The sequence below is a fragment of the Caretta caretta genome, chromosome 3 (genome assembly GCF_965140235.1).
Source record: "Caretta caretta isolate rCarCar2 chromosome 3, rCarCar1.hap1, whole genome shotgun sequence".
Taxonomy (NCBI): domain Eukaryota; kingdom Metazoa; phylum Chordata; order Testudines; family Cheloniidae; genus Caretta; species Caretta caretta.
In genome coordinates this window covers 20,939,941-21,012,029 of record NC_134208.1, presented here as the reverse complement: position 1 = coordinate 21,012,029, position 72,089 = coordinate 20,939,941, and the positions used below count along the sequence as shown (strand labels likewise).

The 72,089-nt window shown below is 42.2% G+C and overlaps 1 long non-coding RNA gene across 2 annotated transcripts; it reads left to right on the top strand.

Annotated features, from left to right (window-relative positions):
• Positions 1-25,561: 25,561 nt before the first annotated feature.
• On the top strand, positions 25,562-44,706 carry LOC142071382 (uncharacterized). 2 transcript variants are annotated; one of them, XR_012667415.1, is made up of 3 exons: positions 25,562-25,665; positions 32,772-32,981; positions 43,702-44,706. It is a non-coding gene; the product is annotated as an uncharacterized LOC142071382 (long non-coding RNA). The 2 variants fall into 2 exon arrangements; XR_012667416.1 differs by lacking the exon at positions 25,562-25,665 and adding an exon at positions 29,978-30,059.
• The last annotated feature ends 27,383 nt before the right edge of the window (positions 44,707-72,089 follow it).

Genomic DNA, 72,089 nt, shown 5'->3' with positions numbered 1-72,089 from the left:
CACTTACAAAGTTTGCGGATGATATCAAGTTGGGAGGGGCTTCAAGTGCTTTGGAGAATAGAATTAAAGTTCAAAATGATCTGGACAAACTAGAGAAATGGTCTGAAGTAAATAGGATGAAATTTAATAAGGACAAATGCAAAGTGCTCAACTTAAGAAGGAACAATCAATGCACACATACAAAATGGGAAATGGCTGCCTAGGAAGGAGTACTGTGAAAAGGGATCTGGGGGCTATTGTGGATCTACAAGCTAAATATGAATCAACAGTGTAACACTGTTGCCAAAAAAAAGCAAATGGCATTCTGGGATGTATTAGCAGGAGTATTGTAATCAAGACATGAGAAGTAATTGTTCTGCTCTACTCCACACTGAGACCTGAACTGGAGTATTTTGTCCAATTCAGGGTGGAACATTTTAGGAGAGATGTGGACAAATTGGAGAAAGTCCAGAAAAGCACAACAAAAATGATTAAAGGTCTAGAAAACATGACCTATGAGGAAAGATTGGAAAAAAGGGTGTGTTTAATCAGAAAAAGAGAAGACTGGGGGTGGGGGGGAATGATAAGTTTTCGAGTGTATAAAAGGTTGTAAAAGGAGAAGGGAGAAAACTTGTTCTACTTAACCTCTGAGGATAGGACAAGAAGCAGTGGACTTAAATTGCAACAAAGGATGTTTAGGTTGGACATTAGGAAAACACTACCTATCAGGGTAGTTAAACAGGGGAACAAATTGCCTAGGGAGGGTGTGGAATCTCCATCATTGGGGGATTTTAAGATCAGGTTAGCCAAACACCTATCAGGAATGGTCTGGTTATTACGTAGTCCTGCCTTGAGTGCAGGGGACTGGACTAGATGACCTAATGAGGTCCCTTCCAGTCCTACACTTCTATGATTCTATGAGTTTCAGTCAATGGGCTGGATTTGAGCCAATGACCTAGACATGAAAAGCTATGTGTCATTCCTGATATTCTCATTCAGTCCATCCCCTTGTTTACTTAAAATATATACCCTATACAGCTGAATCGTCTGTTTTATAAGAGCATCTTTGGGGAAAAATAGAAGTGCATTACAATTGTTAAACAATAGGGGACAAAAATAATATCTTAAAAATAATGTCCAGGCCCACCTGACTGCAGGGAAGAAACAGAAAAATGAATAGAGTTAGTGAAAAAGGGGATGGGGAAGTTATGAAACATTTCAAAGTCATATTCATTCCACAGGTTTGGATAAGGAATAGTTTTTCATTTATTCAAAACTTTTTAAAAAATGTGTTAGAAAATTTTCAAGTTTTTTTTTTTTATTTTGTTTTTCAGTTATTCAGTTTTTCTGATCTGTCACTTTTTCCACTCCCCTCATTTTTTATTTTTCAGTTTTGCCATGGGAAACGTGAAGTAAAATGAGAAGGAAAAAAGCAGGACAGTGGAGGAAAAACAATAAGCTAAAAATAGACTATTATTTGGTTTACCACTTTCACTGAAAAAAACATGGAAAATTTTAAGAAAAACAATGAAATAAGTGAAAATATCTTGTTTCAGAAAAGGCAATTTTTCAACAACTTGACCAACTGTAGAAATGTATCTTTTTGTACCCTGTATTGTTACTCTGTACTTTACAGGAGCTGCTATGTTCCACCTGCAAGATATGCCACCCAATATTGCAACCTCAGTAGATCTATATAGTTGGTTTAAAAAAAAAAAGATGGGAGTGGGGAATTCACAATTTACAACAAAATTTTTTTACCACCTATAAAGTTCATTGGATCACTTGATGATTACCTCTTCTGTTCATTCCCTCTGAAGTTCCTGGCTTTAGCCAATATCGGAAGACAGGATGCTGAACTAGATGGACCTATGGTCTGACCCACTATGGCCATTCTTGTGTTCTTATGTTCATTAAAGGGAAAAAAGGGATTTTTTTTGTGAAACTGTTGCAAAAAAAATTTGGTTTGACTAGATAATCCAAATATACACACACATTTTGGCTGAATATCCCAACATATTCAATTAACACTGAAAATCAGTTTGTAGAAAGTTCCAATTAAGATTAGCAAGCGCTGATATAAAAACATCAGCACTGAAAGTATGAGCTATTCTAATAACCATAATGATCTATGTAGGAAGATGCTTAGAAAATCCTATTATGTCTTGAAGTTTCATAAAGTCTATTTATTAATTCGATGTGCCAGGTTTTTTCCCTGGACCCCAATTTAGCAAAACACTTCAGCATGTTGATCTTTGATTACTTAAGTCCCATTGATGTCAATGGCACTTTAGCAGATGTTGAAGTGCTTTTGCTCATTTAATACAGTGGAGGCCACAGTCCCTGCTTCAAAGACAGTTCAGTAAGAAAAGAAAAATGAAGTGTGTGGGTAACCGGGTGCAGTCGTTGTGATGAGTGGTACATGTCCGATTAGTTATAAGGATAGGTGTACTTTTTTTTAAGTTGAACACACTAAGTTGTCACCCTAGATTCAATTCCAGTGTCCTTACCCACCTTTCTTCCGACATTTATGCCTTTCCTACATATAAATTATCACTTTACATGTAGGGTAAATATATTAAATAAGTAGGTTTCCTGCAGGCATCACGGAAGAAGTGGAGAGATGTACATGATGAGAGGAGAGCGGCTTTGTGACCCATCTAAGGAAGGGTTTTTCACATATAAGTATGGCGGAAAGTATGGAGATAGTTGCACGGATCCAAAATTTGTATCAAATATATTCACAGCTGTGTCCCTCTGCAAATTGACTTCCCTTACTGGGGACCTGCAACCTGAAAGTTAAATTAGCTAATAGAAGTATGTTTTAAACTAGGAGAAACCAGTTCTTCGTGAGATAGGAAATACTCCTTCAGGTGGCTATGTGATGTCATCAGCAGGCTCAGATGGGGAATTAAAGCAAAGGATAAATTAAATGAGTTGCCAGAGGTCATATAGGAAATTTGTGGCTGTGCTGTGAGTTGAACCCAGTTCTTGTAAATTCTAGTTCAGTACCCTATCCAATAGTCCATCCTGCCTACCCAAAATGTATTTATAATTTCTCAGTCACCACATATTCTGTTACTGATTTTGGAATGTGCACAGTTAATTATTCATTTTAAAAGATTTTCTGTTCATCTTTATTTTAACATTGCCTTAAAACTGATGTGAAAGGTTTTAATGAAGGTGTGAAATACGTGGCAGTTAAATTTAACATATGCTATAGCACCTGTTAATTTCAACTGTTCATTTGAAGCTGTTAACATTATTGTTAGCATTCAGTTCAATTCACAACTTGACTCTTAGTTTTATATATATATATATATATATATATATATATATATATATATATATTTATATAAATTTAATGGATCCCATTACTTAATATTTTGTATTTCTGCCACTTTGTTAACTTTGTGCGGCAGTTAGGTAAGGATGCTGAAAGGCAGGATTGCAACCTGATGTCACAAAATTTAAACTACAAAATGAGAAAAAATGCAAGTTAATAATTCAAGATTTGTCCTGAATTTTCCTAGGAAAATTTGGATACGTTCAAATCTCTGGAGCCTGCCAGTGGCCTCCATCCATTTAAATCTGATTTAAACACAACATACTGCTAACATGAAAATCTGACCTGCTGCATTAAAATTATAATGTTAACAATAGATTTCAGATTAAATTAAACAATATATACCTTTCTATTCCCCCTAAAGCACTGTGGGGACAGATGGCATTGTGCTTATGACAATGATCCTGATGGTATTCTACATCAGCAGCACCACTAATATTTTAGAATTGCAGACTTGTTATAGTCAAGATAAGTGAAGGAATGAAACAACATGGCCGAACAGTGTTCAGATAAAGCGGCTTCAGTATCTCAACTAAATAAAATAGTGTAAGTGGTGGCACTACAGGATTTATGGCAGCCTGCCCTCTTATCATTCACTCCTTCACTCTGCATGCATATTCTCAACATGCCGTATCAGCAATGAGGGGAAAACTCCTGGCTCTTGCTTCCAGTGCCCCAGCTACAAGGACACTAGGGAGTGGGGCCAAGTGGACAATTCTCAATTGCTTGGTTCAGCCCACAGAAACGTGGGGAAGGTAGCCATAGAGGCAAAAAATCTAGAAGGGCAAAGGGGGGAGAGTGGTAGGCAAGATACTTTGGAAAAGAGAAAAGGGACAAGGAGGAAAGAAAGGGGAGAAAACAGTTGAGAGACATGTTAAGGTGATTATTAGGTGGCTGATGGGGCAAAAGCAGTAATGCCCCCCACCCCCCATGAAAGAGAGTTTCCTTGATCATTTTTTGTTATCCTCTCTTTGGTATTGGGCAATACACCATGATGTTTGGAAGTATTTTTTTTCCCTCTCAGGGCATATTTTTGCTTTTATTCCCTTCATATAGTAGTGTGTGTGAGAGAGAGAAATTTAAATTTCCAGTTGTAGAAATTTTTATGTAGTCATGATCTTTACTCTTGCCATTATTAGCTCTGGCTGAGATTTCTAAGAGATCTCAGCACTCAAATTCAAGGCCAGATTTTCACAGGAGCCCAGAATATATTTTAGTCAGCAAAATAAGTGGCCGGATGTTGGGTGCTGCACTCTTTTGAAAATCAGCACTGAGCCTTTTGGAAATTCTGGTGATGTGTGTAGATGTACCTTGAAGAAAAAGAGTAACAAATAAAATTCTTGTACAGTTTTAATTCCCAATTTAATGCCCCAAACTACCACAATAAATGAGGGTTTCTTCTTTTTAAACAACTACAATTCCAATCTGATCACAGTTTTCACAAATCATAGTTCTCAGATATCATTACTAATGAAGTCTGTCGTTTAGGTTTGGCAGCTGTGATTGCCATGCAAATGTGAGCTACTAATTAGATTGATTGTCTGTTTAATGCTGCTGATTAGCTTTTGGAAACCCTCTGTATTTCTGATTTCATGATAAAATGTGCCTAAATTTGTGATTGCTGATTGATGCTCAGAAAATCTGATTACTGCCCTGAATAGCCAAGTAATGTTTCTGTCAACTTTCCAGGGATATAGCGATTCACCTGACAAAGATAATAGGATAGGGTCCTACACTTACCATTGGCTATTAAATATTGAAATGGCTTTTAGTTAATTAAAATGTGCATCTTTGAACTGTGAATGGGTGAAAGCTTAGATTTGTGTCCACGATCTGCATAGCAACATCCAGGGGCCTAAATGGTGACCCTGGGTCTGGAGCAAGACCAAGAGATTCAGTAATGAAGTAGAAGGCAAATTCTCTGGTTTGCAGTTACAGCCAGAGAGATGTTCATTGTAACACCACTCAGCAGTTGGGTGATTAGTACCAGAGAACAGCTTGTTCTCTGTCTGTTTTTAGGACCATTTAGTAACAGAGTTTAAAGAAAAAATATAGGCTGTTCAATGAGCCTCAAAGACCTTAATGTTACTGGCTTGGGCTGATTATACTCTATATAGATTTACAGGTGGGTGATATTCAGACCTGTATACATTGATACTAAACCTTTGACTTTGCATGTTGGCTATCAAGCTAATAAGAGAGTTTTCTATACCTATGAGGTGTTCGATGAAGTTTAATTATTCTAGGGAAGCAATGATGTGGTTCAGTGCAGATGGTCTGAGAGGCAGTGGTCTGTTCCACTGGATACGGAACTGAATAGGACATTAGGAGGCCTGGAATATGGTTTATTTGTATTGCATTAATGCCTATGATCCCCAATTATGTGATACGGTCCCTTGGGCTGGGCCTGCCAGATAGACAAGTAACCAAGACAGAACCTGCTCCTGGCAGCTTATAGTCTATATATCAGACAGTTACAACAGTTGCACAAAAGAGATAAACAAGATGGGGGTAGATTGGGAAGATGAGATTGCATTAAAACAACAGACTTAAGCTGGCAACCAGTGATTTTAGGGCATGTGTCCACTCTGGGCTTGAGAAGACATACTCACGCTAGTTCTGATCAAGCTCTCATGTTAAAATTCGAAGTGTAGCTTCGGAGCGTGGTATATGCAGTGGGAGGGAATAGCCACCCTGAGTATAGTCCCATCCAAGATTCTAGGCCTGTACTCGAATGGCTAGCACTGTTTGTGCTATAGCAGCTACATTTCTATTTTTAGCATGCTAGCTCAATCGGATCTAGCACAAGTGTGTCTTCTTAAGCTGAAATTTACACCTTCAGCTCAAAGTGGAGAAATTCCCTAAGACTGCTGCTTTTTGGCTTATTGAAAAACAACTTACTAAAATATATTTGCATTATATCTTTATGACCTACAGATTGTCAGCTGCTATGACAGTATATTCAAAAGCATACTTGCTTGATTTTAGTGTCATTTTTGTTGACTTTATTGAATTTATTTTAAAAAACCATTAACCTAAAGACATTAAATAGAAGTAGCAAAGCTATCTGATGTGTTACAGTAATGGATAAACAATTATATGCAAATGAATTCAGATACCAAAGGTCATAGAGTGGAAATGGTGTAACCTCTGGAATAAATCCATTGCAATAATCTTTTTAATAGCAAAACACATTTCAAGTCCTGGTTGGCCTTTATACACTTTATAGTCTATATGGTAGGACTACCAAGTGAAACAAAAATGTTGATGTTTAGATTTTGTTATGCCAAAGAGCCAGTTATGTGAAAAACCCAAGCTACTTTATAAAGGCTGATTACATACATTGATTGATGATTGGCTTCAGAATAATTTTCTTTCCCTGGATGAGAAAAAGTGATGATATTGACCCTGATTATTCAATCAAAATGGTAATGCAACATAAAGAATGGTTGCCTGTAGACTCAACAAGCCAGGACAGAATCTAAATTATGCATAGATTGTCTCTAATGTGTGCTTATGAATAAAATTGATTGACATTACTCCACCCCCAGCTCCCCTCCCAGTGCAGAAGCATATACATGGTCTTGTCTAATTACAGCCGAACAAGGAATTTTGATTTCAGAAATTATTTTTACTTTATTTCACTGGAATGATAATTATATCTATTCTTTATTTGATGTAAATATGCCATTTAATGTAAAAAGGACAGGCAGATTAAATGTAATATATGATTGGAATGCTGCAGCTCCTACACTTAATAAAAACAAAATTGATTATTCAAAATATACCTGTTGAGTTTTCCATATTATGCAGATAACTGCACAAGTTACTTTAGACTTTCAGTGTGCTCCTTTGCTCAGTCACCTTCTCTGCCTCCATAACTGCTGCTCCTCCCTAAAGACAAGTTAGTATATGGGAAAAGAAAAGGAGTACTTGTGGCACCTTAGAGACTAACCAATTTATTTGAGCATAAGCTTTCGTGAGCTACAGCTCACTTCATCGGATGCATACTGTGGAAACTGAAGAAGACATTATATACACACAGAGACCATGAAACAATACCTCCTCCCACCCCACTCTCCTGCTGGTAATAGCTTATCTAAAGTGATCACTCTCCTTACAATGTGTAAGATAATCAAGTTGGGCCATTTCCAGCACAAATCCAGGTTCTCACCCTATTAACTATTAATTTAGGCTTAAATAGAGACTGGGAGTGGCTAAGTTATTATGCAAGGTAGCCTATTTCCCCTTGTTTTTTCCTACCCCCCCCCCCCAGACGTTCTGGTTAAACTTGGATTTATGCTGGAAATGGCCCACCTTGATTATCATACACATTATAAGGAGAGTGGTCAGTTTGGATGAGCTATTGCCAGCAGGAGCATGAGTCTGTGTGTGGGGGGGGGGGTGAGAAAACCTGGATTTGTGCTGGAAATGGCCCACCTTGATTATCATGCACATTGTAAGGAGAGTGATCACTTTAGATAAGCTATTACCAGCAGGAGAGTGGGGTGGGAGGAGGTATTGTTTCATGGTCTCTGTGTATATAATGTCTTCTGCAGTTTCGACAGTATGCATCCGATGAAGTGAGCTGTAGCTCACGAAAGCTTATGCTCAAATAAATTGGTTAGTCTCTAAGGTGCCACAAGTACTCCTTTTCTTTTTGCGAATACAGACTAACACGGCTGTTACTCTGAAACCTGTCATTAGTATATGGGAAAACCCCATCCATCAAGAAGCAGAAGTTGTCAACTCTTCAGTGACGAGTGAAAGACAGCCCTGTAAATTGGACAAGAAGCAAAATGGAGGAGTTAGAAAATATATTGGAATGTAGCACAGTTACCATATTCACTAACCATTAGCCAATGACCAAAATTTAGCTTTGACGCATGAGTGAGGGATATATTAGTCATTGTCAGTAACCATAGCTGATATTACTGCCTTCTGCATTCCACTGAAATACATGTATCTTGGACTTAATGAGTTACTCTTTTACCTTAGCAGCCAGGTGCTCCAGGAAAGGGTAAAATCAAATTGGTGGGTGTTATGGGGAAGCTTGCATGGTTCATGCTATCCTCGTGCTCAGGATGAAGGGAGAATTTCAGTCCTAGGTTGTTGATCTGGCCCTTTTCACTACCACTAAATTTACCTTTACAGGATTCAGTAAGCAAAGATAAAAGATGTTCTGGTCATTCCAACTTTTGTACTCCCTGCTGGCTGACTGATAGGTGATAACCAGAAATAAGTAGGTAGCGGAATTCCAATAGGCAGTTCAGCTAACAGGAGCAGAGAGAAGGCCACCACATAAAAGCAGCTTGAAATGAAAAAGAGATAAAAACAGAACTATTAGGGCAAAATGCTTTAACTGTCAGTATCTATTAACTAAAGACAGTTGAAATTTTCCTGTCAGAACACTTTTCCATCAGAAAATTCTGATTTGTCAACATCAAAATGTTTTCTGGGAATATATTAATTTAATTGATTTTTTTAATAGGAATGTTATAGAAATGAAATATTTTGATAATGTCATTTCATTTTAAGAATGTAATTTATAATATGAAATTAAAGTTGAAACAAATTTGGAAGGAAACTTTCAACTTTATCAAAACAAACCATTCTGACCATATTTGAAATGCAATGATTAGACAAAGTCAAAATCCAATTTTGTTTTGCTGGAAATACTGAGATTTCAGCTTTCTGTTCTGATTCAGAATGGAAATTCCATCCACCTCTGCTATAATATGAACCTATTGATGCTAAAATATGTTAGTTCTGGGTGGTAAAAACCATGGACCATCTTGTGCCAATAGATTATAAGGCTGAATTAGACTGGGTTTAATTAAAGTACAAGCAATCATTGACGAATTGGAATACTATTTCACAGAGCTGTTCAGGTCAGGGAACTAACTCAGTGTCACAAGGTGGAACAGATTATTGAGAAAAAGCGGTTAATACATATTTCAAGGGACCATTCAAGGTGACATGGCCTGTCAACACCCCTCTAGTCATAGTGAGGAAAAGAAGCTGGGGTTTGTGTTGTGTTGTTAGTGGGTTTTATTTATATATATATATATATATATATATATTATATTGTTGTAATAAACCATAAATCCAGTCTCTCTCTTCAGTTCATGATTTTTAGCGTCTAGCAAAATTATGAATTTAAGCTCTCAGGTTGTTGTGAAAGTGTTGTGCAGGTTTTCTTTGAGGATGAGGACTGATCGGTCAGATATAGTGATTGCTTTGTGAAAAGTGTTCACCCAAGGGTGATGTGGTGTTTTTAATCTTTTATCATTTTCTTGTGTGAGTTAATTTGAGAGTGGAGTGATTTGTCTGGTTTCACCCACATAAGTTGCTACTGGAGCTGTCATAAATATAAAGGGAAGGGTAAACCCCTTTGAAATCCCTCCTGGCCAGGGGGAAGCTCTTCTCACCTGTAAAGGGTTAAGAAGCTAAAGGTAACCTCGCTGGCACCTGACCAAAATGACCAATGAGGAGACAAGATACTTTCAAAAGCTGGGAGGAGGGAGAGAAACAAAGGGTCTGTGTCTGTCTATATGCTGGTTTCTGTCGGGGATAGACCAGGAATGGAGTCTTAGAACTTTTAGTAAGTAATCTAGCTAGGTATGTGTTAGATTATGATTTCTTTAAATGGCTGAGAAAAGAATTGTGCTGAATAGAATAACTATTTCTGTCTGTGTATCTTTTTTGTAACTTAAAGTTTTGCCTTGAGGGGTTCTCTATGTTTTTGAATCTAATTACCCTGTAAGATATCTACCATCCTGATTTTACAGGGGGGATTTCTTTATTTCTATTTACTTCTATTTTTATTAAAAGTCTTCTTGTAAGAAACTGAATGCTTTTTCATTGTTCTCAGATCCAAGGGTTTGGGTCTGTGGTCACCTATGCAAATTGGTGAGACTTTTTATCCAACATTTCCCAGGAAAGGGGGGGTGCAAGTGTTGGGAAGATTGTTCATTGTTCTTAAGATCCAAGGGTCTGGGTCTGTAGTCACCTAGGCAAATTGGTGAGGCTTTTTACCAAACCTTGTCCAGGAAGTGGGGTGCAAGGTTTTGGGAAGTATTTTGGGGGGAAAGACGCGTCCAAACAGCTCTTCCCCAGTAACCAGTATTAGTTTGGTGGTGGTAGCGGCCAATCCAAGGACGACGGGTGGAATATTTTGTACCTTGGGGAAGTTTTGACCTAAGCCGGTAAAGATAAGCTTAGGAGGTTTTTTCATGCAGGTCCCCACATCTGTACCCTAGAGTTCAGAGTGGGGGAGGAACCTTGACAGGAGCAGTTAGTGGACTGGATGAGGTACACCACATGTTGTTGTGATAGGCATGTGTAGGATCCATGGATCCTGAAAGGTGTGCTGTGGTGGTGTTGATTGTTGTAGCAGGAGATATGTCTGTAGGTTTTGCATCTGTTGTTCTGGCAGGGTCTGATGTTTCTTTGAGTTGGTTTGTCCTGATCTGCTGATGATGAGGTTGGAGAGGTTGGGGGGTTGTTTGAAGGCCAGAAGCGGGGATTCAGGAAAGATTTCTTTCAAGATATGTTCCCGACTGAGTATGGGTTGTAGTTGTTTGAAGATACCCCGTAGGGTATGCGGTTGGAGGGTTTTTTCTGTATGGAAGCAGGTTCTCTCAGATTATTTGGGTGGCCCATTCCATGATTGGATCTAGTTGTTTGGTGGAGTGTCCTTGTCTCGTGAAGACAGTTTTGAGTCCGTTAAGGTGTATGTACCAGACTATCCCCTTCAAGCATATTATATGGTTTCTGAATGCCTGTATGTAGCTAACAGATTTCTTGGTGTATTTGGCATGGCTACTGGATCTATGAAGGTAGGTGTGGTGATCTGTGGGTTTCTTGTATATTGTTGTCTGTAATGGTCCATTGCTGAAGCTGATCGTGGTGTCCAGGAAGTTGATGCTGGTGTGGAGTGTTCCCGAAAGACTTTAATGGATGGGTGGTGGCTTCTGAAGTTGTGATGGAAATCTATGAGGGAGTTTGTTGTCTGTCGAGAGGATGAAAATATCAGTGTATCATTGATTTTTGTGGTGTATTTAAGAAGTAGGTTGCATCATGGAACAGGCCACCCAAATACCACGAGAGACTCTGAATTAGTTTCCCAGACCTGAAGAAGAGCTTGTAATCTTGAAAGCTTTTCACTGTTACCCAACAGAAGTTGGTACAATAAAAGATATTACCCTCACCCACCTTATCTCTCTAATATCCTGCAACTGACACAGCTACAACACCACTGTTAGTACCTGTTAGTAGATAGTAATACCTTCAGTTCTTTCTTTCTGTGTATTTGATTCGTTTATATATATTAACTAATTCTTTGGAATCTTTATCTTCAACAAAGAGTATGTCTGAAGTTTAAGGCCCAGAACACTGGTCTTGACCAATATGTAACCCTATTCAGGAAGCAGCAAAGAGTCCTGTGGCACCTTATAGACTAACAGACGTAATGCTCCAATATGTCTGTTAGTCTATAAGGTGCCACAGGACTCTTCGCCGCTTTCACAGATCCAGACTAACACGGCTATCCCTCTCATACCTATTCAGGATTTTATTCATTATACTGTATTTAATAACTCTAGGGTGCCTTCATGTCTATAAAATTCCAGATATTCTTGGAAACCGTCTCCTTAACATTTATAAAATGCTAGCATAAGCATATAGAGTCTAGGGAAACTAATAAGAGATTATTGTTATAGCAGATGTTTTCTGTGGGGGAAATCAATATGGAAGAATGATTGTGGGGTAAGAAAGTCCCACTGAGAAATATTAACTTGAAGAATTGTTCCTCCTCTCAGCTGTAAATAACCATGCCTTTTCACATGAGTCAGGTAAACTGAGACTGTACAGAAATGACATCACAACATAGGTTTCTGGGAGAATATTTTTGGCAATTGGGTTTCCTTTGTCTGAAACCCTATATAAAGATAGTGCTATGAAAACGTAGGATGGGGGAATGAAAACGGCGCATCCCTTCCAGATGCAAGAAAGACACATGTCCGGCTCTTATTCTGACAACAAAGGGTGGTAATGTATCTGTTTATTTCTGTATTCTGTATAGTGCTGTACTAATCTCTGATTAATAATCTTAGATTAAAAATTTCAATTGAGCCTGTTATTTTGACAATCTTCAGTCATTAACTCAGACATGCAACAACTGCATAATACTATTTCACTTCAGCCTCGTCCAAAATACACAGTGATGGGGATGGGGTAGAGTATCTACACTACCCAGAATGTCAATTGTAAATGAGATGAAACAAATCTTTTGTTAGGTTTTTCAGGGAGGAATCTAAGGAAATTAAGTACCCAAATGCCATTGAAATTGAATGGGAATTGGGTGACATCTTTGACAATCCCAGGCTTAGTTATTAATGAACAAGGGTTTAACTTTGATTCTTGTTAAGTTCTGCAACCACTTTAAAATTTTGACTTAGAAATAAATAAAATTAATAACTTGTATAATAGGGCTTTCATAAAGTTAAATTAATAACATCTCTCTTTTACCTAAAAACACTTTATTCCAAGCAATAATTGTATTTTTGCATTTCTGCTTCCCCTCATTATTTTATGTATTAAATTCTAGTATAGTAGCATTTGAAAGCACCAATCAGGGATTAGGGCTCCATTGTACTAGACATGCAAGCAACTGACACCATGTGATGAGCTCTTTTGTAATCCTTGCCCTTGATTTTGTTGTTTAATGGTAGCCGAAATCTTGAAAATCTGGTCATACTTACGGGTACTAAGCACATCTGAAAATCTAGCATAACACTGTAGAATTTTTTTTGACCAAAATAATTTGCTGACATTGACACAAATTCATGAAATGTTTCAGTTGACTCAAATCTGATTTTTTCTATGAAAAAAAAATTACAGTAGTTGAAATTTCACTCTGCTCAATTGACAACCAACCAACTGTACATGGGAGCAGAAGTGTGAGTGGTGGTGCTCCCTGGGAATTACAGGCTCTGCAGAAGTGCACCCCACAGTGAACAATCCAAGTGAACTATGGTGGCCGTTGCCAATCTACACAGATGTACCCTGCGGGGTCCATTTCAGATAAGGCAAACAAACTGACCCACACAATCCTGTTAAATTGTCATTTTAAGTGGAGAAAAGGTGTGTTATGATTTACCAGAACAATCATATACTTCAGCTCAGTTAATGACAAGATAATAGAAACACTTTGGTTTGTGCCCTTCAGCTTTTGTGTTTGTTTTTAGTTTTTATGCAATCTAAATCATATACAGTTTGATGCTTCCCGGCAGCATGGCTGATATGGTACATCATGTAACATCACATGAGGCTGTTCACAATGCCTATTCTTCCATCAAAGGGCAGAGTGCATTGTGTGAGGAGGCAAAGATATTGCATGGCAAATTATATATTTTTATCTCTGTATATATAGATTTAAAAAAGTTTCAGAAATAGACTGATGCTTTTTTATTGAAAGAACAGCTGTTGACAAGAACAAATTTTTTCCCCTCTAATGACGGCAAACTGATGATTCAGAGAAAAAACAAACAAAAGCAGAAGCTATTCTTATTATTTTTGTGCTGGATGACAACCAAGTGGTAGGAGTCCAGTACATCTTTCATTTTCTGCAAGGAACACATGGAATGGAAATAAATTAGTGTAGTCAAAAGTAGCATACGCTGGTTTAAATCATTGATGAAAATGACTGGTTACATGAGGAGCATCATATGGTAATTTTGTAAAAGCAATACCAATGAAATGGAACATGATCTAAGTAGTTTAAAAAAGTGTCCCAGACATTTTCCCCTTTTGTTGTGTATTTCTTTACAAAGGAATGTGGATTTACCTGTCTGGCTTGATGACAGGCCCAGGACCATGAAAGTGCATTTACATATCAGGTAAACAAAGCAATCAAGCTAACAAGTGGTGGAGAAAACAGCTTAGTGACAGAGTCTGCAATACCAAGATGTCTTCCTAGCCCTTGAAGTAAAGAAAATGGAGCTTGGGAAAAATTAGGGGAGCAGAAAGACAATTTAGTTATCCATCACTTAGGGAATGAAGAGGACAGCACCCTCTGATTCTCTGAATATTGGATTCTCCTACCAAGAAGGGCTGGAGATGCTGTAAGTGAGAGAACTGTTTGGGCAAAGATATAACTTACAAAAAATTAATTTTAGGAGCTAGAAATCATGTTGTTTTTGTTTGTAATCAGACCTGTCTCTCTCTCTCTCTTGCTTAGTATCATTTAAATCTCTATTATTTATTCTTAGTTTTACTATAAACCATCTCAGTTCTGCTATACCGAAGTCAAGAGTGAGATCCCAGCTGACCTACAGACTGGTGTGTGTACTGTCTCTTTGGAGGCAGTAAATTTCATATTTTCTGTGAGTGTGAAGTGAGAGGGACTGTATACTGCAGAGAGATGTCTCTGGAGAACTTGGGAACTGATGTCACTGACTCTTGCCTGCAAGACAAGGCTAAGACTGGCAGAGCCTTGAGGAGTTTGCTGGTGAGGCAGACAGATTGGCATAGCCTGGAACTGACACATAATTTAAGCCCTGAGAAAAACGCTCCTTTGCTGAGCCAGAGGGGTAACACAGTGGCTTATAGTTATGCGTGTCCTGAGGAGAGCGTCGTAGTGACCTCATTGTCAGAGGAACCTCATAGTAACGAACCCCTCCTAAAAATGTACAGCCTCACAAACCCTCTCAGGGGAATACAACCATAGAAGCAATGGATAAGTTCAGGGTGCAGCATCAGAACTTTATAGATGCAGTACAAGAAGCTAAAAGGAGATATTTTCAAAGATGATGGGTGCCTTGAAGAAAGCTATGACTGGAAGTAAACCCCACAGTGGAAACTCTGTGCTTACCACAAAGGAAAATTCCAGTTGCACTATGCAATTCAATATGCAAGGAGCTGGAAGTCAGCAGAGCAGGGGTATTACGGTATCCGGAAAGCCCAGTACAGCCTGGGTAAGGATTGTGGTGGTGGTTAAGACGCCATCAAGAAAAGTATGCATTTGAATAGACCTAAAGCCACAGAACGGAGGACTGCCCACAATTGATGACATCTTGCCAGAAATTTCCGAAGCCAGAATCTTTATGGTCTGCGACATGAGGAACAGGGTTTGGCACATAAGCCTAGATAAGAATCCAGCATGCTGACAATGTTTGCATGACCATTTGGTCACTACAGATGGTTATGCATGCTGATGGGCATAAGGCCAGCACCAGAAGTGTTCAGAGAAGACTTACACAGTCACTGGAAGGACTGTCTGGAGTGAAAATAATTGCAGTTGATAGCCTCATTGTAGGTGAAGGGAGCAATGAGACAGAAGCTAAATGAGACAGTGACAGAAAACTGTAAGCTGTTCTACAGGGACAAGAACACAACACAACATCCAAAATAATGCAACTCAGACACAGTGAGGTGACATATATTGGAAATTTGCTTGGGATTGAAAACAGATCCCAACAAGATCAAGGCAGTTAGAGACATGACCGCTCCAGTGGATGTGAAAGGGGTAGAGTGCTTCATAGGAATGATAAATATTCTGTCCAAGTTCTATCCATTCCTGGCTGCGGTAGCAAAACCCGCATGTCAACACACAAGGCAGGATGTTGAGTGGGACTGGGCAGATCCCCAACAGCAAGCATTTGACACATTGAAACAAATGAAAATGGATGCACCTATCCTGAAGTACTACCACCCAGGAGAGTCACTGACACTTCATGTGATGTTTCAAATGAAGAATCAGGTGAAGCTCTTTTGCAGAAGCAGCTGGTCACTTATGCCAACAAAGTCCAGTCAGAAACTGAACTGGAGTACCTCCAAATAGAAAAGAGGTTATGGTTGTGGGATTGGGAGTGAAGTGATTCCATCAATACATTTATGGCCATCCCATAATAGTGCAATTAGATCACAAACCCCTGTAGACAATCATAGCAAAGCCCCTTCTCGGCGCCAAAGAGATGGCAGCATGTGTTTATGTATCTCCAGAGATTAGATATTTTGTCCAGGACAATTACTGGTGTATGTATGTATTTGTGAGTTGGGGGAAGGAGATTGGGATGTAGTGCAGCACATTAATGGATTCAGTCTCCAAGTTTCAACAGTGAAGCTGATGGGAAGAGTGGTACTAGCAGGGTGGCCAGAAGACAAAAGCCAAGTACCAGGAGGAGCAGAACCATTTCCAAATCGAAGATGAGTTGAGTGTGCAGGATGGAATCACATTCCGAGGACAGAGAGCTGTTGTCCCCACCTTATTATGTAAGGATGTCATACAAAAAACATGACTTACATCTGGGCATTGACAGCTGTCTTAGATGGGCTCCAGAGTGTGTTTACTGGCTGGGAATGAACACGCAACTCTACTCCTTGATAAAAGGTTGTGACACCTGCCAGCCATGTGATTGCCATCAGCAGAAAGAGATTCTTACTACATGAGCTGCCCACCTGACCATGGTAAAAGTTGGGATTGGACTTATTTACCTTCAAGGGAAAGCAGTATTTGATTACAATGGACTACTATTCAAATTTTTAGGAAGTTGATGCCCTGCCTGATACAAGAAGCAAATCAGTGCTTGGCAAACTCAGAGACCACTTCACAAGTATGGCATTCCAGAGACAGTATTCACTGACAATGGACCCCAGTTTGCCTAGGAAGAATTAAAATAATCTTCATGAAAATGGGAGTTTGACCACCGCACCGCATCTCCTCGCCACCATACCCCTAGAGTAATGGTGAGGTGGAATCTGCTGTGAACAAGACAAAGGGACTTTTACACAAGGCTGGTTCTTCTAGTTCAGACCCCTTGTTAGCATTTTTGGCACATAGGAATACCCCGCCTCCAGTTCAGTGAAGGGTGGAAGCAGCTCAGCCACATGGACAGAGCAGTCCACAGAGGTTAATAAAGTTTCACTCATTCAGCTTAAACTGTATTTACTTATTTGCTTTGTGAATAAAGCAAGACTTTCAAGGGAGTTACAGAAGGTGGAGTTCTCTTGCCCAGCTCAGCAGCCTCTTACTAGACAGAAGGCAAAAGCAGAGAGATGGGAAAGGAGAAATAAGGTGGCGAAGAAAAATGACACATGCGGGAGTCAGGGGTGACCTCAGGAATTCAAGTCTCTCATTCCAGGTGTTGTCCAGGAATTAGCTGATGTTGGTGGAGGTGGTGGTGTCATCTGGTTCCCACTCTCGCTCCTTGTCTAGCCAGTATGCCTTTCAGGATGATGAAGGGCCAGTGGTCAGATGGTTAGGGTGTGAGCCATGATGGTAAAGCTCGTTCCTTCAAGTACCTGTTCCACTTGTTCCCGTTCAATGACCCTGAGATAAACAATGCCCAAGAAGGGGTAACAATCTCACCCATTAAAATCAAAACAATTTTCAGTGATTAGAATTATATACATTTTCTCTCATTTATAAAATCTTTCACCTCACCTGTTATGCCAACCCCTTAGGTTACCACAGGAGCCTTGATCTCTTACCAGAGTTCTCTTAATGCAAAGAATCCAGTTTCTATTAATTTGTCTCTAACTTTTGCTCACATGTCACAGGCTGAGCTAGATTTTTACTACCTTGGGCTCTGTGGGGGCTTGTCTTTAGCTTGAGTTAGAACACTCAAGTTGATCCACTCGAGCTAGCCCAGCCTCGCTGGAATGGGAGCAGACTGAGAGTTACCATGCTGCAAAACAACAGGAGCTGCACAGTGTGATTGGATTAGCAGCCCAGAGTAATGAGATTAGCATATGATGAGTTGTAACTTGAGTTACTGCATCTCCACTGCATTACTAACTGCAGCAGTGGAAGCAGTTCAGCTTCTCTCCCTGCCCCTCATCTCCAGTAGGTTAATAGCTGGAGTTTAATGCATCACCTAACTTCATCCAGAGATTTGTGTGTGGACAGTAGTCAGGTTAGGAACAAATCTCAAATTATAACTGAAGCTAACAATGAGGTGAAGACAAGTCCCAAGAGTTCAGTCCTCTATATAAAGTGCATGGTGAGGAGGGAGGATTACAGTCGTGTTCTGAAGAATTTACAATCTGAAAGACAAAGATCAGACAAAATGTACAATGGAAGTCCCAGATGAAGGTAATTCAGTTTTTATTTATTCTCTTAGGGCTTGTGACAGCATTACTGCAAAATGGGGTGGTATCTGTAGGTATTGCAGATTAAATGAGGGTCTAGCAAGAATATGAATAAAGACAGCATATGTATCCCTTGCAGTAGGGTAGGGAGGTCATTCCAAGAAGAAGGGGAAGAAGGACAAAGGGAGCAGTAAGTCTGGCAGACCAAAGGCAAAATGAAATGTAATGGAGGAAGATGGGGAGGAGGGGAATCGGGGCCGAGGTAATTCAAAGTGTTGAAGGTGAGAACTAAAATCTCGGACTTGATTTGTTTGGAAACGGGGAGCTAAAGGTGGGATTTGACAAGGGCAATACCATGATGCATCTCAGAAATTGGATTAGGGCTGTTAGGTCCTGGATGGACCCACGGGGAGCAAGACGTGAAAGAGGTAGTCCATAGAGAACGAGATTGCAGTAGTCAAATTGGGAGATAACCAAGGCACGGTTAATGTGACAATCAGGGTCCAGATGCCCCAAAGGCAGAACGGGGGCTCTGAACACCACAGAATAAGCAGCTGGATCAACTGATTGTATTCAATGTTATTGTGAATCAAAATATATAGAGTAAGGTCTTTTATGAAACATTGTGATGTTCTAAATATGCTCATCATTGTGAGATACGTGCACAGACTACAGCTATGAATGTGTATTGTGTATATATAGAAAAGTGCTCATACTCTGTATGGTGCAGCTTCATCGCTGCCGCACAACAGGATGGTAGGTAGTCAGGCAGGGAGGGGCTTTCCCCAACTAGATGAGACTAGCTCCAAACACTAGCACTGTACAACATGGTAAAAGACAAATGATGGACCATTAGCGTTAATAGAGAGACATTGAGACATATATGTTAGAATTTTCCCACCCTGAATAACCATGTCACCATGGCAGGAGAAGGGGAAAAGTCTTTTTAGAAGGAGGCTTGAAACTGAAGTTTTCATCTAGAAACTGAGCAGCAGCCTCCAAGTGGGAAGCCATCTGTGAAATGCTGGATCCCCCTTCAGATAGGGGATACGCTGGGAAACTACTCAAAGGCAATAGGTAACTTGTATTAGAGAAGGGATTTTCACAGCTATAGAAGTGTGTGCATCTGTGTGTTTATTTTCTGTGTAATTTGTATGTGTTTGCTTCCTTTAGTATTTCATCTTTGATTGTGGCTTTTTTAAAAAAAACGTTTTTTTGTTTATTTTTACCACAAGCAGGTCCCTGGTGTGCAAACTATGTGGAGTGTGTGTCCCAAAGTAAGCTGGTGTCAGGGGTGGCTGATCTCACACCTTCTGGGGTGACGAAGCAGAGGGGAAACTTCAGTGTCTGGTAGTTAAGAACTTGGGTAGATGGGATTTGGGGAGAGTCAGCACTGAAAGGGCTGTTGGTGTCACCCTGCAAGAGTAACTAGGCTGGTGGAAGTCATGGTGAGACCATATGCTTGTGAGTGAGCTACTGGTATCAAGGCTCTGAATCAAAGCTGCAGAGTATAAAGGCACCCAAGGTTACAGGGAAGGCAATGACAGAACCCCTTATTGTTCAGGGTGATCCTCAAAGTGTCACAGTTAGCTAGTAGGACAGTGAAAAAGATGTTACTTTACAGTAAGTTTGTGTGCACACATACATGCTATATATAATATGTTAATAGATTAGGTCCCAGTAGAAGACACTCAAGAATGCTCAACATGTAGCATAGTTCCTGGGTTTCGTAGGACCAATAAAACTTCTTGTGCATAGCAACTGACTTCTTATACAGAGCTCTTACCTAAAGAGGCGAATCTTGTAGAGAAAAAAGCAAGATGACTTGTTGACAGCCTGGGTATGTGAGAAGGAGAAAGAGGACATGAACGACACCAGGTTTTCAAGCCTGGGTCATATTCTAGTTTTCTTTATACCCCTTTGGGTCTCACTGTCTCCAGATGGGAGCTACACAACTTTGTCTTAAACCAGCACATGGTTCATAGTTTGCCCATCCAAATGAAGTTGAATTTGAGTTTCAACTTGTCAGATTATGTTACAGAGGACGTCCAAGATTCTATTAAATTCTTATTAGTTGTCTAGAACCTAATGATCTCTACAGAGAGAGATTGCTTAATAAGACCCCTCAAAGTATATATTGTCTGTCAGGAGACTGGGAGGTAATTTGACTGATCTCACTGCCCAGGAGTTCAATTTTTAAATCACCCAGATGTATGGAAAAAAAAACTTCTTGAACATCAACTGGAGTAGCATTTTTCTAGTTATGTTATTTATATACTTTTAGTAAGTACACTCCATTTATTGGGTCATGAGAACGGACATTTAGCTTTGAAGTGGAATGAATAATAATGAATTCACCTCCAATAGCTATCAGATTACCATGACCTTGTAAAATTACAGTGCTATTTATTGTTTTGGTTTATGGCCTTGTCCAATAGTCTTGTAGCTCAACTTACACATTGCTATCTCTTTAATATTGTATATGTTATCTCTGCTTTACAGAGACCATTATTGTGTGACCAAAGTGAGCCATTCACAGTCTAGCCCGGTGTGTCACAGTTATCTATTTGTGAAATGGAGAGCAAAACTTGGAGCTATGCACAAGATTTGCAGTGAAATCTGAAACACACAAATCTCCTCTTGTTTGGTTTCTTTAGATTAGGAACCCAGCAAAGCTTATGGAGTGCAAACCCACATGCTTTTGCCACCTAAAACTGTACCTCTGTTTAAAAGTGTACTATAGTATTTCACCTATTGTAAATCAATTGGACTAGATAAAATATCCTATATACTTGTAAACTAATTTGTCAACGTAGCAGAAAACTATCCTGTTCCTGGAATCCAAGCCTATATGATTATTTAGAAAAAATGAGAGCATTCATATTATTGAGATACATCTGATAAAAATATTGTAGTCAGAGTTTATTAGCCTATTATTCACTAATCACTAAACTGAATATTAGACATTTCACGGTGGATGAGGTAGTATTTTTTTTGTTGGACCAGTTTCTGTTGGTGAACATACAAGCTTTCAAACTTACACAGAGCTCTTCTTCAGGTGAAAAACAGAGCTCTAGCTAACCTCAAAAGCTTGTCTGTTTCACCAGCAGAGGTTGGTCCAAAAAAAAATATTACTTCACCCACCTTTTGTCTCTACTATACTGGGACCAACATGACTACAACAATACTACAAACTAAATAAAATAGTATTTTGTCTTTGGGAATGGGCAAAATTTAGGGACAGACTCAATTTCTTTCTTTAATGTACCTATTTCTACACAAGCATTTTTATCTCTTGAGATGGTCCAAAGAGGTATCATCTGGACCTAGATCAATTTAGCTTTGGATTCATTATCTGAGGTTAAAACTTTTGTGACAAAGCTCTGTCCTTGCCTCCATGGGTCCCGTGTTTCCTGGCGGATTTCGCTAGCCACAGAGGCTCACTGTGACCCTTCACATAACCCTTCTCTCTCTAGAGACAAGGGTCACAGTCTACTGAGCCATTTTCATCATAAGTCAGCAAGGGAGGTGAGGAGAAGTTATCCTTCCTTGCACAGTCTCTGTTGTCTCCCAGTCTCAGTGATTAATCAGGGGGCAAAGGTTGGGGGGGGGAGCCCGGGCCTACCCTCTACTCCAGGCTCCAGCCCAGGGACCCTAATAGTATCAGCTATGGTAGCTGACCTTTTAGAAACATGACATGTACAATTCCCTAGGCTACTTCCCCAATAGCAGCCCTCACTTCCTCAAGCTCCACTTCACTCTTACCTCAGGGCCTCCCTCCTTGTGCCTGATATGGTGTGTACTACTCAGCCTCTCCAACAGCACAACTTTCTCCCACAGCTCCTGACATGCACACTCACCTGACTGACTGGGAGGCTTTTAACTAGTTTCAGCCAGCCCCTGATTGACTTCAGGTGTCCCAATCAACCTAGCATTCTCCCTGCCTTCTGGAAAGTTCTTAATTGGCCCCAGGTGTCTTAATTGACCTGGAGCAGCTTCCACTTCACTTTACCTGGTACCAGGGATTTGTTTGGCCTGGAGCTAATATATCTATCTCCCACTACTTTTCTATAGCCATCTGCCCTTGCCCCATCATACTTTGTAAGGGTTTGATTTTTGGGTGAAATTCAGTGGCATCAAAATCACTCACAAAAAGATGAAATATAAGATTTTGTGAGATTGAATTATGGAAATCTCACAACATTGTCTGTTTTTATGTGATTTTGGCCATTTCCAAACCTGAACCAGGTAATTCCAGACCCCTTCTGGAATATGCTTGTAATTAAAAGTGTCGAAGTTGGGTTTTATTTGGTGATTTGTCTCCATATGCCACTCACAATCTGAAGGGGTTCAGATATGAGGTTCTGATTTAAGCTCATCTCTTCTTTTCATTGCCTCTTTCACTTAGAAACACTAGTGTCTCAATGCTCTGCAAGACAGAGTGGCTCCAAACATCTCACTGAAATATCTTGAGATGATGGTCACAAATGGAATGTTAACAGTGATGTGCATTATTACAGATTTCACTTGTAACAAATGCTATAGTCAACTTTAGCTTGAGACTTCCCTTATAATCCACTGTTCTCATGTGCTTGTAATTTTCTGAGATTCCCCCCACCCCATTTTAACTGAATTATCCCATATCCTTTCACTGCGAGCCAGCTGCATGAACTGCAGCTGGTCAGCTTCCAAATTGCGCCACAGAAACATCTATACACACTCACGCTTCACACCCTTCATGCCCACACCCTGGTGTCCCGCCCTGATACAAAGTGGCGGGACCTCCTGCCACCTTTGGAGGGTGAGCAGCCCCGGTGGGCCAGCCTGTATTCCACCTTGGTCCCAAGGCCCACTGGGGACATTAGTTGGCGGCTCCTTCACGGAGCTGTGAGCATGGGCGTGTTTTTGACACGGTTCACCCCCATCCCGGATACTTGCCCTTTTTGCAATGTGAGGGAAACCCTGGCACACGTATATTTAGGTGTGCCAGGCTACAGCCCCTTTTCCGGCTCCTCATGAATATTTTATTACGCTTTTGGCTACACTTTTCCCCTCACCTTTTTATCTACACACTCCCCATCCGTGGCCCCACAAAATCGCGAGATCTCCTGGTTAACCTCCTCCTAGCCCTAGCTAAAACAGCCATTTATAAAACCAGAGAGGGGAGGTTGGCTAATGAAGCGTCCTGCAATTGTAGGACCGTTTTCCGATCCTCAGTACATTCACATATCTGGGCGGAGTTCCTCTGGGCAGCATCCACCGACTCCCTTTACGCCTTCGAGGAGTGGTGGGCGCTGTCCGAGGTTCTCTGCTCGGTGACCCCGTCCGGTTCCTTCCGTCTGATCCTTTGATTGAGGGGAAGAGCGAGAGACCCCAGCCCCAGCCGTTGCCGCTGTGGATACCATCATCACTGTCACCTAGGAAGGGTCCTATCACACGTGGGTGTACGTCCCCCACACCCCCAAACCGCCCACCCCGCAGCCGTGCCCATCTTGTCGGGCACTCTCAGGAGAGGAATAATCGGTGACACTGGGCGTGGCACTAGGTAACTCGAGGGGGTGGAAGACCATGAGTGTCGAGGAAGCCACCCCGCTCTGGGCCCAGGCTAGTCTGAACACTTCTCCCTCCTGAAGGCTGCTGTGTTATACCTTGTGTTTGCTTTTGTTTTGTTGCATAGTTTTACTTTATCCTTTTTGGTCATTTTTTGTAAGTGTTACATAAATAAAATTCTTTTCTGCTTTAAAAAAAAAAAAAAAAAAAACCTGAATTATCCCATGCTTAGTCTCTTCCTGAAAGGGTTATTTTTTTAACTTCAAGGAAAATCCATTTAACTTATTGTTTAAGTATGTGAAGGTAAGAGAGAAAAAAGCTCCACCATAAACCTTTCTAGAGAATCTAGACTGTGAAATTGAAATAACTCCAAAATGACTAAATTAAGAAGTTGAGGCTGTCCTGTTGGCTCATTTTTTTAAAAGGCTAATTGGAGGCCCGTTTGCAAAAACAAAATATTGTTATACAATAGTGGAGTTATAAATTATAAGTCACTGAACAAATAATTTGCAAACTAATAACATAAAATAGACAGTATGGGGCAGATTCTCAGGTAGAGTAATGGAGTTATGCCAATTTAAATGATCAATTTATCTAGCCTTGTGACTAAAATATTATACTAATTGCAGGTCTATAGATAATATAAATACATAATATAAAACAGATATTAGTTATATTGATGTGATTTTTATGCTGCAGTTTCACTGTGGAGTTCCATCGTGAGATTCCATCTTGCTCCAATTGAAATCAACAGGCATGTTGATATTTTGACATTCAATGGGATCAGGGTCAGGACAGTTGTGTTTTTGTTTTTGTGTAAGTGTTATTGTGTAAATACCCAGAGTACTCAGATGGGTAATTAAAGCTGGAATCTTGCAACTTGTTGAGCACAGAGAGATCCCAGGGCGTGCCCAAAAGCAATAAATTGCAGGGTCAGGATTTAATCCACTCTTGCAAGTTAAATACTTATCTTCTGTTTCGTGTGCAACCTGTGATTCTTGCTGCACCCCGTTGCATAGATGCAATAGAGAACATAATTTGGCTTCACATTTGTGGAATGAACTCTCTCAAGAACTGAAGGCCACCAAAAATTTCAATACTTTTCACCACAACTGCAAGGCACATTTCTTTGACCTTCACTTCTGTAATGTAAACACACAGCATCAGATATAGTTATATTAAACAAAAAACAAAACAAGACTCACACTACCAAGCCAAGGGCATGTCTACACTTACCTCCGGAGTGATTGATCCAGCGGAGCTCGATTTATTGTGTCTAGTACTCCACTGGAGCGAGAAGCGTATGTGGAGTTGACGGAGGAGTGTCAGCAGTTGACCTACCGCAGTGAAGACACTGTGGTAAGTAGCTCTAAGTACGTCGACTTCAGCTATGCTATTTTCATAGCTGAGGTTGCGTAACTTAGACCAACTTATCTTGCCCCCCACCCCAGTGTAGACCAGACCCAAGACACTCTACTGCACACACTTCTCCCTCTGTGGAGAGAATGAGAGAACAAACACATGACAGCTGTGTGGTCATGTTGCTAAATTAGTTACTGGAAAGCGTTCAAATACTGTGGTGATCGTGGAATAAGAACCTAAATAGAATAGAACAGAACAAAACTTAGCTTGATTCAGCATGGCAAAATTCTACACAACCACTTGCAGAAAGAGAGATTTGTTCTTGTTTTATTGGGGTGAGTAAAATATTATTAGTTGTTTCATTGCCATTAATGATCATAACTAAAGTTGAGTAAGTAGGTTTTTTCAAGTCTGTTTTAACATTGACTACATTTTTAAACAATCAAAAGTCAGAAAATTTAAAAGTGTTCATTTTATCATAGTAATCTAAACTCAGCCTCAATGCACCATTCCAAATTCTGTGCACCATTATTCTTCTGCATCCCCCATTAAAATAAGAAGGACAGAATTGGATGTCTTAGATTATCTTTGATTAGTAGTTATGTTTTTATACTTACCTACTTTAATGGACCAATTCCGCTGTTTTAAACTCCCATGCAACCTCTGATCCTTGCTTCATGCTGTTTCTTGGGTGTAATAGAGAACATAATTTGGCTTCATACTTACAGCTCCCACTGAAGTAAGTTATAGTTTTCAGTATATCTGATGGCAGAACTGGAATTATAGGATATTTATGCTTTTAAATATATATCTTAATGGGACTAGTTTTGCACATACATAAATATAATATGTTTCCATGGAAGTTGCACACCTACATTGGAATAGAAAACAGAGCTTAGCTGAGGAAAGTCTCCTTGTGTAGTCCTGCTCTTGCCTGCAGGCTATGGAGCTGTGAGAGAAGCTATATGATTTGGATCAAGTAAGTCAGTTAGCAGATTACCAGTCTAGGGTAAGGATGAGTTGTGCCTTTCTGTTTTAGGGAGCAGCTTGCTTTGTCTTTCCTGATTTTTTTGCATTCTTGTGTGTTGTTTTGAATTCTAAGAAATAAAGTAATGTTATGCTGCAAACGTCCAGCAAGAGTATTTCATGTTTTTATCTAACCCATGTGTTTGTGTGACATGAAATATAAGTCACTTGTCCTGTGCAATGGTAGATCCCAGTCTAGCCTTTGGTGTGTGTGTGCTTTCACAAAGTAAATTTCCTCCTTACTCTGATGCATTTATCTGTATTCTTCAGCCCAAGCCAGGAAGTCTGAAACCATCTACCAATCAGGCTTTGTGTGTAGCACCATTGATTTCATGACCTGTAACTTCACTCATGTGGACCCTCTGTGAAGTCAATGGGCTCTCCACAGAGCAACTTTCAGGTCTGGGGTTCAAGACAACATTTGTTACACTGCTGTAACAAATTACATTCCTGAGTTAACTAAAATATCCTTGCAACAAATATTTCACAAAGAATTGATGATAATTCTCCACTGGAACAAAGCTCTTACGAAGTGTTTAAGAGGTTTTAAGGGTAAATGTGATAAGGAGCCCAACAGATGACTGTCAAAACTTATGGTTCAATTGCTTCTTGGAAAGTATCCTGTCAGATTCCAATGTTCTCTCTCACATTATCCGTTACATTGTCTAGTCATACACTGCTGGCAAAGAAAGTGTCACCCTCCCCACTTAAAGAACATCATGTCCTCTCTAGTCTTTCAAAGAATAGATCTAGTGCCATTCTTCAGAAGCTCTTGCTATTTCCCCAGATTCCTTGAATCATTTATCTTCTACCAGATGAAGCTTTTTGATTTTTAGCTACTCCAGATAAAAAGACTGAACAGCTTAACAACGGGGGGGGGGGGTATTTTTGTATTATTAACAGTGGCAGTAATGTTATTTTTCTGTGGGATTTCATTGAAAATGTCTTACTTTTGAAATAGATGTCATCTGAAGTACCTTGCCATGATAACTGTCAAAAAAGACATACCAATAATTAATAATACAGGTCCAAAATAAGACTGGCGCTTCATCATGCTAGGCACTGCAGAAACACACAGTGAACAACACTCCCTGCTCCAGAGAATTTATAGTCTGCAAAAAGACAGACAAAGGATAGGGCAAAGGAAGCCCCATTGTCCTCATTTTAAAAATGGGGAACTGAGACACAGAGAAATTGCCTTTTACTAAGATTATTATTTTTACGTATAGAAGGTGCACTTTGAAAAATATATAACACAAGCCCAGATAACGCAATAGCATCAGAAACAGTATTAATGTGTACACATATGATAAGCAAAATTCTGGATCTTGGGTATGAGGACACCATTACAGTTGTGGTAATGGACTTTAAGGGGTGAATTTTCAAATGATTAATAATTGTTTTTGAAATTCACATTTTATTATTAGTTATTGTTACTATTTATTTTGATACTTCCTTAGATGCTTTTGTTGCTTCAGAGGATAGATGAGGACACATTGATCTTTTCTTTGGGAAGATCAGAGAGATTAGGTATGTGGGAGGGTGTGAGAGTAGGGGAAGACTTCCAAAGGGAGTCACAGGTTGTGAACATGTGGTTTGGATTGCAGGTGTTGGAGTCCATTTGAATGGAAAGGTAGTGTTGATTAGCAAATAATATGGTAAAACTGAAGGAGGCAAGAATACATTCATATTGGAAGGAGCAGGGAAGAATGAAAGTCACATAAGGTAGAGGAGAGAAGGGGTTAGAAATGGGAATTAAACAACAAAAAAGCATAAATTTAAGGTAGGTGGTGTTTATTTAAGGCTGATTGCTGTGACAGGAGTAGAGAGGAAAGAGGCATTGTCCTGAAGGGAAGAGAGGAGCATATCAGTACTTTCAAAAAACAATATTTCTCTAAAAATAAAGCAGGGCTCAGAGCTAATCAAATATTTCAAGAATCCTGGCAAAGATTTGGTTCTGCGGATAATACCTTGACACTCATAGATCTCAAAGTGCTTTACAAAGGAGGTCAGTATCATTATCCCAATTTGACAGATGGGGAAAGTGAGCCATGGAACGATGAAGTGACTTGCCAAAGATGAGTGGTAGAGCCAGGAGTAGAACCCAAGTTTCTGAGTTCCAGTACGCTGCTCTAGCTGATTGTCCACACTGTCTCTCATCTGCATAAAAGCTTTGAGGTTTATTTTCATCAGACTGGCTCCCAAATCCTTAATAAAAGTAATGATATGGGTGTTGCATATATTTTAATCTTTATCTTGTAGCATGAAGGACGCTGGATAGTGCATATTTTTATCACTGTCATCTGCTTGATAATGTGCTCTTGTGTGTGATCCTCACCTTGCTCTATATTGAATGGTCGACAAAGACCTAATGCTGTGATATAATATAGAAGTCCCTTTTTAACTCAAGTGATAGAGACCTGTGCTTCTGGAGGGGAAGTCCTACTTCTACCCTACTGTTGCCTGGGAAGTCTGTGCAGACAGTCACTGTGAACAGTGAAATTTATACATCCAATTCATTGTTATTTGTTTAATAATTTTTAGCCTAAAATGTAGTCTAAAATGTATTGATTTTTCCAGAGGAGGTTGCAAGAAAGAAGTAGTTTTCAGAAGTTGCAAGTGAATTCAAGCAAGCATTTTAAAAACAATTCAATATTAGACCCAAAACTAATGAAATGCTTCTAGTGCGAGTTCACTTTTGTTCCTGCAAAGTTCCCACTACTTGAGAATTCTAGACAACCTGGAATTTTATCACTATCTATGCAGGATGCCTAAAAGATGGAATTGTACTGGTTCCCAAACTGGTTGTAATAAAGGCATAAATCAAAAGTTTTGCATCCTGCTTACACAGTAGTGTTTTCAGTCTTACTGCATTTTTCTCACTGATGTAGTTTTCAAAGGAAAGCTCAAGGTCAAGAAGAGACATTGAAGTAATTAGCAGATTGCAAGGCAATATCCTATTCCACCAACCTGCACCATTCAAGAAGGAACAGTGCTCTCCATGTTAAATGGACAACCAAAGTTACTTAAATTTCCTCTGAATTGAATCTGAAAAGAACGGCACACATCAAAGAGTGGATATCTGATAATCATATGACCAAGTTGGGTGCCCTCTCATTCAGAGGTCTGTAGATGCCTATATCTGCAGGTTGTTGAGAAGATAGTTAGAATCCTGATTCTTGAATATAGCACATTGAAAAAGTGTTCTATGCAAATATTGGAGAGCATGGGTCAAAGTTTGATGCTGCATGGGACTTCTGGCATATTAACATGTCCAGGGAAAAAAATGACTGTGTTTTTAAAAATGAATAGCACCCTGACAAGTAAGACTTAAACCTATCCAAATCTAAATCAGTCAGCCCTGCTAAAATCTTCAAATACTTAAGAGGCAGCTGCTAGCCTAAGGTGTAAAAAGTGCTGTGAGGATTGAAAAGTTACTTTGCATTTTGCTCACATAACAGTTTTGTCCTTGTGTTAAGAATAAGTAAGTGATTATGCTGCCCTTGTGTCTTTTACTTAACCTCTATTAGCACTGCATAAGTAAAATATTAATGTGTTAAATAAACATTACTCCTTTGAAAAACAAATTAGATCTCAAATAGTACGTAAAGAACTGGCTGAGCTCTTCCTTCCTGGTGATATTCAGTACAGATGTCTCCTTTTTCTAACTGAGTAGCATTTGCTGATTTTCATTTCCTTATTTGTAAGTATTCATGAAACAGATGGACCAATAATTTTCAGATCCCTGCACTGTTTGTAATGTGTTTGCTTCCTCTGTTCACTATTTGTGGTGTGATTAAGTCATATGATATTGTTTCTGCTTCCTGCTTCAAATATTTTTAAAACTGGATGTTTGGTAAATAACAAATATGTGTGTTGTATGTATGTGGTTATTAGAGCTAAGTGAAGTTGATTTTTTTTTTCTTGCTTGAAATGAAAAACCAAAGAACAATTGTTTAGGTCAAACAAAATGTTTTGAATGCCAATTCCAAATGAGATTCCTGAAATGGATTGTTCTGAAAATGTCAAAACACCGTGTTTTGACATTTCAAAAATTTTTTACTGAAAAAGAAAATGCATTTCACCAAAAAAAAAAAGTCACCCAACTCCAGTAGTTATTAACATTAAAATATCTGAAACTATTGGAAATATTTTCTAGGATACCCCACAGTTGTCCATATGCTAAAGAAGAATATAACTGCATGGATCATAGCAAACCAACCTTGATGCAATTTTTTATGAAAGATTCTTTTTAAACTATTCAGCCAGGTTTAAGTATGAGGAACCATAAATGGACTGCAGAGCTAAGCAGAGTTGGGGATGAGAGACAACATTCAAATCTGGGACCAAAGTTCTCCAAATTTTTGAAGTGAATTGATCCAGGACATCGCTTCAAACCCAATTACCCATGCTGCAACCCTGCAAGTGTATCCTAATTAATGAGCACAATGTCATGCCTGCAAATTATGAAAATCAGGAAATCATATGCATGGATATGATGTCACACTTGAAAAATGACTGCAAACCAATCAATGCCCCATAGTCTCAGCTTATTTAAAATGCACCATTTATTTTTAATAATTTCTGCATGTATTTATTTTTCATTTATGGTAGCACCCATTATGTGCTTTCCAAATACTCAAGAAAAGACCCTTCCTGCTCTGAGAGCCCACAGTCTAGGGCAGACAGACAAGTAAACATATTAGATGAAGATGAACAACAATAGGCAACTTACATATAAGTCAACTCCATGCACTGTAGACAGCACAGTAGAAGTGGTTCCTTCTAGGGGGACTTAAATGGGCAGAATCTCAAAGCACTTGCTTGGGTGGTTTATGTTGTCATCAGATGACTTACCCTGTAAATCACAGTTGCTTGTTAATTATCCTCTATATAATCATGTTTGAGGGGACCAGTGAATCAGGGAGTCTATTATGGGCTCAGCTATGTGGGTAATCACTCTGGGCCAGATTTTCAAAGGTATTTAGGCACCTAAAGATGCAGATAGATATCTGTAAAAAGAACAGGAGGACTTGTGGCACCTTAGAGACTAACCAATTTATTTGAGCATAAGCTTTCGTGAGCTACAGCTCACTTCATCGGATGCATTCTGATGAAGTGAGCTGTAGCTCACGAAAGCTTATGCTCAAATAAATTGGTTAGTCTCTAAGGTGCCACAAGTACTTCTGTTCTTTTTGCGAATACAGACTAACACGGCTGCTACTCTGAAACCTATAGATATCCGTGTGATTTTCAAAAGTGCCTGGGCATATTATTTCCATGGAGGGGAATTAGGCACCTAGGCAATTTTGAAAGTCCCACTAGGTGTTTACTTGCATCTCTAGGTCCCTAAATACCTTTATAAATCTGAGTCTCTGTGCCCAATCTGCTCTCAGTGACTTCAGTGTTGCAAAAGCAGGCCCTCTCTGCCTCAGTTTTCCAATCAATAAAACTGGGAGAGTAATATTAACGTGCTTTGGAAATACTACACAAGGTTTGATTATTATTGTTAAGTGCTTTGAGATCTTCACATGGACGTCACTAGAAAAGTGCAGAGCATTACCATATGCAGCAAATACGATATTCCTTTGAAAGTCAGTGGGGTAAACAATATTAAATATTGAAATGCTTTTAGTATTGTTTTGTAAAGAATAAATTAACTTGAATCATACTTTTAAAAATAAAAATTAAAAGACTCTACTCTCTACAGAAATTCTAAGGCGAGGCAAAGAACTATTCTGCAATCAAATATAGTTAGGGAGAGATATTTTATTTGCATTTCTGACTGCTTCTTTTCATGAATTTCATGTTTGAAGGAAAGTGAATCTATCAGGATTAGAATCTAATTATAAACTCAATTTAAATGGTCTCTCTCTTTCAGTTCATCCAGTTTTTATTGAGTTTTAGAATACAAGAATCATGTGTGAAAAAGGGTAAAAATGGATAATTATACACACACTTATTTTAAAAAATATAGTAACAATAGCAGTGATAACATGAAAAGTACCCTGACACTACTTTATAGTAAGTGTCAGAGGATTAAAATCAATGACAAAAACATGTCTATTTAACATTATAGATAATTATGAAGAGGTACTGTAAGTTTATGTTTTAAGTAAGTTATATTCATAAAGTTAAATCCAACTATAATAAAAGACAAATTAGAGATGAAGAACCCTTTTTGAGGCACTATTTTAAGTTAATATTGGTTTTGTGTAGTTTTTTGGAATAGTTGAACATATAATTAAAAATTTGGTGTTACTTTTCAGTTTGCTGGGTAAGATGTTATGGGCCAGATTCTCTGCTCTACTCTGTCCTCTTTGTGTCACTGTAGATGTGCCGAGGGAATGAAATTTGCCTCTTTGTTCCCCTTATTGGGATTTGCATATAATCTAGTGATCACTGTGTTTTACAGGTGCCCCATCTCCAGAGGATATGGATATAGTACAGCCTCGCTAGACAACTACACTTATGTGATGGCCACCAGCTTGGATTAGAAGGCAGGGAGGAGGCATGACCAGAGTAAAAACATACTGCTTATTCTCAACTGGTGGATGGTGCTTTGAGGACCATTACCCCCAGACTGGTTTAATGTGCACCATGAGGAGGCCAGGCAGAGACTCAGGTAAGTGTAACTGGTTCCTAGACAAACCCCGCCATTTCTGCAAAGTGGGAACTCAGTACAGCAGAAAATCTGGCACCGTGCCCAGTGAAAAATATATAGGACTCCTACAAACACAAAGCCGTATATCAGAGCATGAGGAATCCCACAGTTTTCAGTTGTAGGAAGGGGAATACATTTATAAAGTGGCTGGGGGGGGGGGGGAGGGAAGAGGATAAAGTTCCAAAGTATATAAATCCCGCAATATATATGCAGAATGGAAAAAAGAAATTGAAGATAAAACTGTAATCAAGGATTCCAGGATGCAGTTGCAAACCAATAACTAGGTGTTATATGGGTGTATCAAAGGAGTCTATCTTTGATCAAAATTAGGTATCAGGTTCAAAGAAAGAACAAAATCAATGAAAGATGTAGAAATATCAGCAATGAACATGACAATGTATGAATACAAAGGGATGCAAATGTAATAATGTGCTATAACAACTTGTTAAGTAAAGCATAGGGACATAGGGGTAAGTAAATGCACATTCAAAATACTTTTTCATTAGGTAACAAAATGACATTTAAAGTATGACACAGACATAAAGTATAATGCAGTATGTCACACAGACATAAAATAGAAGCCAAAGCTGCCTGGTCAGTTTAAAGCATGGGAGAATAATTTAAGCAACTCAGTCTCCCCCAAATATGCAGTGGCTATTCTGCACAAACAGTGCATCTTTGGATTTTCAGTGATTTTATGGGGGCATGATCCAGCTAAGGGAAGTGGAATAGAAGACTGGCACTCTATGGGTGTGTCTACACTACCATCAGGGGAGTAATTGCTACATGTGTAGACATACCTGAGTTGGCTTTAATCTAGCTCAGGGGTTCTCAAACTGGGGGTCGGGACCCCTCAGGGGGTCGTGAGGTTATTACTGGGGGGTCACGAGCTGTCAGCTTCCATCCCAAATCCTGCTTTGCCTCCAGCATTTATAATGGTGTTAAATATATAAAAAAGTGTTTTAAATTCATAAGGGAGGTCACACTCAGAGGCTTGCTATGTGAAAGGGATCACCAGTACGAAACTTTGAGAATTACAGATCTAGCTAGCTCGCATACCACTAGCAGTGAAGCTGCAGCAGCATGGACTTCAGCATGTCCAAGGGTCCTTGGAGAGCTTATACAGCCCATGCTGGAACCTGTGCTCCTGGCACACTGACAGACCCCGGTCGTCGGCAGGTGGGATCAAACCTGAGACCTCTGGAGCTTAGTGCATGAGCCTCTACTGGCTGTTAGCTAAGGCTGTAGAGCAAACTCATTTATCTCTCTCTCTCTCTCTAAGTGGTCTCAGTGCCACTAGATGGGACAGAGCACCACACCTAGGAGGTGTATGGGTCACACAGCTTCACTGCTATCAGTACCTGAGCTAGCTAGATTAAAGCTAGCCCACATATGTGTACACATGCTGCAATCACACACCCAATTGCAGTGTAGACCTACTCTAAGTAGCATTATTGTCCTACCTGCCACGGAAATTCCTTCATAAATTCCTATAGAAGTCGTTGACACCGCAGTCAATATTAACTGGAGAAGAGCCAACTGAAGTATTAATCAGAAGAAATGTCTAAGGATGGGGCTGGCTTTGTGTTGGGGATACGTAGTCGTCACCTTATCACTACTGTCTGCATCCCAATATAGGAGAATTAATCTCTCATAGAATCATAGAATATCAGGGTTGGAAGGGACCTCAGGAGGTCATCTAGTCCAACCCCGCTCAAAGCAGGACCAATCCCAAATTAAATCATCCCAGCCAGAGCTTTGTCAAGCCTGACCTTAAAAACTTCTAAGGAAGGAGATTCCACCACCTCCCTAGGTAACGCATTCAGTGTTTCACAATCCTCCTAGTGAAAAAGTTTTTCCTAATATCCAACCTAAACCTCCCCCACTGCAACTTGAGACCATTACTCCTTGTCCTGTCATCTTCTACCACTGAGAATAGTCTAGAACCATCCTCTTTGGAACCCCCTTTCAGGTAGTTGAAAGCAGCTATAAAATCCCCTCTCATTCTTCTCTTCTGCAGACTAAACAATCCCAGTTCCCTCAACCTCTCCTCATAAGTCATGTGTTCCAGACCCCTAATCATTTTTGTTGCCCGTCGCTGGACTCTCTCCAATTTTTCCACATCCTTCTTGTAGTGTGGGGCCCAAAACTGGACACAGTACTCCAGATGAGGCCTCACCAATGTCGAATAGAGGGGAACGATCACGTCCCTCAATCTGCTCGCTATGCCCCTACTTATACATCCCAAAATGCCATTGGCCTTCTTGGCAACAAGGGCACACTGTTGACTCATATCCAGCTTCTCGTCCACTGTCACCCCTAGGTCCTTTTCCGCAGAACTGCTGCCTAGCCATTCGGTCCCTAGTCTGTAGCGGTGCATTGGATTCTTCCGTCCTAAGTGCAGGACTCTGCACTTGTCCTTGTTGAACCTCATCAGATTTCTTTTGGCCCAATCCTCCAATTTGTCTAGGTCCCTCTGTATCCTATCCCTACCCCCCAGCGTATCTACCACTCCTCCTAGTTTAGTATCATCCGCAAATTTGCTAAGAGTGCAATCCACACCATCCTCCAGATAATTTATGAAGATATTGAACAAAACCGGCCCCAGGACCGACCCTTGGGGCACTCCACTTGATACCGGCTGCCATCTAGACATGGAGCCATTGATCACTACCCGTTGAGCCCGGCAATCTAGCCAGCTTTCTATGCACCTTATAGTGCATTCATCCAGCCCGTACTTCTTTAACTTGCTGACAAGAATACTGTGGGAGACCGTGTCAAAAGCTTTGCTAAAGTCAAGAAACAATACATCCACTGCTTTCCCTTCATCCACAGAACCAGTAATCTCATCATAGAAGGCGATTAGATTAGTCAGGCATGACCTTCCCTTGGTGAATCCATGCTGACTGTTCCTGATCACTTCCCTCTCGTGTAAGTGCTTCAGGATTGTCTGGGAGGGGAGGGCTCCTGCCTCATACTGAGAATGAGGGGCGATCAGCAGGTTATCTCAAGTGCTTATATACGAATGCACAAAGCCTTGGAAACAAGCAGGGAGAACTGGAGGTCCTGGTGATATCAAGGAATTATGACGTGATTGGAATAACAGAGACTTGGTGGGATAACTCACATGACTGGAGTACTGTCATGGATAGTTATAAACTGTTCAGGAAGGACAGGCAGGGCAGAAAAGGTGGGGGAGTAGCACTCTATGTAAGGGAGCAGTATGACAGCTCAGAGCTCCGGTAGGAAACTGCAGAAAAACCTGAGTGTCTCTGGATTAAGTTTAGAAGTGTGAGCAACAAGAGTGATGTAGTGGTGGGAGTCTGCTATAGACCACCGGACCAGGGGGATGAGGTGGATGAGGCTTTCTTCTGGCAACTCACAGAAGCTACTAGATCGCACGCCCTGGTTCTCATGGGTGACTTTAATCTTCCTGATATCTGCTGGGAGAGCAATACAGCGGTGCATAGACAATCCAGGAAGTTTTTGGAAAGCATAGGGGACAATTTCCTGGTACAAGTGCTAGAGGAGCCAACTAGGTGGGGAGCTTTTCTTGACCTGCTGCTCACAAATAGGGAAGAATTAGTGGGGGAAGCAAAAGTGGACGGGAATCTGGGAGGCAGTGACCATGAGTTGGTTGAGTTCATGATCCTGACACAGGGAACAAAGGTAAGCAGCAGGATACGGACCCTGGACTTCAGGAAAGCAGACTTCGACTCCCTCAGGGAACGGATGGGTAGGATCCCCTGGGGGAATAACATGAAGGGGAAAGGAGTCCAGGAGAGCTGGCTGTATTTCAAGGAATCCCTGTTGAGGTTACAGGGACAAACCATCCCGATGAGTTGAAAGAATAGTAAATATGGCAGGTGACCAGATTGGCTTAACTGTGAAATCCTAGCGGATCTTAAATATAAAAAAGAAGCTCACAAGAAGTGGAAGGTTGGACATATGACCAGGGAAGAGTATAAAAATACTGCTCGGGCATGTAGGAATGAAATCAGGAGGACCAAATCGCACCTGGAGCTGCAGCTAGCAAGAGATGTCAAGAGTAACAAGAAGGGTTTCTTCAGGTATGTTGGGAACAAGAAGAAAGCCAAGGAAAGTGTGGGCCCCTTACTGAATGAGGGAGGCAACCTAGTGACAGAGGATGTGGAAAAAGCTAATGTGCTCAATGCTTTTTTTGCCTCTGTCTTCACTAACAAGGAGAGCTCCCAGACTGCTGCGCTGGGCATCACAACATGGGGAGTAGATGGCCAGCCCTCTGTGGAGAAAGAGGTGGTTAGGGACTATTTAGAAAAGCTGGACGTGCACAAATCCATGGGGCCGGACGAGTTGTATCCGAAAGTGCTAAAGGAATTGGCAGCTGTGATTGCAGAGCCATTGGCCATTATCTTTGAAAACTCATGGCGAACAGGGGAAGTCCCGGAGGACTGGAAAAAGGCTAATGTAGTGCCAATTTTTAAAAAAGGGAAGAAGGAGGATCCTGGGAACTACAGGCCAGTGAGCGTCACCTCAGTTCCCGGAAAAATCATGGAGCAGGTCCTCAAGGAATCAATCCTGAAGCACTTACATGAGAGGAAAGTGATCAGGAACAGTCAGCATGGATTCACCAAGGGAAGGTCATGCCTGACTAATCTAATCGCCTTCTATGATGAGATTACTGGTTCTGTGGATGAAGGGAAAGCAGTGGATGCATTGTTTCTTGACTTTAGCAAAGCTTTGGACACAGTCTCCCACAATATTCTTGCCAGCAAGTTAAAGAAGTACGGGCTGGATGAATGCACTATAAGGTGGGTAGAAAGTTGGCTAGATTGTCGGGCTCAACGGGTAGTGATCAATGGCTCCATGTCTAGTTGGCAGCTGGTGTCAAGTGGAGTGCCCCAAGGGTCGGTCCTGGGGCCGGTTTTGTTCAATATCTTCATAAATGATCTGGAGGATGGTGTGGATTGCACTCTCAGCAAATTTGCGGATGATACTAAACTAGGAGGAGTGGTAGATACGCTGGAGGGCAGGGATAGGATACAGAGGGACCTAGACAAATTGGAGGATTGGGCCAAAAGAAATCTGATGAGGTTCAATAAGGATAAGTGCAGGGTCCTGCACTTAGGACGGAAGAACCCAATGCACCGCTACAGACTAGGGACCGAATGGCTAGGCAGCAGTTCTGCGGAAAAGGACTTAGGGGTGACAGTGGACGAGAAGCTGGATATGAATCAGCAGTGTGCCCTTGTTTCCAAGAAGGCCAATGGCATTTTGGGATGTATAAGTAGGGGCATTGCCAGAAGATCAAGGGACGTGATCGTTCCCCTCTATTCAACATTGGTGAGGCCTCATCTGGAGTACTGTGTCCAGTTTTGGGCCGCACACTACAAGAAGGATGTGGATAAATTGGAGAGAGTCCAGCGACGGGCAACAAAAATGATTAGGGGTCTGGAACACATGACTTATGAGGAGAGGCTGAGGGAACTGGGATTGTTTAGTCTGCAGAAGAGAAGAATGAGAGGGGATTTGATAGCTGCTTTCAACTATCTGAGAGGTGGTTCCCAGAGAGGATGGTTCTAGACTATTCTCAGTGGTAGAAGATGACAGGACAAGTAGTAATGGTCTCAAGTTGCAGTGGGGGAGGTTTAGGTTGGATATTAGGAAAAACTTCTGCACTAGGAGGGTGGTGAAACACTGGAATGCGTTACCTAGGGAGGTGTTAGAATCTCCTTCCTTAGAAGTTTTTAAGGTCAGGTTTGAGAAAGCTCTGGCTGGGATGATTTAACTGGGGATTGGTCCTGCTTTGAGCAGGGGGTTGGACTAGATGACCTCCTGCGGTCCCTTCCAACCCTGATATTCTGTGATTCTATGATTCCTTGAGGACCTGCTCCATGATTTTTCCGGGGACTGAGATGAGACTGACTGGCCTGTAGTTCCCAGGATCCTCCTTCTTCCCTTTTTTAAAGATGGCTACTACATTAGCCTTTTTCCAGTCGTCCGGGACTGCCCCCGATCGCCGTGAGTTTTCAAAGATAATGGTCAATGGCTCTGCAATCACAGCCGCCAACTCCTTTAGCACTCTCAGATGCAACGCATCCGGCCCCATGGACTTGTGCATGTCCAGCTTTTCTAAATAGTCCTTAACCACTTCTTTCTCCACAGAGGGCTGGCCACCTATTCCCCATGCTGTGTTGCCCAGCGCAGCAGTCTGGGAGCTGACCTTGTTTGTGAAGACAGAGGCAAAAAAAGCATTGAGTACATTAGCTTTTTCCACATCCTCTGTCACTAGGTTGCCTACCTCATTCAGTAAGGGGCCCACACTTTCCTTGGCTTTTTTCTTGTTGCCAACATACCTGAAGAAACTCTTCTTGTTATTTTTAACATCTCTTGCTGCTCCAGGTGCGATTTGGCCCTCCTGATTTCATTCCTACATACCCGAGTAACATTTTTTATACTCTTCCTTGGTCATTTGTCCAATCTTCCACTTCTTGTAAGCTTCTTTTTTATGTTTAAGATCCGCAAGGATTTCACTGTTAAGCCAAGCTGGTTGCCTGCCATATTTACTATTCTTTCGACACATCGGGATGGTTTGTCCCTGTAATCTCAATAAGGATTCTTTGAAATACTGCTAGCTCTCCTAGATTCCTTTCCCCCTCATGTTATTCCCCCAGGGGATCCTACCCATCAGTTCCCTGAGGGAGTCGAAGTCTGCTTTCCTGAAGTCCAGGGTCCGTATTCTGCTGCTTACCTTTCTTCCCTGTGTCAGGATCCTGAACTCGACCAACTCATGGTCACTGCCTCCCAGATTCCCATCCACTTTTGCTTCCCCTACTAATTCTTCCCTATTTGTGAGCAGCAGGTCAAGAAAAGCTCTCCCCCTAGTTGGCTCCTCCAGCACTTGCACCAGGAAATTGTCCCTTACATTTTCCAAAAACTTCCTGGATTGTTTGTGCACTGGTATATTGCTCTCCCAGCAGATATCAGGATGATTGAAGTCGCCCATGAGAACCAGGGCGTGCAATCTAGTAGCTTCTGTGAGTTGCCGGAAGAAAGCCTCATCCACCTCATCTCCCTGGTCCGGTGGTCTATAGCAGACTCCCACCACTACATCACCCTTGTTGCTCACACTTCTAAACTTAATCCAGAGACACTCAAGTTTTTCTGCAGTTTCATACTGGAGCTCTGAGCAGTCATACTGCTCCCTTACATACAGTGCTACTCCCCCACCTTTTCTGCCCTGCCTGTCCTTCCTGAACAGTTTATAACTATCCATGACAGTACTCCAGTCATGTGAGTTATCCCACCAAGTCTCTGTTATTCCAATCACGTCATAGTTCTTTGCCTTTACCAGGACCTCCGGTTCTCCCTGCTTGTTTCCAAGGCTTTGTGCATTCGTATATAAGCACTTGAGATAACCTGCTGATCACCCCTCATTCTCAGTATGAGGTAGGAGCCCTTCCCTCACAGACGTTCCTGCCTGTGCTTCCTCCCGGTATCCTGCTTGCCCACTTACCTCAGGGCTTTGCTCTCCTTCCCCCGGTGAATCTAGTTTAAAGCCCTCCTCACTAGGTTAGCCAGCCTGCTCGCAAAGATGCTCTTCCCTCTCTTCCTTAGGTGGAGTCCGTCTCTGCCTAGCACTCCTCCTTCTTGGAACACCATCCCATGGTCAAAGAATCCAAAGCCTTCTCTCCGACACCACCTGCGTAGCCATTCGTTGACTTCCACGATTCGACGGTCCCTACCCCAGCCTTTTCCTTCCAAGGGGAGGATGGATGAGAACACCACTTGCGCCTCAAACTCCTTTATCCTTCTTCCCAGAGCCACGTAGTCTGCAGTGATCTGCTCAAGGTCATTCTTGGCAGTATCATTGGTGCCCACGTGGAGAAGCAGGAAGGGGTAGCGATCTGAGGGCTTGATGAGTCTCGGCAGTCTCTCCATCACATCGCAAATCTTAGCCCCTGGCAAGCAGCAGACTTCTCTTTTTTCCCGGTCAAGGTGGTAGATAGATGACTCAGTCCCCCTGAGGAGAGAGTCCCCGACCACCACCACCCGCCTCCTTCTCTTGGGAGTGGTGGTCGTGGAACCCCCAACCTCAGGACAGCGCATCTCATGCCTTCCAACCAGCGGAGTCTCCTTCTGCTTTCTCCCCCCAGACGAATCATCTGGGCCACTCCCCACAATGGTACCTGTGGAGAGAACATGAAAACGGTTACTTACCTGTGTCTGGTTTCAGAGGAACAGCCGTGTTAGTCTGTATTCGCAAAAAGAAAAGGAGTACTTGTGGCACCTTAGAGACTAACCAATTTATTTGAGCATGAGCTTTCGTGAGCTACAGCTCACTTCATCAGATGTTTACCGTGGAAACTGCAGCAGACTTTATATACACACAGAAATCATGAAACAATACCTCCTCCCACCCCACTGTCCTGCTGGTAATAGCTTATCTAAAGTGATCAACAGGTGGGCCATTTCCAGCACAAATCCAGGTTTTCTCACCCTCCACCCCCCCACACAAATTCACTCTCCTGCTGGTGCTAGCCCATCCAAAGTGACAACTCTTTACATAATCAAGTCGGGCTATTTCCTGCATAGATCAAGGTTTTCTCACATCCCCCCCACCCCCATACACACACAAACTCACTCTCCTGCTGGTAATAGCTCATCTAAACTGACCATTCTCCAGGTTTAAATCCAAGTTAAACCAGAACATCTGGGGGGGGGGGTAGGAAAAAACAAGAGGAAACAGGCTACCTTGCATAATGACTTAGCCACTCCCAGTCTCTATTTAAGCCTAAATTAATAGTATCCAATTTGCAAATGAATTCCAATTCAGCAGTTTCTCGCTGGAGTCTGGATTTGAAGTTTTTTTGTTTTAAGATAGCGACCTTCATGTCTGTGATTGCGTGACCAGAGAGATTGAAGTGTTCTCCGACTGGTTTATGAATGTTATAATTCTTGACATCTGATTTGTGTCCATTTATTCTTTTACGTAGAGACTGTCCAGTTTGACCAATGTACATGGCAGAGGACATATATCACATTGGTGGATGTGCAGGTGAACGAGCCTCTGATAGTGTGGCTGATGTTATTAGGCCCTGTGATGGTGTCCCCTGAATAGATATGTGGGCACAATTGGCAACGGGCTTTGTTGCAAGGATAAGTTCCTGGGTTAATGGTTCTGTTGTGTGGTATGTGGTTGTTGGTGAGTATTTGCTTCAGGTTGCGGGGCTGTCTGTAGGCAAGGACTGGCCTGTCTCCCAAGACTTGTGAGAGTGTTGGGTCATCCTTTAGGATAGGTTGTAGATCCTTAATAATGCGTTGGAGGGGTTTTAGTTGGGGGCTGAAGGTGACGGCTGCATTGCTGGTACTCGGACATTCCCCCTTCTTCTTCTGGAGGTCACATGTTGCCAAGCTTCTTCACTGGCCTCTTGGCTCCGCTGTGCAACCTGCTCTAAATCCTTAGAGCTTTGTGCCCGTAGAAGCATATCCTGACTTTTGTCCAGGAAATCCTCAGATTCTCGTATGCAACGCAGGGTCGATATCTGTTGCTCCAGACCTTCAATCTTCTCTTCCAATATGGATACTCTCAAGCTGTGAACTTTCATCACATCAGGAAACACTCACCGTTTCTGTTCAAGAAATACAACTTTTTATTCTGCTCTTTATGCCCAAAACACTGTGTCAGTTAAATGCTGAAAAATATCGGTGAGTTAAGGCCTGACACTTATCCATAGATTGGGGATCCAATTATATTGGTTACCTGCAACTGAGAAACAGTGAACACTGAATCCCAAATACTTTTTATTTACTCAGAGGTGGGTCATTTTTTTCAAAACAATATTAAACCCAATAATTTTGCGATGTTCAAGACTGACTTCACAGCTGCAGTTTGCTAGTGTTAATACCTAACACTTGGAGGAGTCTGAATTTTGTATGTCTCCCCTAATCCCTCACCGACCCAGGTTTTCCTTTTCCAATAGTGCATTGTTCTTCATGAGAGCAAGCAAAACAACTTTCCATAAAGCTATTTCACTTTTCAGCTTCTCTTGAGTGAGTTACTTACAGTTGTAAATTTTCCTAGATTAAATCAAAGGTTCCCTCCAGCCTATAGAGGTCAAGGGTCAAAGGCAGTCACTTACAGTTTGTCCTCCACACCAGCTATAGTGGCAAGAAATATTTTAAGTTCTCAAAACAGTTCAGCAAAATAACGCCCCCCAAAGAAACACATTTAGTGAGGGGTTTGCTCAACTGATCCGGATGACCAGCTAACAGTATCTCAACAAGGCAGAATGCCTAGTTAGACAGAGATGTAAGTACGTTGGTTCAACAAATGGACATCTACAGAATAGAACTCCCAACACACACTGAAAACTGTGACCCAGGAATTTTTTTGCGCCAATTAATAGAGATCATAGGGGAGCATAATGTTTTACAGGGCTCCCTGGGACAAGTATGCACAACAATTTACCAAAGAGTGGTAGGTCAGGTCTTTACCTCTGATCATCATAATCATTGTGAAATATATGTATGGATAATATTTAAGAAGTTATGTATCTATATTGGAAATTGTATGCTTAAAGACTTGAAATTAAAGGCAGATCCCAGGAAGTGACATGTATGACAGGTTTTGTTCAGGGAAGGGAAAGTAGATGCTTATATCCTGGTCTGGTCATTGTGTATCTCTATTTGCATATTCTAGATTGTGAAATCAATAAGAGAATGCTGTATCTACAGGAAGGGACACATTGCAGGAGGGTGTCCAGTTTATGAATAAAGATCAAAGGAGTGTTTTGATATATCTGGGATTGGAAGGAGACTGACAGTATCCTTTACTTAGGGGGCAAGCTGGCGGTGTATTTTGTCTCATGAAAAAAAGATCACAGCCACATCTGGCTGAAAAATGCCAGAAAGACTTTGGGGTGAGCTTTGCTTCACTAAACATAACAACATCTAGTAAAATAGTCTAGGTTCTAGAATGCATGTTGTGGTTTTATTGTATATGTAATCATTTGCTGCCAATATTTCTACTTGCTATCATTTGAATTTCTCCTCTTTGTTAAATGTTTGCTGGTTTTCGTAATAAACATATCTAAGTGTTGTGTGTTAAATGGGGTGGTGACATGAGGTGATGCTGGTAAGATGACATTTACTGTTTCTTTGGGAGCAGTGAATCTGTCAAGACTGGGAGTGCCTAGTGGAACAAGGACTGGACACCTCAGGGAGATGCTCAGGTGGCTCAGGGGTTGGAATGTGCCTATCACTAACCTGCAGAGAGACAGTAGAGACCGTAGAGGTTGAGAGGGGAGTACTTGTTTTACCCATAGCTTGTGGAATCAGGGAGCTGACCCACTAGCAGGCACAGGCAAGGTGCCTCATGCTAAGGGCAGCTAGTAGCAGGTGCCTCACATACTCCCAGGAAGTATCACACAAAGTCTAACCAGCAGTCAGTCATAATATATCACATGCATATGCTGCTGCCCATCTAATCAGATTATATTTAACTTTTCTAGTTGCTCAAGGTCTTTCCAAGTTTTCAGTGTCATTTTCATGATATTGAGAATAGATTATCATTCATTTAAATCTTACAGTCCTTCCTTGAAGCAGAACATTTTTATATTAAAGATTGAGTATAGCCAGTTGCTTAGCTAATACACCCGGGGATGCTTTGGCCTAAAGTTTATTTTTTCTTTAATAACTTAACACAACTGAGACTTGAAACTATTTAGAGGAGGAGGAGGAATATTAGAGAGACACATACTATCTTTGAATCTAAAACATACATCTAATCCAATCCAGGGGGATTGAGTAAAATATATTGCCCTAGATGTCTAAAAGTTCTTTTGAAGGACAGGTGTTAGCCGCCATGCTCAACTACATTCTTAATGTTTCCTGGTCAAAATAACTTTAATATCAGGTTCCCATGCTTTTCCAGTCTCCACATTCCAAGCACTGGTTATTTTATGCCATCATCTTTAATTAAAATAGATTTTATATTTACATATCAAATAGTGATCTTCCCTGATTTTGAAGAAAATTTTCCAACCAGCTCTGATGATTTTCTGTTGGCCTGGTGGTGGTGCTAGCATTTTCTAACATTAAGGATTACATGTAGAAAGGGAGTTGCTCACAGGGCCTGGAAAGGCTATTGGGATATTTCTACTAATTTTGCCAAGTCTCACACTTTTATTATATTTAGTGCAGGTGTCAGAGAGGCTGCTTCTAGTAAAGATGACCACCAAATTCCATTGTTCTAATTTAGATTGATGTCAAGACTGCTTCCAAGTCTTCACACCCTGAACTCTGAGGGCTTATCTATATGGAGAATAAGGCTATGGCTACGCTGGCATGCATACCTGACTACTGGATTGTGCTTGTACTCATGCGTGCTTCCCCTATCCAGACCTGAGAGTCCACAAGTGCTTTGCTGGACACAGGTATAATGCTCTGTACACACACATACTGGTGTTCCCACTGTAGCAGTAGGTATGTGACGTTAGTGCTACCGTTTCTCAGGTGGCATCTCAGGGTTCTATGTGTCACAGAGAGACGCTCTAGGAACTGCTTTGTTGTGTGGTGTTGCTTCTGTCCCCCCGCAGTCACACTTGCTGATCACATCACCCACTCTCTGTTGTTCTCTGCAAAACTGGGTCAAAAACATGGAGCAATGGGATGGTGATCTGGTCATGCTCCTGCTCCTTACGGAGGGTTGATTGTGCAGTTCCATAAGTGCTCAGAGAAATGCTGGATAGAATTTGGGTATAATTTGTTTGATGCATCAAAGACGGATGACTTTAAGACTCAATGACAATTTATTCAGGTCACATTGGACAGATATATTGAGTGCTGGTATTCCACGGTATGTTCTTTGGTGGACTTCTGGTGCAGGAGGACCAGCACAGTGTGGTTGGATCACGTGATTTTGGAAATCTGGGATGCCTAGCGTGACTTCAGAACTTCTGCATGAGAAAACAGGCCTTCGGGGAGCTGTACAAGGAGCTGGCAACAGCCCTTTAGCATCAGAACACTCAATTTAGGGAACCAACACCAGTTCAGATGTGGGTTCCTATTGCCTACGGAAGCTGGTTGCCAGACAGCTTTAGGTCCATTGCAAACCATTTGGAAAGTCTACTGTTGGAGTTATGGATGTTCAGATTTGTGAGGCGGTTGGCATAAGAAAAGTTCCAGAAATAATAGTTGTTTTTCAGAGGATGGGGTTTCCAAACTGTGCTGGGGCCACTAAGAGCACTCATAGTCCAATGCTTTGGCCAGCACAAGGGGCAAGTGAGTATGTGAACTTGTTCCACAAGGGTTAATGGACTATAGAGGCAGATTAATGAATGCTAATGTGGGGAAACACTGGACAGGTTCATCACACGATGGGTGCTGAGTAGATCAGGATTGTACTTGAAGGGGGAATAAGGGACTTTATTTCCCAGGAACAATATTGTTCTGAGTATTATAGCTATGCCAACTTGTTATTTTGGAACAATTTGGATGTTTTGATTATTCCTGGAAAAAGATAATTCAACTTCAAGCTAAGTGCCTGCAGAATGGTCGTGGAATACATGTCTGGTAGGCTGACAGCTTGTTGATGCAGCTTACACACTTGTCGAGATTGCAATGTGACAAATGTTTTTTGTATGGTCATCTCTTATGCCACACTACACAACATTTGTGAGGGCAAAGGGGAGAATGTTTTCATCCCAACTGGGCTCAGCACAAGTCTGGTTTGCAAAATCTGTACAGGCAGCAGGATCTCACCCATGTGCATACTGGTCCAGCAGGCAAGGGAAATTAGAGATTCCGTATGTACACAGGAGGGAGGCAGAAGAAGACATCTGCCCTTTGCTTCTTCCAAGGGACACCTTCACATACTGTAAAGCTACTTGAAATGTATATGGAGGAACATTAGCACATATGGAGCAGAGCTGCATAGCTTTGTGCGGGTTTTGGTCCTCTTTGATATGCTGAAGATCATAAGTCATTCTTGTGTTGTGTGACATTACACACATTGAAGGAAATTATAACAGGACATATCATTGTATGGGGTTGGGTTTCTGCTCTGGAGGGTGGTGGCCAAATCATGATGTGGTCATTGTTCAGTGTTTTTCTCCTCACTATTCACATTTCTTTTTAAACCTCTGTTACCGGGAACATGTAAATGTTTTAAACAAGATTATGATGGTTTGCTAAGCAGGAGAAGGACGAGTATTGCAGCCATTGTGTTTTCTGATTTTTTTTTTTTTTATTGTCAGCAGTGTCTAGTGAAATTAATAGTTGTTAGAGATCACTAATCCCTGGTCTACTTAACACTGCTTAAGTAGGATTGAAACTGCTTGAGCTGCTGATTTCTATAAAGGGTACTGGAAGACACTGTTTTTGCTTGGTTTATTATTGTTCTTGGTTTTTAATTTTAAACATGTTCAATAAAGCCTTGAAGACATTAACCCCTTGTCTGTCTTTTAGACATATGCTGTGTTGAAAGTTAGTAAAAGCACATAATACATATGCTGCATTTCCCCCCTCTCTCACGTCTATCCATAGGACTTTAGATATTACTGAACCTTGTGGAATGGGGGTAGTGGCGGGAGACTAAAATATATCCACTATCATGACACCCCATTTGTGCACCCCATTTGCTTACATGCAGTAGGAAACTTGGGGCCTATTCTCGAACCAATAAACACCTTCAGTTCATTATACTTGGGAAGGAGGAGCCACACACAGTTAAAAAAAGCATAACACTTATTAAAAGTATGAGGTGGAAGGTATTATGGAAATATTTTGAAAACAGAACAATTTTTTTTAAAATATTAACTATTCACAATTGAAAACGCTGCACACAGGTGAATGTCTTTGCACCGATCTCCTTCCCCTCATCATCAGAAGGGGTGAACCACCGGGGGAAATGATTCTTGATGAGAATTGGGACTTCTTCTGAAAGGAGCCACAGGGTCCGATACGTGGTGGTGGTGGTCTGGAACTCCTGCAGGCTTAAAGTTTTCTTTCTGCTTGGTGGGGGATCACTAGCACAAGATCTACAAGTTCAGAGCATGCTTGGTAGCAACCAGAAGAGGAGAAGGAGGCAACAGTGGATGGGTTGGTTCTGGCCAGTTGATAAGTGTCTCCTCCTGCTGAAAAGATGACTCCTTCCTTGCCCGGAGGAACTCCACTTGCTTCTGGTGTCTACTGTCTATCCTGAGAGTAGACACTAGTGCTTTTTGGCAGCTTCTCTAGGGCCCTTCTCCATCTACCCCTGCCCACTCTGGGGTGCTCCTCCTACCCTCATGGTAGCATGATTTCTACCAACGGAGCTGAAAGTCCAGCCAATGGAAAGAGAAAGCAACCGTTATAATTTTAGCCTTTGGAACAAGCTGAGAAATTACATGACATGGCATAACTTTGCTGTGCTCTCTCTAACTGTTCCTTATGGAAACAACTGTAAGTTTTCTGCAGCTGTGTTCCCTTCCCCATTCAGGAGCTTCCCCCAACTGCCTTACTTCACGTGCGTTCCATGTGGCTCTGTGTAGTGGGGCGGTTGCCCCACTCCTGCAGAACAGGGGTTAATAGCAGCCAAGCTAGGCCCTTATAAGAGAGCTGGGGGCCAGGAGCTGAAGGAGTCTCACTCTAGCCCTGGCGTGGGAAGGGCTAGCTGCCTGGGAGCAAGGTACCTGAAGCAGAGCAGTGCTGGGGAAGGGCAAAGGGAGATGGGGAGCTCCAGCCTGGTAAACCCACAGGCTGCAGGCCTTGTTGAAGGCGTATGAAAGGTACTGGGGCTGCAGAGGGGCAGCCTGGGGATAGGGAAAGGCAGCAGGTCCTACCCCCTTGCCAGTGATGAGTGGCCATTACATACTGCAGTCTGCCCCAGGGAAAGTGGGCTGGATGACGACTGTCAGTAGCCACTGAGGCAAGGTTGGGATAGAGGGTTGGGGGTTCTCCTGGGAGGGGAGACCACGGGGGGGGTACTGCTGGGCCAGAATCCTGAAGTAAAGGGGCACCGGGGTCTGGGAGGGACACGGGCCAGCAGCAGGTGAGACACCAGCCGGCAGAGGGCACTCTGAAAGCTGGAAAGAGCTAATTCCCAAGATGACCAGCAGGAGGCACCACACCAGTGAGTCATCGCTTCGCTACAGTCTGGTTTGTACAAGGAAGGGAAAATTCAGCTTTCACTTACTCCCTTCCCCCCACCAAAGTGTGCAAATTTCCAAGACAGAAAAGAGTGCTATCAGTAAGTGTTCTTAAGTTTTCTACAACCGTGTTCTCTTCCCCATCAGGGTCCTTTCCCAACCCCTACTTCCTCCCCCTCCATCCCATTCTTCCCATGTCAAGTTGTATGAGAGATACTGTATGTGCTAGGAGAGGTAATGTGCAAATACAATCTTTGGAGGTCTCCTGAGTTTCTTAGAGTAGCTTTTAGATTTCCTCAATCCCAATCTTTCCTCTTCACTGTGACTCCAAGGAAGGTATGAATGACTGGCCCCCGATTTAAAATCAAAAGCTTTGTTCAAACTGGTAGAGGCTGTGCAAACAATTGTGGATCATTGTCTGGCATCAATGTGTCTCATTTCTTGTTGCTCAAGGAAGAATCTGACTTTCTGAATGTGACAGTGAGTGTTTTCTCCATTATGGTTGCTAGAATATATCAAGAATTGTCACAAGGTGATTTGTATTCTCCTTCCAGAAGAACAGATTCACTGTCTCAGGCTGCCAAGGTCTCTGTTCCATCAGTGCTTTTCTCAGAGTTTGCAGTTTTCATCATATTATTAAAGTTTTTGTAATTTTTAAAATTTTGAACTGACACCAATCCACCAGTGACTGAAGAGCCCCAGGTATTGCACTTCTTTATGCCCTTATGAATTTTCAATAGCAACTGCACCAGCAGACTGTGACTTTTAATCAGTGTTGCATCCTCAGTACACTTTCTAATATGGTTACATTCCTAGCAATGAGAAATCAGCTCCAGAGATAGCTCTGTCCTATGTCCCCAGACTGTTTTACAAGGTTGGAGTCCCAAGTCTATGTGTACTTTTCAAACTGCCAGTATTTGTTGTGATTGGGTGGTAGATTTTGCTATGATCACTGTCAGACGCAACATACTGTTGGACGTGTTTGTTGCACTAATACTCCTCTGATATTGATTACTTAAATGAGGACCTGGAAAGGGTATTTGCTGCTGTTAGCATCATTTAGGCTCATTTTGCATCTTTGTAGTAATGTGTCTGAAGTGAAATCTTTGTGTTATGGGCAGAAGTTCATCTAACTTTTTTCATTAACAAAGATGTATTGTCTATTTTTATAGTGAGCTTCCTGCTCATCAGCCAAGTGTAAAAGCATGAATATGTCCATGTCATTGCAAATGCTTTCTTTTCCCAAAGTACATGTATCACTGCTCTACTTCTGTTAGGTCTCAACACATGAAGTCAACGGTTTGCCATTCTTACTGAAGATTTAGAAAAGCTGCCTAGATCACATTATGAAACATCTGTTCCTTTCACCTTCTGCCCTTTGGTCCCATATCATATCAGGGAAATATTTGGAAATACTTTTACTCCTGAAATATTTTTGAGTATTGGAAGGTCAGTGGTCCCCTTATTTCTTATTTAGACCAGGGTTAAGCACTGAATTTGATTTGCAGACTTTTTTCCCCCAGTGACCAGGTGCTGAAAATCTCTCAAAATAGCATGGCAGAAGCTCCTTTGATATCATTTATAAATTTTTCTATACACCAGTAGTACATCATCAGCATTGTGGTTTTGTTAGCAAAGACTTCAGCATTATTCTGAGCACTGCATAAAGATCAGAACTTCTGCTACAGGAGGGCAGTTATATTGCAATAAGCTATCTGATCCATGGACAGTTCTGGCCTCTGCCCACAAAGTCCTTGTAAACTCTGATAAATTAAAAACAGATATCCTCTAGCTTTGGAGCTGTTATTATTTAGGATAAATCAGGTAGTGGTTGCTGGGTCATTCTCCCCAGAAGAGTCCATATATACTTCTATGTCTTTCAAAGTCCTTTTCCTTTGTTGATATCTTTAATGGAGCTCTAGCTAGTGCCTTTCATCTTCTTAGGATCTTTCTTGGCACTTATTGTTTTGTAGGTCAAGGGCAGGTGGTGAAGGTGATATCTTTTGGATTCTACTCCATTCTTCCAATGGTTCTGATCCAGGAAGGACCAGCAAAAGATTGTGGTTTGATGAACTCAATAGCTAGCACTTATATCTAAAGGTGTTCCCATGCCTGAGTTACTACACTTATTTTCTTTATCTTGAGTATATAGTCAAATGTTCACCATGCTGTCATTGTAGAAGTTACCATATATCAGTTCTGGCCCACGGCCATTACCACTGTTTGTGGTTTGGTAGAATATTGTAACAAACATAGAGAAATAGTAGAAGCTCTTTTAATTTCAAATATCCTTATCTTTGGTGATGAGAGTGCTCACAAGTGATGTAATCTGAGCAAGCTGATGAACTTCCTGATTTCTGTGGTCATCTCCAGGATTCATCAAAATCCTGACATCTACAAACACATGTATCTTGGCTGCCTAAGGTTCAGGCCCATTCATGCTGATGATGGGTGTCATAAATTTTATTTTTAATTTTGCAAACTCATTTTTCCCCACGGTGAGATGGTCTTATTGAAACCCTCTCAGGTGAAGACAGCATATAACTGCAATGATTGCTAGGTCTGGGAATACTCTGGCACTATTGAACTGTTTCATTGCATACCAAATCTATATCACCACTTTTAATTTAGTAGTTCATATGCATGTGGGTATCAGGGGCCAGCCTACAGCAGATCCAATCTCCAGGCAACCTAATGAGAACAGCTAGCTCTGATACAAGCTTTCTTACTGACTGAGTCACCCGATAGGCTGCGGGAACCAGCTGGCTGATGTTTAAGCTTAGCAGCAACAGTCCAGTGGGCTGCTCAGTGTGCTCCTCACTTGCAGCTGTGGTTGGTTTTGTCCCAGCCTGTAACTGTCCCAACCCGAGCCTCAGCCTGTACCTGTTCCTGCCTCAGCATTCAGCTCCATCCTGGCTTCTGGCTCCCAGCTCTGACCCTCGGCTATGCCTCTCAGCTGTGACTCCAGTTACCCACTCAGCTTCAGCTTTGGCTTCTGACTCCTAGGTCTGACTCCTTGGCCACATGCTCTGACTGCAACTTCAGCTTACCTTTCAGCTGAGGCTTTGGCTTCGGACTCCCTGGGATGACTTTTGACTTCATTCCAGGACCTCACCCCGACTGGATTCAGCTCTATCTGGTAGGCCGAACTGTTGTTCCAACCATTAGGCCTGCTGACAACTCAGTCACTGACAGTTTGAACAGCCGAAAAAGATTGAGAAATGGTGGGTAAGGGCCTGGATTGGACTTCAGATGGATTCTGTAATGACAGCCATGCCCTTTATGGACATTGTGGGAGTCCTGCAGACCCTCCAGGCCCCAGTTATGGCCCTTCAGGTACAAACTGCAGCCCTACAGCATCAAGCCTTCCTTCCCATATCGGCCACCCAGCATCTAGGGAGCCAGAGATTCCACTGCTGGATAAGTTTAACAGGGACCATAGAAAGTTCTGCAGTTTCATGAACCGGTGGTGGCTCCTGTTCATACTATGACCCCAATCATTCTCCACTGACCAGGCCCAGGTAAAGACTTATTATTAGTCTACTAACTGGGGAAGCCCTGGCCAGGGCATCTTCACTCCTGGAGAATTCTGGCCTCCTGTTGGGGCAGTTCAAAGAGTTCATCTGAGCCATGGCAATTGTATTTAAGGATCCAAATCATATGCAGTCTACCAAGAGCACACTTTAGGGGCTACATCAGGGGGACAGGCCAATTGACAAGTTTGCCATTGAGTTCTGGTGACTGGCAGTAGACCCCAAATGGAATGAGGAGGCACAGGTCTACCACTTTCAACATGCCCTAAGTGAGGAAATCAAAGCTGAGTTGGCATGGGTGGAGCTGCCATCTGATGTTGGCACGTTGGTCAAGCTGTGTGTCAGTATGGACGACTGCCTGATTGAACACCACCTTTCCGCATTCTTATCACGGGGACCCAGGCAGATCAGCCAGAGAAGGGCTTGTGGTGTGCTTTGGATTTATGGCTGTATTATGGGGAACCTGGACACTATGCTGGGGGATGCCCTGCTAAGAACTAGGCTGTGTCTCAACCAAAAAGACTTGGTGCTTCAGTGCAAATAAGGGGGTCCGGGCTGACAGTGTTCCCCTCCTCACTCCAGAGCCTTGCACCCCCCTTTGTTTACCAGTACCCTGGCTATGGATGAACACCACGCCAGCATCCTCCAACTTCTCCTCGGGCTACAACATCCCACATTCGCACATGGCAGAGGTAGAACTGAGGGTGCTTGTGCACATTGGACTTTGTCTCGGTTCACAATATTCTAACACAGTCACTGACACAGTGTAAGAGCATCCTTGGGGAAGCAGGAGATACGATATATCTCAACTTCAGTAAAACTATTGATACTACCTCACATGACCTTCTCATAAGCGAACTACGGAACTATAATCTAGAATTTGAACCTGCTATTGGGGGGGCACAGCTGATTGGAAAACCATACTCAGAGAGTAGTTATAAATGGTTCATAGGCAATGGAAGGGCATATCAAGTGAGGTCCCAAAGAGATCGGTCCTGGGTCTGGTTCTATTCAATATCTTCATAAATAATTTGGATAATGGCATAGATGGTACACATAAGTTTGCAGATGATACCAAGCTGGGAGGGCTTGCAAGCGCTTTGGCGGACAGATAAGAATTCAAAATTATCTTGAAAAATTGGAGAAATGATCTGAAATAAATAGGATGACATTTACTAAGGACAAATGCAATGTATTACACTTTGGAAGGAATAATCACTTCCACAAATACAAAATGGGAAATGAATGCCGAGGATGAAGTACTGCAGAAAAGTATCTGGGGGTTACAGTGGAGTACACACTGTATATGAGTCAATTTAATACTGTTGCAAAAAAAGCAAACATCATTTGGGATGTATTAACAAGAGTTGTTTCAGAGTAACAGCCGTGTTAGTCTGTATTCGCAAAAAGAAAAGGAGTACTTGTGGCACCTTAGAGACTAACCAATTTATTTGAGCATAAGCTTTCGTGAGCTACAGCTCACTTCATCGGATGCATCCACAGTATGCATCTGATGAAGTGAGCTGTAGCTCACAAAAGCTTATGCTCAAATAAATTGGTTAGTCTCTAAGGTGCCACAAGTACTCCTTTTCTATTAACAAGAGTGTTGTAAGCAAAACACAAGAAGTAGTTCTTCCACTCTACTCAGCAGTGCTAACGCTTCAGCGAGGGTCCTGTGTGCACTTCTGGGTATCACAATTCAGGAAATATGTGGACAAACTGGAGAAAGTCCAGAGGAGTGCAACAAAAATTATGAACGATCTAGAAAACATGAAAGGAAAGACTGAAAAGATTGGTTTTGTTTTGTCTTCTGGAGAATAGAAGACTTAATGGGAACATAAGTCTTCAAGTATGTAAAAGATTATTAGAAAGAGTAGGGTGATAAATTGTTTTCTGTATCCACTGAACATAGGACAAGAAGTAATGAGCTTAAATTGCAGCTTTGGAGATTTAGGTTAGACATTAGGAAAAAACATCCTAACTGTAAGGGAAGTTAAGCACTGGAACAAATTACTTAGGGAGGTTGTGGAATCTCTGTCATTGGAGGCTTCTAAGGCCTTGTCTACATTACACAGTTTTGTTGGCAAAGGTACCTTATGTACACACTGCAATGCTACTCTCCTGTTTTGCCGACGAAATAAAACCACCTTGATGACCACAAATGCCCAGCCACATGAACTCTGTATGTAGGAGATAAAGTCTGGCTCTCCTCCAAACACCTCAGATACCCCTCTCCCTTGGTCATACTACATCACCAGTACCAGGGACCATTTAAAATCTTGAAACAAATAAACCCTGTAGGCTCCATTTGCCAGAATCCTTGAAGGTTCATCCAGTTTTCCATGTCTTCCTTCTCAAACCCTATGAGAAGAATCCCTTTCCTGGATGCTTTTCTCCACCACCACCTGCCAGAGATGTCTAGAGCCAAGAGGAATATGAGATCTGGGAAATCCAAGACTCCAAATCATAGAATCATAGAATATCAGGGTTGGAAGGGACCTCAGGAGGTCATCTAGTCCAACCCCCTGATCAAAGCAGGACCAATCCCCAATTAAATCATCCCAGCCAGGGCTTTGTCAAGCCTGACCTTAAAGACTTCTAAGGAAGGAGATTCCACCATTTCCCTAGGTAACATATTCCAGTGTTTCACCACCCTCCTAGTGAATTTTTTTTCCTAATATCCAACCTAAACCTCTCCCACTGCAACTTGAGACCATTACACCCTGTTCTGTCATCTGCTACCACTGAGAACAGTGATCCATCCTCTTTGGAACCCCCTTTCAGGTAGTTGAAAGCAGCTATCAAATCCCCCCTCATTCTTCTCTTCTGCAGACTAAACAATCCCAGTTCCCTCAGCCTCTCCTCATAACTCATGTGTTTCAGTCCCCTAATCATTTTTGTTGCCCTCCGCTGGACATTTTCCAATTTTTCCACATCCTTTCTGTAATGTGGGGCCCAAAACTGGACACAGTACTCCAGATGAGGCCTCACCAAAGTCGAATAGAGGGGAACGATCATGTCCCTTGATCTGCAGGCAATGCCCCTACTTATACATCCCAAAATGCCATTGGCCTTCTTGGCAACAAGGGCACACTGTTAACTCATACCCAGCTTCTCGTCCACTGTAACCCCTAGGTCCTTTTATGCAGAACTGCTGCCTAGCCATTCGGTCCCTAGTCTGTAGTGGTGCATGGGATTCTTCCGTCCCAAGTGCAGGACTCTGCACTTGTCCTTGATGAACCTTATCAGATTTCTTTTGGCCCAATCCTCTGATTTGTATAGGGCCCTCTGTATCCTATCCCTACCCTCCAGTGTATCTACCTCTCCTCCCAGTTTAGTGTCATCTGCAAACTTCCTGAGGGTGCAATCCACACCATCCTCCAGATCATTAATGAAGATATTCAACAAAACCAGACTGAGTACCAATCCTTGGGGCACTCCACTTGCTACCGGCTGCCAGCTAGACATGGAGCCATTGATCACAACCCGTTGAGCCCGACAATCTAGCCAGCTTTCTATGCACCTTAGAGTCCATTCATCCAGCCCATACTTCTTTAACTTGCTGGCATGAACACTGTGGGGGACCGTGTCAAAAGCTTTGCTAAAGTCAAGGAACAACACGTCCACTGCTTTCCCCTCATCCACAGAGCCAGTTATCTCGTCATAGAAGGCAATTAGATTAGTCAGGCATGACTTGCCCTTGGTGAATCCATGCTGACTGTTCCTGATCACTTTCCTCTCCTCTAAGTGCTTCAGAATTGATTCCTTGAGGACTTGCTCCATGATTTTTCCAGGGACTGAGGTGAGGCCGACTGGCCTGTAGTTCCCAGGATCCTCCTTCTTCCCTTTTTTAAAGATGGGCACTACATTAGCCTTTTTCCAGTCGTCCGGGACTTCCCCCGTTCGCCATGAGTTTTCAAAGATAATGGCCAATGGCTCTGCAGTCACATCTGGCAACTCCTTTAGCACTCTCGGATGCAGCACATCTGGCCCCATGGACTTGTGCTCGTCCAGTTTTTCTAAATAGTCCCAAACCACTTCTTTCTTCACAGAGGGCTGGTCACCTCCTCCCCATGCTGTAAGAAGAAAAGGAGTACTTGTGGCACCTTAGAGACTAACCAATTTATTTAAGCATAAGCTTTCATGAGCTACAGCTCACTTCATCGGGTGCATTCAGTGGAAAATACACTGAGGAGATTTATATACACACAGAACATGAAAAAATGGGTGTTTATCATGCATACTGTAAGGAGAGTGATCACTTAAGATGAGCTATTACCAGCAGGAGAGTTGGGGGGGGGAGAAAACCTTTTGTAGTGATAATCAAGGGGGGCCATTTCCAGCAGTTAACAAGAACATCTGAGGAACAGTGGAGGGGGTTCTAGCAAACCCAACATGGAATGTCTTTCACCACGAGACTCCATCTCTCCTTCCTAACAGCTGGAATGAATTTTATTTAGGGGTACCCTCAGGAAAATGCATTTCAAAAGGGTGAGTATACTATACAAGTGATGGGCAAAAACACTCAGATTATCCCTCTCTCACCTTCACCTACGAAGACAAAGGAACCAGCCCTTTGGCTTTAGGGGGAGATCCTGACCTGAGAATTTGGTCATCCATATCACTGGGAATCTGTGGTAATGATTTTAATTTGAACAAAATCTAGCTTAAAGAAAAGGAGTACTTGTGGCACCTTAGAGACTAACCAATTTATTTGAGCATAAGCTTTCGTGAGCTACAGCTTATTTTGTTAATCTCTAAGGTGCCACAACTATGCCTTTTCTTTTTGCAGATACAGACTAACACGGCTGCTACTCTGAAAAAAGTCTAGCTTGTTAAAATGGTTCTTAGTAACTAAAACTTATCTTTATCTCTTCTAACCATTTCTGACTTTAATAACATATACTTTTACTCACTTAAAACCCATCTCTTTGTAGTTAAATAAACTTGTTTTATTTTTAATCTAAACTAATCCAGGGTTTGTGTTTAAACTCCACTGTTTGGTAATTCCAACTACCAAACTGTTGACTATTTACCCTTTATAGTGGCAACGGACCTTTAATATCCAAACTGTCCAGGTGAGGGCTGGACAGTGCAGAACACATTTTTTGGGGGGGGCATTTGGGACTGGTAGTGTTCTGGAGTCACCCTGCAAGTAATAACCCAGGCTGGTAGAAGCCAGAGTGTGACTGGAGTGTTGCTGACACGTTCTGGGTCAGAGCTTCTGGACCAGGGCTAAAACTATTCACAGACACTTGGGGTATGACCTGCATGCTGGTAGGCTGTTTGTGAATGCCAAGGCCCTTGGGAGCTACAGCAGCAAACCTTGTGAGACACACATGGTGGTGTGGCGGGCAGTAACACAACCCCTCAGTCATCTGGATTGAATGCCAGACCTTTATAGGATAGAACTTGCATCATTCCAGCCCCACACCCTACCATCAGATCAAGATGACGACAGCTTAGGTTAAAAACTTCCCCAAGGTACAAACTTTGCCTTGTCCTTGAACAGTATGCTGCCACCACCAAGTGTTTTAAACAAAGAACAGGGAAAGAGACCACTTGGAGACGTCAAAAAAGTCGTCACTACAAAAAGAAGGATTCTGGGTGGACTCCTCCTGAAGGTCGAAACAACAGACTGGACTTCTACATAGAGTGCTTCCGCTGATGTGCATGGGCTGAAATTGTGGAAAAGCAGCATCACTTGCCCCATAACCTCAGCTGTGCAGAACACAATGCCATCCACAGCCTCAGAAACAACTGACATCATAATAAAAAAGGCTGACGAAGGAGGTGCTGTCGTCATCATGAATAGGTCAGAATATGAACAAGAGGCTGCTAGGCAGCTCTCCAACACCACATTCTACAAGCCATTACCCTCTGATCCCACTGAGGGTTACCAAAAGAAACTACAGCATTTGCTCAAGAAACTCCCTGAAAAAGCACAAGAACAAATCTGCACAGACACACCCTTGGAACCTTACCAGGGATATTCTATCTGCAACCCAAGATCCATAAACCTGGAAGTCCTGGATGCCCCATCATCTCAGGCATTGGCACCCTGACAGCAGGATTGTCTGGCTATGTAGACTCCCTCCTCAGGCCTTACGCTACCAGTACTCCCAGCTATCTTCGAGACACCATTGACTTCCTGAGGAAACTGCAATCCGTCGGTGATCTTCCAGATAACATCAGTCTGGCCACTATGGATGTAGAAGCCCTCTGCACCAACATTCCACACAAAGGTGGATTACAAGCTGTCAGGAACAGTATCCCCGATAATGTCACGGCAAACCTGGTGGCTGAACTTTGTGACTCTGTCCTCACCCATAACTATTTCACATTTGGGGACAATATGTACCTTCAAGTCAGCGGCACTGCTATGGGAACCCGCATGGCCCCACAGTATGCCAACATTTTTATGGCTCACTTAGAACAACGCTTCCTCAGCTCTCGTCCCCTAATGCCCCTGCTCTACTTGTGCTACATTAATGACATCTTCATCATTTGGACCCATGGAAAAGAAGCCCTTGAGGAATTCCACCATGATTTCAATAATTTCCATCCCACCATCAACTTCAGCCTGGACCAGTCCACACAAGAGATCCATTTCCTGGACACTACAGTGCTAATAAGCGATGGTCACATAAACACCACCTCATACCGGAAAGCTACTGACTGCTATGCTTACCTACATGCCTCCAGCTTTCATCCAGACCACACCACACGATCCATTGTCTACAGCCAAGCTCTACGATACAACTGCATTTGCTCCAACCCCTCAGACAGAGACAAACAGCTACAAGATCTCTGTCAAGCATTCTTACAACTACAATACCCACCTGCTGAAGTGAAGAAACAGATTGACAGAGCCAAAAGAGTACCCAGAAGTTACCTACTACAGGACAGGCCCAACAAAGAAAATAACAGAACGCCACTAGCTGTCACTTTCAGCCCCCAACTAAAACCTCTCCAATGCATCATCAAGGATCTACAACCTATTCTGAAGGATGATCCCTCACTCTCACAGATCTTGGGGCAAACCAGTCCTCGCTTACAGACAGCCTCCCAACCTGAAGCAAATACTCACCAGCCACCATACACAACAGAACCACTAACCCAGGAACCTATCCTGGCAACAAAGCCTGTTGCCAACTGCGTCCACATATCTATTCAGGGGACACCATCATAGGGCCTAATCACATCAGCCACACTATCAGAGGCTCGTTCACCTGCACGTCTACCAATGTGATATATGCCATCATGTGCCAGCAATGCCTCTCTGCCATGTACATTGGCCAAACTGGACAGTCTTTACATAAAAGAATAAATGGACACAAATCAGACGTCAAGAATTATAACATTCAAAAACCAGTTGGAGAACACTTCAATCTCTCTGGTCACTCGATTACAGATCTAAAAGTGGCAATTCTTCAACAAAGAGACTTCAAAAACAGACTCCAAGGAGAGACTGCTGAATAGGAATTAATTTGCAAACTGGATACAATTAACTTAGGCTTGAATAAAGACTGGGAGTGGATTGGTCATTACACAAAGTAAAACTATTTCCCCATGTTTACCCCCTGACCCCCGTTCTTGTCAACTGCTGGAAATGGCCCACCTTGATTATCACTACAAAAGGTTTCCTCCCTTCCCCCGCTCTCCTGCTGGTAATAGCTTACCTTACCTGATCACTCTCGTTACAGCGTGTATGGTTACACCCATTATTTCATGTATATAAAATCTCCCCATTGTATTTTCCACTGCATGTATCCAATGAAGTGAGCTGTAGCTCACGAAAGCTTATGCTCAAATAAATTGGTTGGTCTCTAAGGTGCCACACGTCCTCCTTTTCTTTTTGACTTTTTTTTTGGGGCACTGAGAATGCAATTTCGGTCACAATGTCCTATTATATTGGTTTGGATGAACCTGTGTGTGTGCATCTGTGTGTGATTCTGCTTGGGATAAATTAGTCTGAGATAGTGCTTTGGTAGTTCTAAATAAAATAATGTGTTCAATATTTAACATGCTCGCACTAACGTTAGGCCCTCAATAGTGCATTATGACAGGAGAGTGGGAGAAGAAACAGTGCCACCTACTTAGATAATGCCTGTCATTCTATGTGGTAGGGGAGCAATACAGTATCACTGTTCTGACATTTATAGAAAGCATGTTTTGTAGCTTGGCTAACTCTGCTTATTGTGTCTGGTTGCTTTTTCTTGTTTAAGGAAAGAAAGGATTATGATGATATATATCTTGGAAACATAATTTTCTCACCAGTTATTTTAAAAGGTAAGCTAGGTGGGGTAACCTTCCTTATGGCTTAAATATTATATCTTATTACCCCACTTTTTCATCTGTCTGCAACTGGGCCCCAGCATTCTACTCTGTATTTTTGTATTTGTTTGAATTTGACTGAATCTGGGATTGGGAACATCTTCTTTCATTCCTAATTATCACAATTTTCCAGCATTTTTTCATGAAGGAAGTCAATTGCTAAATTTTAAATCTGAGACATGGTCTGAGCAATTTGGGATCCTAACAGGACAGTCAGCATGGAGCTTATACTCTCAGTAATAGAACAAATAAAGAAAGTGGGGGTAAGGAGGTGGTATTTTATATATCTCACTCTTAAACCTTCACCTTAAATTGTACCAACGGACTACTCAGTCACATTTTCAGGTAAGATGGAGTAATAAATATGTGTTGGTTTTGGGATTTGAATATTGTCTCTTATTCCAAATTACCCATTGTTTCAAAAGTGTCTATTTGTTTGGGTTCCAATATTTTACCAGGTGAGCTTTTGTTTTAGTTTCAGCTTCCTTCCTTCTGACTAGTTAGCTATTTCTTTTGGAAGTATGTTGTGAAGATGCCTTTTCCCCTCAATTTTAGAATCTGTGCCTTATTTTGATCAGCTAATGATTGTAGCAGTAGACATAGCATGGAGTTATCAGACGTGCCATTTGTATACCTCCAGACCATCACTCTACCCAACAATCTGTATAACACCTAGTTTTGAGGAAAAATGCCTAATTAAGTTCTGTAACTGGGCCCCAACATTGTAGTCTGTGTGTATTTGTGTGTGTGCTTTGGGTTGAACTGACTAGGGGCTGTGAATGTCCTCTCTTACGCTTCTTGTCCAGTTTGTCAAAGTTTAGGTTTGGGTCTCAGTAGTCTCCAAATTGAGCTTTTCTTTAAGTTTGAGATGCTTTGGGACTGCAACCTTCCCAATTTCTTCCTAATCAGCCTATTTTAAGGAACATTTTATGATGAAGTCCTGTTTGTCTATATGAGAATATTTACTCTAGTTTTATCATCTATTGTAGCAGTAGATTTAGATTGGAGGTGCCACTTTCAAGGACAATACATATGAAGAGAATTGGGAAGTTGTGTTTCCTATACTTCACCCATATTCTTCTGCTCGGCAACAACTAAATCAGATATGAAGCTATTGAATGGAACTGGACCCAGGACAGATCCCTGTGTGACCCCACTCAATATGCCCGTCCACCTGGACTGTGAACCATTGACAAATACTCTGAGAGTACTGTTTTCCAACCAGTGGTATACTCACTTTATAGTAGGTTCATCTAGGCTATATTTCCCAAGTTTGTTTATGAGAAGAGTATGTGAGACAGTATCAAAAGCCTTACTAAAGTTGAGATATATCGTATCTACTGCTTCCCTGCTATCCACAAGGCTTGGTGCCCTCTCAAAGAAGGATATTAGGTTGGTGTGACATGATTTGTTCTTGAGAAATCCATGTTGATCGTTCCTTATCACCATATTATCTTCTAGATACTTACAAACTGATTCTTTTATCTATTATCTTTCCAGGTACAAGTCACTCATACCTTTCTGTGCTACTAGTAGGTCTTCATATTGATACTTTCAATGGTACATCTTGTTCAGGGAGACTTAATGTGGGATAAACTTCTTCTTTGGGTTTTGGTATATCCTGCTTCATTCCTAATTACCCCAGTTTTCTAGCAGTCTTACGGTATGTCTGCACCTGGAGATGAGGGTGTAATTCCCAGTTCATGTACACCAACTTGATAAGAGCTAGGGCAAGTATGTCTGCATGAGCTTGGAATCACACACCAGCTCCAAACGTACACATACCCTAGGTCTGAGTCCCAACATTCTGCGGTACAGATTTGTATTTGTTTTGATTTGAACTATTCTAGGCCTGGGAACTTCCTAACGTCCCCAGTTTCCCAGCACTTATTTTATGAAGAAAATAAATTCCTGAATTTTAGAATGTGAGACCTGGTTGGAGCAGCTCAGGATCCTAGCAGTAGTAGGTGTAACAAGGAGGTGACTCTGTCATGGACAGTATATTGAAGAGAGATGTGGAAGGAAGGGTGTCTCCTACACACTACCCTTATACCTTCAGTGATGCACCCTGACAAAGAATATTTAGAGAAAAATGGTTTAGAGAAGGCTTAAATCTATAAACCCCAACATTCTACATTGTGTATTGTGTGTGTTATCAGTTGAATGGAGTATGGGGTTTGAATGTTCTCATTTCTAATTACCTACTTTTTCAAAAATCTATGATTGTGCCTTAATATTCTGTCAACTTTTGTTTTAATCAGAGCTGTCTCAGAGCTAGGAGCATGCCATCTTTTTTTCCAAATCTCCCCCCAGTTTTTCTGTTGTAATATCGCAACTTTCATGTCTGTAATCGCGTGACCAGAGTGATTGAAGTGTTCTCCAACTGGTTTATGAATGTTATAATTCTTGACACCTGATTTGTGTCCATTTATTCTTTTACGTAGAGACTGTCCAGTTTGACCAATGTACATGGCAGAGGGGCATTGCTGGCACATGATGGCATATATCACATTGGTAGATGTGCAGGTGAACGAGCCTCTGATAGTGTGACTGATGTTATTAGGCCCTATGATGGTGTCCCCTGAATAGATATGTGGGCACAGTTGGCAACGGGCTTTGTTGCAAGGATAGGTTCCTGGGTTAGTGGTTCTGTTGTGTGGTATGTAGTTGCTGGTGAGTATTTGCTTCACGTCGGGGGGCTGTCTGTAGGTAAGGACTGGCCTGTTTCCCAAGATTTGTGAGAGTGATGGTCGTCCTTCAGGATAGGTTGTAGATCCTTGATAATGTGTTGGAGAGGTTTTAGTTGGGGCCTGAAGGTGACGGCTAGTGGCATTCTGTTATTTTCTTTGTTGGGCCTGTCCTGTTGTAGGTGACTTCTGGGTATTCTTCTGGCTCTGTCAATCTGTTTCTTCACTTCCGCAGGTGGGTATTGTAGTTGTAAGAATGTTTGATAGAGATCTTGTAGGTGTTTGTCTCTGTCTGAGGGGTTGGAGCAAATGTGGTTGTATTGTAGAGCTTGGCTGTAGACAATGGACTCTGTGGTGTGGTCTGGTGAAAGCTGGAGGCATGTAGGTAGGAATAGCGGTCAGTAGGTTTCTGGTATAGGATGGTGTTTATGTGACCATCGCTTATGATCACTGTAGTGTCCAGGAAATGGATCTCTTGTGTGGACTGGTTCAGGCTGAGGTTGATGGTGGGATGGAAATTGTTGAAATCATGGAGGAATTCCTCAAGGTCTTCTTTCCCATGGGTCCAGATGATGAAAAACAGAAAAACTTCAAAACCAGACTCCAGAGAGAGACTGCTGAATTGGAATTAATTTGTAAATTGTATACAATTAATTTAGGCTTGAATAGAGACTGGGAGTAGCTAAGTCATTATGCAAGGTAACCTATTTCCCCTTGTTTTTTCCTATTCCCCCCCCCTCCTCAGACATTCTTGTTAAACCCTGGATTTGTGCTGGAAATGGCCCACCTTGATTATCATACACATTGTAAAGAGTGTGATCACTTTGGATAAGCTATTACCAGCAGAAGAGTGGGGTGGGGGGAGAGAAAACCTGGATTTGTGCTGGAAATGGCCCACCTCGATTATCATACACATTGTAAGGAGAGTGATCACTTTAGATAAGCTATTACCAGCAGGAGAGTGGGGTGGGGGGGGGGGGAGAGAAAACCTTTTGAAGTGATAAACACCCATTTTTTCATGGTCTGTGTGTATAAAAAGATCCTTACTGCAGTTTCCACTTTTATGCATCTGATGAAGTGAGCTGTAGCTCACGAAAGCTTATGCTCAAATAAACTGGTTAGTCTCTAAGGTGCCACAAGTACTCCTTTTCTTTTTATGACCTCTGTTTCTCAGTTTTAGAACTTGACACCCCATCATAACAGCTAAGTATTGCAACAGTAGGTTGAGCATGGATGTGATAATATCAGAGAGTTCATACAAGGAAGGGTGAAAAAGGATGGTGGTGTTTCCCACCCATCATCCAAGTCCTTCAATGTTGCAGCCTCTCTGGGGACAACACAATGGGGCAGAATTTGACTGTGGAACTTTGTAGGAGTTAAGTGAGTGTTAAAACCCCACATATAGCCATGCATGTGCTACCTACAAACATTTCCTCCTGCGACCTAAAATTAGCTGGCACTGTATACCTACTATGGCCATGTTATAGCAAAGAGTGTTGGAAGTTCATGAGTTTTGGATCTGCCCATAATGCAGTAGCCACTGCAGCTGAGCCATCAGAAGGGGTGGTGCAATTTGCTGTTTGTATAGGCCAGCAACCAATTTCAACCCTTTTGGGCAGAGAGATATGCAGAGAAGAAATAGTGCCTCTGAGTCACATTGCCTCTTGGGAATGTGCAATTTATGCACCGCCTCTTGCTCAGGTCTGTGATTGAAGTCACAATCTAACCTATTGCCAACACATTAAAGAGGGATGGGAATGGAGCCAATGTTAGCTGCACATCAGTCATGTGCCTGCAGACAATCGCAAATCAGCAACCTTAAATCTAGACCCTGATTTGTTTATCTGGTGACCCTGCCTCAGTGCTAAGCTGATTCTCTACTTCACACCTGAGAGAGTAGACGGCATTTTTGCTGCATGCAGGTCATATGCCTCTTTTCCCTCTTCCCACCAAAGAAATAGTCTATAGAGTGGCATAACTATCTCCTTTGGAGAAGCCATGCACTGAAGCAACTCCCGCCCCCCTCGCCATATGTGTGCACCAAAGGGGTTATGGATAAGGATTGGAATTCTCTCAGTGAGGCCCAATATTTTCCGGAGTATTCCAAACTTTAAAGCCTTTGCTCTTCAGAAGAAGATCTACAAAGCTTTAAAGAAATTGGGGAACTGACCTCCAATAAAACCTGCAAACTCCCCTGTTCACACTGGAAAACTATATCAAAACCTATGCACAAAACGAACTTGCAACACTGCAAGAAACACATCAAACCAGTGAGGTGGTGCCTCAGAAACACTGGAACTTTGGATCTTCAGTGGAAAAGAATCAGGAATCTGGAAACTCAGAGTGCATCTATCCCAATTTACCTCAGCTCCCTGATTCACCTTCCCCCAGCAGGCCTTGATGTCCAAGCCTCTTTCATTCTTCCTTTTCCAGGATCTTTTTGATGGGAGCCCAATGACTTGCTGCTTGCTGTCTTTGGCGGGCCCCATCTAGTAGCTTCTAGATCAGAAAGCAGGCTTTTTCTCTCTCCCTTGTATCTTTCCAGTGCAGGCATCAGGCTTCTTCTCCCTCTGCATCTTCAAGAGGTGTTTCCTTTTTCATTCACTCCTAGCTGGGATGGAGGCGGTGAGGACCATCTCTCTTCTGTCTCTTCCCCAGAGTGGATTAAGGGCTCTTTTTGTCCCTCTCAGTAGTGAGAAGGCCTAGGGTCTTGTCTCTCATTTATCTCATTTGTTTGGGGAGGGTGCAGAGGCTTTCCTCTCATCCTCTACCTCTTATCCTTTTTCCTCATCCCTCCCATGAAGGACTTGCCCCTCACTCATTTATCTCTGCCATGGGGAGGTGCCTCTTTCTGCCATTTGGGGGCAAAGGTGCAAATGGGCCCACACAGCAGTTTAATTTCACATACCTGAAAATTCAAGGCAAAAGAAGGGTCACTTGCTGTGGGGAGGAGAAATTTTTCCTTTTGAGATACTTCCTCTAGGTCCCTCTGAAGAATCTGCTGTGTCTCTAGCACTGAGGCAGCTGGCCATGGAGGGAAATGACTGTACAAACGATATTGTCTCTGTGCGCCTGATCTTTTCCTTCCCCATCTTAGCTCTGTCCTACCAGGGAAGGGAAGATACAGCAATGAAGGCAACAAAAGGAACATATAGACATACCTGGGATCCAGCTGTTCATGTATGTACTGAGTAAGGTGCTGCCATATGTAGAAGGGCACTTGAACTGACACACACTGACCCCAAGCACCCACTCACCAGCATGCATCCAAAGGTGTGAGTGCACACCCATACACACCTATCCCACTGCAGCCTCAGACACAGACAGAGAATAAGGTGTAAGGTGACAGAAATTTCAGGAGAGACACCACCTGATATCATGGAGCTGGGTGGGGTCGGTCTTCATTGGAAATCATGACATCTCATTAGAAATTGGGTTGTGATAACCCTGCTGCCTCTTTTTCTTCAGAGCAGCAGCTCCTCAACTGAGTGCCTCGAACAGGCAGGGAGAGGACACTCCATGGGCTCTGAGGCTTTATCAGAAGTCAGTCTTCACCCTAAAAGGGTGCCTCCTTTCCTCTAGATTGTCTCCTTTTCTCCTTTCCCAGGCTTTCAGCCTTGAGTTCTTTGCTCACTAGTCTAACCAGCTGGATGATTGGATGTAAGGGATGAAAGGGACTCTCAACCCTTTATTCCAGCCCCCCACTTCTTCCCTTTCCAACTCCCTTCACCCTTTTCTTTATGAAAACAGCTCAGAACCTACAGCCAAGAATATGAGCTCCTTCTTCTGAGACTAACTCTGTTCTCTGCTCGGCAGCCTTCTGTTTTTGGAGCCTTGGAGTAATGTTTCTGCTCCTTCCTCCTATTACTCCAGTCATCACTGTGCACATCCCCATCTGCTTCCAGCTGTGCACGAGTACCATCACTGTACTAACACTCAAGCCCCCAAGGAATCCCTTTTACCATTATTTCCAAGTATTACTAGGCCCATAACAGCACTTCTGCCTCCTCAGTTACAAAGGGTTACTAGGAAAATTGCTAGTCTAACGAGTCAAGTTCTGAATAGGAAATCCCTTTCACCTTGACCTCAGCTACATTTGCTGCATCTGAGTCAACAGAACAGTCAGATGAACAAGGAAAGAGCTGGAAGAATGTCAGAGAGTAGAGACCAGACTGTTTCTATCACCCATGAAAAATCCCACATCCCACCTTCAAAACCAAACTCTCAACAGAAGTGGCTGTTCCCAAGCTGCCATTCTGATGTCACTCCATTCTGCTCATGGAGTCAGCATGTGCTTGTTGCTCTAACAACCTAACAATCTGTTGCTAAGACCCACATGGCACACAAGAGCTTATCAAGTTGCCACCATCTTGAAGCTGACCTTAAACTGACTATTTTAAAATGTTTGCGGTGCTCTTGTAGCCGTGTTGGTCCCAGGGTATTAGAGAGATGAGGTGGGTGAGGTAATGTCTTTTACTGGACCGCCTTCTGTTGGTGAGAGAGACGAGCTTTCTATTCTACACAGAGCTCTTCCGAGACCTGAAGAAGAGCTCTGTGTAAGCTAGGAAGCTTGTCTCTCTCAGCAACGGAAGTTGGTACAATAAAAGACATTACCTCATCCACCTTGTCACTCTATTTCAAAACATGTCCCTCACCCTTTTTTAGAAAAATTCTGCAGAAAAGCCAACTGAACATTTTGCACCATTAAAAGTATTTTTCTCTCAGCACTTCAGGCTGATCTTGTTTTCTTACTGAAGCTTTTTTCATTAAAAATACTCTTTCCCATTTGGGGATGCTGAAAGTGGAGCTTCATCAATTGGCATTAGTGAGGCTGGGACTTTCTGTGCAGGGATTGTGTAGGACCCCAGTCTGATTTTCATCCACTGCCTCCACACTGCCATTCAGGGAGTTGCTGCAAACATGAGCTGTGCCCCATACAGAGAGCACTCCTCGGGCAGTCATGCAAAATCCTGCTTACTATCCATGTGTAGCAGAACTGCACTAATTTCTCTGCCAGAGGAGCTGAGAGATGAAACTTGGGCATCACAATCTGAACAGACCTTCTGTCTCCTAAGTAACATGACAGGCTTGCAGGAAAGTTGCCAAGATAGCATATTGTTTGCAGGGTTGTTGTAGCCGTGTTGATCCCAGGATACTAGGACGAGGTGGGTGAGGTAATATCTTTTATTGGACCAACTTCTGTTGGTAAAAAAGGACCAGTGTTTGAGCTTTACAAAGCTGACCTGAAGAAGTGTGTTGTGAAGCTCAAAAGCTTGTCTCTTTCACTAACAGAAGTTGGACCAGTAAAAGATATTACTTCACCTACCTTGTCTCACCAGGATAACAAGTCAGTTAATGATTAGGAAATCCCTCTCACTTCAGACTGAGTTTAACTTGCTGGCCCTGGGCTAAGAGGTCATGGAGAGGAACCAGCAAAGGTCTGCAAGAATGACAGAAAATAAAGAAATTTAAGTTCAAGAGTAATCTGCAGCTTTCGAATCTCAAATCCTCACACACTTTCATCACAGCAAAACCACTCCCCTCGCCTTCAAAACCAAACTCACAACAGAAACAGCTGTTCCTAAACTGCCGTTCTGACGTCACTCAATTCCACTTCTGAAGTCAACACATGATGCATGTTGCTATAACATCCTGACACTATTGCTAATACTTATTCCACATAAGCATTTACAGAAGTGTCACTGCTTTGAAATTTAACTTAACATTGTTCGTTTTAAAATGTCTCTCTTTTGCAATATTTTTTTGGGGGAAAACGCCTTTTTTAGAAACGAATTCTTGAAAAAAACCAAAACCCCAAAACTGACTTCACCTCTGCTTTATTCCCTTATCTTTTATAACTGTATAACTCTTCTAATTCTATGTTAAGAAAAAAATAGTAATGTCAACAATTCTGTTTCTATCCCAAAAGGATGATTAGTAAATAAGAATTAAATTTGAGCAGGTAGCTTTAAAAGGAATTCACATCGCTCACCGTTAAAATGATTTTTTTCTTCATTTAAATATTTTAACATTTTCAGAGTTATTTTTAGAAGTGTTCAGGATACATTTTTTATTACTTAGTTTTTCTTGTCTTCTCACTACCCACATAGAAGCTGAACATGGGCTGCATCAGTTTGTATTATCAGGCCCAAGATTTTCTGCATTTGAGTTGTTTTAGGACTCCATACACTGCCCCATTCACCTATTGTACACAGGCATAAAAGCTCCTGCTGTGGAGATGAACTTTTCACCAGAAGGGGGATACACACCTCTTGAACAACCCCTCCCACCCCATAATATTGCCTCCCATCCACATGGAGGAGAACTGAACTGATTCCTTTGCCAGGAGCATGAATGAACTGATCTAGCAATTTTATCTTAATTTATTTATAAGGTACTACACTTAGGGAAGAAAAACCAAATGCTCAAATACAGAATGGGGGATAACTGGACTGGAAGCAGCAATGCTGAGAAGGATCTTGGAGTTGTCATGGATCACGACCTCAGTGTGTCAGCAATGCAATGCTGTTGCAAAAAAAGCAAATGCAATGTTAGGTTGCAGTAACAGAGGCACAGCTTGCAAGTCACGGAAGGTGATAGTACTGCTCTACTCAGCACTGGTTAGGCCTCAGCTGGAGTACTCTGTCCAGTTTTGGTCACCAAGGTATAGGAAGGATGTGGAGAAACTGGAAAGGATCCAGAGGTGAGCAAGAAAGATGATCAAAGGGATGGAATGCAAGCCCTATGAGCAACGGTTGAAGGAACTGGGTACGTTTAGTATGGAAAAGAGGAGATTGATGGGGGACATGATAGCATTCTTCAACTACTTGAAAGGCCGAGTCACTGGATCTGGCACTCACTGCCCAATTGGCGCCTCCTCCTGGTCACTCTTAGCTCAAGGCTGATGGCCCCTTTCTGCAGCTTGCACTCTGTATCTGCATCTGCCTGCTGTCTCAGGAACCTGAGCGCCCTTTTTGTGACTCAGTCCTCTGGCTATGTCACCATCTGTGTTCCCCCCTTCCAGGGGTTAATGTCTAGTCCAATAATCATGTCACTCCCCCACTGGCGAGTGGTGGGGCCCGGCGCCTGACCACTCCTCCAGGTCCTAGCCCAGGAACTCTATAGATAGCAGTCTCTTGCTGCAACTCTTTAGCTTCTCACCATGATGCTATGTCTCCCTGGGCCACTTCCCCACGGCCCCAGCACATTCTTTGCCCTTACCTCAGGGCATGCAACTACCCAATCCCAGCAGCCAGCCAGGAGCACCCTCTTACTCCCCCAGTCTCTGCCAGCAGTTGGTCTGTCCAAGGAGCCGCAGGTCTTTCAGCTCCCAGCAGCGACTGACCCTGCTGCCTTGTAGCTCCTCTTATCTGAGAGTGCCGGCCAGAATGGGTTGCTCCCTGTAACTCCCCCCAATTGGCTGCACCTCACCTAGCCACTCTGGGCTACTCGGAGAACTCCCCTCCACTGCTCCCTCCTGCGGTTAACCCTTTCTAGTCCAGTATGGGGCAGACACCCCATCATAGGCTGCCATAAAAAGATGGAGAAAAGTTGTTCTCTCTTGCCACAAAGGGCACCACAACCGGATATAGCTTTAAACTACAGCATAGCGGGTTGAGATTAAATCTCAGGAAAAACTTCCTAACTGTGAGAACAGTAGGACAATGGAACATGTAGGATTCATACAAGGTTTATGCGCTTGGCAACGTTCAGGGCACAGCCGGAGTGTTGTGCTGGACCTGTGCACACACAGCTCCTTTCAAGGGCATCAACCTTGGAATCTCGCCCAGATGACATGAACCATGGGAAGCCTCCCAGGACTGGGCTCAAGGCCCGAGAGCAAGGAATGCGGTAGATAGAAATTGGTAAATAAGAATGTTAAACAAAGCCAGTGTATTCCTTTTATCTGTTGGAGAATGTACGGGGGGAGAGAAAGAATAAAGGGGAAGGTGGAAAGCTGACAGGCAGAAGCCTGTTAGCAGACCAGCCGCTTGCTTGCTAAAAGCTGTGTTCTGTCTTGTCATTGAACCGCAACAGGAACAGACTGACTTGGGAGGTTGTGGGAGCACCTTCACTGGAGGCTTTCAAAAGGAAGCTAGATAGCCATCTGCCTTGGATGGTTTAGACACAACAAATCCTGCATCTTGGCAGGGGACTAGACTAGATGATCTTGTGGTCCCATCTAACCCTATGGTTCTATGATTATTTCACAGGAACAATAACAGGGATCAACCCTGCCCCCCTTCCCTAGCAACTTCCTCTGCAGGCTTCAGAGCCCAATTCTGAGACTCGCTGCCGTAGGTTTTAAAACGCAGTCTAGATGTGCCCACACTCATCCCAATGAAAACATTCCTCTCTCCTTGAAACCAAACTCACAACAGCAGAAACTGTGCCTAAACTGTG